Genomic DNA, 72,089 nt, shown 5'->3' with positions numbered 1-72,089 from the left:
ATTGCAGCTAATAAAACTGGTTAAACTATTGGTAACACTTAGAAAAAACTGTGTTGTTCCCTTTTATTCTGATTTTATTCTCTTTGTCTCTTTTTTAAATTTTTTTTTCAAATAGAGCTTGTCTATGTAAAAGTGAACAAATTAAGGCACCACCACAGTGTGGTCCTAGAGCATGTGAGGTGACCTTAATCTTCCTCCTTAATCTCTGCATTTAACACCAACACAACGGAAAAATAAAAGGAGACCAGCCAGATTATGTTTATTATTTATAATTTTAGTCCAAAAAATTTTGATTGTGGAATTAAGTAACACAGATTGGCATAGACTGAAGCCAGCTCTTCACATCTAAATAGTGTTAAATTTTAGAATAAATTCCTGTGTGTATCTGAGGAGTAGTTCTTTTACACAATTTCACCACCACAAACAAAATATTTCAAAAAACAGCACTTAACATTTTCATCTGACAGAAACCAATCCAAAAGCTGTTTAATTCAATACTAGTTCCTGTACAATCTTATGTCTGATAAGATTCAAACATATCTAAAGCATTTGATTTAATGGAAAACCTTTTGTCTTCACAATACTCCCCTGTTTCGTGTCTTCTTCCATCCCACCCCAAAAGTAAACATTAAAAAATAATTAAGACTTATGAAATTTTCCATTAACACATCTTCCCAGCATGGTGTTCCACATGGCCTACTGTTACTAATTGTCTCCTTGTGAGTAGAAAGAATCATTAGAATAACATGATAATCACAAGGTGGCTTTTATTCTTGTGATCTCCTGAAAATTTGCATCACTGTGTACTAACATGTCAAAAGAAAGAATGTGGCTGATTAGACAAAGGTCAAACTCTTCTGGGATTATACAGAATATTGTGATGATTCTACAGCATTCATCAATATTTCATCTATCTTTTGCTTAGTTTTAAATCCAGAGGCTTTGTAAAAACAAAAGTGACTCTTAATGTCTTTTAGGAGGAGAAAACAAACCCAACTGCATTTAATCAAAATTTCAGTATAAATGTAAGTCATATGTAGCTACACAGTTAGAATACTACTTGAGTTAGGCTTAGTTCATCCCAACTTTTGCTTTTAGTGGTCATGCAGATGTAAATGGTCTTAAGTATAAAGATGGAAGGACAGTATTCCCTTAATTGACTTCTTGTGGCAGAAGTTCAATATTCACTTAAAGTGATGATTATTATTGACCAAGACACCACTCTTGCGTTAATACCTAGGCTTCCCTTGAAAATCTTCCTGCCCAGAATTGATCTGTCCAGAAAACGCTTAGGAACTCTAGCCAGAGCACACTGTAATTAAAAATACAGAAAACTAATTAAGTTCAAATGAAAGGTCTGAAATATTTTAAAGAAGAGGAGAAGTAGAAAAGATTAAATATTCTGTTCAACTGATTGATATGTGAGTTCTTCTCCCTTCCTTGAATGGAAAAATTAGGAATTATCATAAAGGCTGTTTCAGCTCTGTGTGAATATGCATCCACCAATATTTAACTTCATATCTAAAGTAAAAATGAAGGCTTTGAAACCTAAGTAACTGGTGATCTGCCTCATGCTAGAACATCAGTTTGCCAGTATTCTTGGGTGTGAACGTGAGCTTTAGACTAGAAATACAACTGCGTCTTTATATAGAAGCCAAATTTTAGGTTGTTTATAATCTTCTCTGATGTCATGGAATCATAGAACTGTTTCAGTGGGAAAAAACATCTAAGATCATTGAGTCCAAATATTGATCTGACACCACCATGGCCATTAAAGCGTGTCCCAAAGTGCCATGTCCACATGTTTTTTGAACACCCCAAGGATGGTGACTCCATTAGCTCCCTGGCCAGCCTACTTTAATGCCTGAACCCTCTTTGAGTAAAGAAATTCCTCCTAATAGCCAATCTAAACCTTCCCTGGCACAATTTGGCGTCATTTCCTTTTGCTCTATCTTTTAATTCTAGGGAGAGGAGACCAAACCCCACCACACCGCATCCTCCTTTCAGGTAGTCATAGAGAGCAATGAGGTTTCCCCTCAGTCTCCCTTCCCCAGATTAAACAATTGCAGTTCCCTCAGCCAATCCTTATAAGACCTCTTTGTCAGGCCCTTCTCTGGACACAATCCAGCAACTCAATGTCTGTCTTGTAGTGTGAGGGGCCCAAAACTGAGCAAAGTGTTTGAGATGCAGCTTCACCACTCTGAATAAAGGGACACAATCACTTTTCTACTGCTGTTGGGCACAGTATTTCTGACACAAGCCAGGATAATGTTGGCCTTCTGTGCCACCTGAATCCATTGCAGTCTTACGTTCAGCCAACTGCCGACGAGTACCCCAAGGTCTTTTTCTGCTGGATAACTTTCCAGCCACTCTCCCTTAGGCCTGTAGCATTGCATGATATTGTTGTGACCCAAGTGCAGGATCCAGCACTTGGCTTTCTTTAACCTCATACAGCTGGCCTTGACCCATTGATCCAGCCTGTCCAGATCCCTCTGCAGAGCCTTCCTACCTTTCAACGGATCAACACTCCTTCCCAGCTGGGTGTTGGTTTGCAAATTTACTGAAGGTGCACTCAATCCCCTCATGCAGATCACTGATAAAAATATTCAACAAGACTGGCTCCAAAAGGGAGCCCTGGAGAGCATCACTAGCAACTGGCCACCAACCAGATTTAACTCTGTTCACCACCACTCTTTGGGCCTGGACATCCAGTCAGGTTTTAACCCTGTCTCAGGAAGACACTCACTAGAATGGGATAAATAAAAGGAAGGATGTCATCAGAAAGATAACAGACTGCATAAAGCCATTTGTGGTTGTCCTAAGTTACCAAGAGAATTTAAGAGAATTGTCTTTTCTTGATTTACATAGCTGGTAACTTTCTTGGAAACTAAGATTTGTGTTAGGTGGAGACTTCTTCAGCATTGCATAGCAGGTCTGTCTTGTTTCTTCCCCTTAGTCAATTTGCTCTTTGGAAGGATCTAATGTTTTACAGTTGTGTCTTTGAAATGTGTTTTGAATAAGGCTCCAGCCAAGAATGTTGTGTATGTCATTTGTGGGGAAAAGCTAAAGACTGCAGAAGCCTGCCATGGTTATGTAACTTGCTTATTTTTATATCTGTTAACTACTGCTTTTGTTAATAAAGTTTATAACAAAAAGTTTTATAGATTTATAAAAAACTAATAATTTTTAAAAGAGTCACATACTTTGGCATTTTATACGAAGGTTCAATTGTACAAATTTTGTGAATAAACCCCCAAATCCCAGATGATTAACAAAATATGTGTTTATTTAAACGTAGAAATAAATACATTTTAAGGGGTTTTTACTTAGAAAAATCTGAATTCAATATTTGTCTTACAAGACAGAAATCCAAGCCATGCCTTTGGATGCACAGCAAAACAAAGAGAATGGAGTTTCCAAAACTGGAAGGCATATAGGATGGCACTTGAGACAATAGGGCTATTTCCCAGAAAAAACATGAAAAGGTATAAACTGAGCTAAGACAGTCTGTACCCTTTTTTGCTCCATGACATTAATCTCATAGTGTAATCTGTGAAAGTCTAAAGATAGATGAGAAATAACAAATCCAGTCAATATGTCCCACACGGTATTTGGATTGACAGAGCAACTTGACTATATTAAGAAAATGTAAAATCTCATCCACCCAACATGAGGCAAACTTTGCATTATCACTAACTCTACAAGTCTAAATAAAACCAAGAGATTGGTGGGCACCAATAAACTAATTTTCATTCTAAAATACGAAAACCATGACTCAAAATGCTATTTCTAGAACATATTTCACGTCTTAGCACACTAAGACACTTAGAGCTGCTCCACACCTACTCCAAAAAGAAATATATGCAGTCATGACACACACAAAAAAATGCATGCTAAAATAAGAACAAAAGCAAACCCAGTGTGCCAAAACCCCAGTGTTGTCATTATCACAAGCCCACAAGGTTTTCAGTATGTCACTACTTAAATCAGAGACAACCAGGCTTGGTATATTGGCAGGACACTGCTGAAATCTAAAGAACAGTATCTAATTTAGAGAAAAAGGAGTACATCTCAGCTGCCATAATTTTGTATATCTAGACATGACTAACTCATCCCAGTGTGTGATATTCAGCAAGACACAAGAGCTAGCCTGCTTGCATCTGGGCTGGAGCACTCTATAGTCAAGAATCTATCATCCTCTAAACTATGAATCACAGTTGTGTTGTGGAACAGTATGGACTTTTTCCAACGGTTGGGTTTTGAAGAGCCATATAGGTACACTCAAGGCAACTGGAATTCATAAATAACCTGTTGATTTCTTAAAGCACTTTACATCCCATGTCACAGCAGTTTGCATTGTTAAAAATATGTCTGGATTTCTCTGAAACAGTTAAAACCTCACAATAAATTTAGATGAGATGTTACAGATTTCAGTCAGATTTGCAGAAGTGGTGTGGAAATTCTTTCTAATACAACTTTAGACAGGACAGAAGGAAAAAAAAACAAAAACCTTTAAAAAGGTGTCTGTAAATAGCAAACATATGATTTACTTGACTCATTTCTATTTTAAACACCAAAGTATATATTACCCCTTTCCAAAAAAGCAGACTACTCTAGAAACTGGGTTTCACAGGCATCTTCAGCCTTCCAGACACCGATCAGAAGTGACCTCAATGTACTCATAGTAGAAACACATGGAAAATAAAACACCACCACCAGCAAAGTCCCAAGTTACTTTAATATCATTAAAGATATTACACAGCTAATAATAGGGGATTATTTATTAAGTATGACAAATAATTTTTCATTGAAGTAACCTCTATATTCCTCTGCTGTTTCTCAATGTTCAGATGAGGATTTAGATGCAAACTCTGTGGGAGGCAGGTTTGTCCTAGTGCCAATGGTAACCTGAGAAGGAATTCTAGAAATGCGAACTCAAGGACTATTTATTTTGTCTTCATTCATATTACTATTCCATTTTCCTTTCTGCTTGCAAATGATGCCAGTCTTGATATCCTATTAATTACTACCTCCTCAGATATCTTTCATCTCCACCTTGGTCTGTCAATTCTGTTCTTCCAGAATCTGACTTTCTATAAATGCTTCATCAAAACCTGTTTCAACTGAAACCACAGAGATCCCTCCCAGGTATAATATTTTATTTACTAAGAAGTGTCAATACATGCACATGATTAGAATGAGTCATCAAATGACCAGATTCTTGACGACAACCTCTCTAAACTTTCCCCTATGCCTTATCTCTCTAATCCCTTGCCCTAGTGATCATCACATGCATCTAATAGTAGATTGCAAATTCTTCAGGTTGGTTACCTTGTCCTTTAACTGTTTCTGTAGAGAGGTAAGCATGCTCATCAACAGTGTGCATTCAGTAATGAGGCATCCTAAGCTTATTTGTCCAGTCATTGTACCGGAATGCAGTACAAGCTTCTTAACACAGAGCTTGAATAATAATCAATGTACATCACCATGTAAACAACACAATCAATACATAATGGTACATCTCTAAGAATTTGGATTAACTCTTTGCTTCTTATATGAAATCTCCTCATAACTTCATTACAGTTTCAACATAAAGTACATAAACCACCCTAATTACTCTCTTTAAGGCATGGTAGAGGATACTGTTCTGTAAATAGCTTCCAAACAAAGGGTCTACTCTAATAAGTTTGTAATATGTCTCGGATTTAACACTGCAAGGAAAGATAAAATGAAACTGTAATAGAGGCCAATGGTTTTAATTAGAAAATGTACCTTGAATTACGGAAATGTCTTGTTTATTGTCTTAAAAATAATAACTAACAGTAGTCTGTAGAGAATGCACCTAGCCAACATCAACAAAGAGAATAAGAAGAGGCTCTATTTGAATGCATACAGGTGGATGTTTTTGAAATAATAAAGGAGATGTTTCTGAAATGCAGTTTATGACCTACTGAGACAAATCCTTTCTATCTGGCTTCCTTCAACTAGTTCTTACCTACTACTCACCTTTTGGTGACTAATTTAGATGGTGAATTCCTTAGGAGACAGACTATGCTAAATGAAGGGTAAATAATAATTACGCACACACACACACAACTAAATAGAATAAACCATTACTGGAGAGAATTAGATGTTTGAGGCTGCCACTAGCACAGCCAAAGGGTGACATTTCCAGTAATATGCAATATTTATCATGTTTTCAATCATAAAGATGATATTCATGTAATATCTTCAAGCTTATCTTATTCAAGCTAAACCAGTTACCCACAGTATATGGGTTCATCCTGGCTCCTAGGCCTAATTATCACATCATATATGTAAATCATGCCTAACTTAATACTGCAGCTGTACATCAAAAAGGAAAAATATACAATAACGTGTTCCCTTGGGATAATATGTGTATGAACTGGAGCTCTGCCTAATTAACCTGATGTCTGAAAGGTTAAAAGGAGGGTGGTGTGATTATTCTGACTGTATCTTTAAGTGTTTATTCATGGTGGACTGAAATAGCTATTGTGTATAGGTGTCATTGCCCTCTACTGGATCAAATCAAAACAGTTCAATTGTTTATCTCATGGGGTTGATGGAACTATGTGTGGAAATTTTCCTCAATTAAAAAAAAAAAAAAAAGGAAGAGAAAGAAAAGAAAGAAAGAAAGAAAGAAAGAAAGAAAGAAAGAAAGAAAGAAAGAAAGAAAGAAAGAAAGAAAGAAAGAAAGAAAGAAAGAAAGAAAGAAAGAAAGAAAGAAAGAAAGAAAGAAAGAAAGAAAGAAAGAGAAAGAAAGAAAGAGAAAGAAAGAAAGAGAAAGGAAGGGAGGGAGGGAGGGAGGAAGGAAGAGAGGGAGGGAAGGAGGGAGGAAGGAAGGAAGGAAGGAAGAAAGGAAGGAAGGAAGGAAGGAAGGAAGAAAGGAAGGAAGGAAGGAAGGAAGGAAGGAAGGAAGGAAGGAAGGAAGGAAGGAAGGAAGGAAGGAAGGAAGGAAGGAAGGAAGGAAGGAAGGAAGGAAGGAAGGAAGGAAGGAAGGAAGGAAGGAAGGAAGGAAGGAAGGAAGGAAGGAAAGAAGGAAGGAAGGAAGGAAGGAAGGAAGGAAGGAAGGAAGGAAGGAAGGAAGGAAGGAAGGAAGGAAGGAAGGAAGGAAGGAAGGAAGGAAGGAAGGAAGGAAGGAAGGAAGGAAGGAAGGAAGGAAGGAAGGAAGGAAGGAAGGAAGGAAGGAAGGAAGGAAGGAAGGAAGGAAGGAAGGAAGGAAGGAAGGAAGGAAGGAAGGAAGGAAGGAAGGAAGGAAGGAAGGAAGGAAGGAAGGAAGGAAGGAAGGAAGGAAGGAAGGAAGGAAGGAAGGAAGGAAGGAAGGAAGGAAGGAAGGAAGGAAGGAAGGAAGGAAGGAAGGAAGGAAGGAAGGAAGGAGTCATCAGGTTCATGGTTTAGGAAAAACAAGCACATGGATTTTATTCTTAAAAAAAAATTCCTAATGCCTAAGTTGAACAAACAGAAGCACAAACCCCAAAGAAGAATATAACTGGGAAAGGTTTAAACGAGCACACGATTCTACAACCATAACTATCCTTGATGTATTTAGTAGCACCTAATCGTGTTTTGGGTGGTATTTTTGTTTGTTTGTTTTGTTTTGTTTGGGTTTTTTTTTGGCTCTGCCTTGACTTATATGCAAGCTGCTCTCTTCTGCAACCAGCATTCCGGTGTGGTGCTATGTTCCATCATCTGTGACTTTATGTCATTGTTTCAATCCTCAAACCATTGAATCTTTACATCCTGTGCACAGATTCTCAGCAGGTTCCCCTGCTGTTTTCATTCTTGTCCCTGCAGCAGCATTTCTGATTTCTGCTCATTTCCAGACTCCATCCGTGCTTAGATCAATAATTGTTATTGTTGCTGTTTCGATTTTACCTTGCCCTTGGACTTTTGCCCTGTGGGCTCTTGAAACAATTTCAAAGCTCTTTTTACCATGTTAATGAGCTTGGGCTACACAATGACCTCCTTGTCTGAGGGACATCATCTATCTTCCATTCCTTTCACATGAAACACTTCAGAAAAGAAGCAAGCTGAAAAATTTACAGGCAATATTTTCAGTTATAATCAAATTCCACAGGTTTAAAACCAGCAAATTTTTAGCAGATGATACAAAAACCCTCTTTTCCACCTATTATTCTGAATTTGTCTGTCTTACTTCTACTCATAAGGACCACACTGTCAATTATCACTTTGAAAAGTGGGGTTTTATGATTTACACAATAAAGTTCATCCAGAATTTACAGAGATTGCAAAAAAAAGAAGTCCTGACACTGACTCTGATCTAAGTTTCCTCAAAATTTAGAAATGTTGAGGTCAAGAGGGTTGATTTCTGTTTATCTCTAATTGAAAACAGAATTAAAATTTCCCAATGTTTCCATCAGGCAAATACACTTTATTATGAAAGTCAAAAAGAATCTCAAAATCAGGAAGATGACACACAAGAACACAAAATAAACTAAAATGGATTAAAAGTTCACTTTGGATAAACATTCAAAGTTTATGAAAATTATCCATCCAAACTATTCAGATCAGGAAAATAGGAACTGATGTCTCACAAGCTCAGGCTTTCTGCTTGTTTCTGCCTGATTCAGGCTTAGTATGAGAAAGAGAAACATCAAAGCAAAGATAAAGAAACACCGCATTAGCAAAATTTTGCTTTAAAGTGCACTTGCAGAGACATCTAACTTCTGAACACTGACTAAGGAGACTAAGCTTGGGCTTAAGCATTTTCTGAAATCAGGTCAGTGGAAAATGGGTACAAAAATAAGCTGGAAATTAAAGGAATGAACATAACAGAAATCTGCTGGAGTAGAAGCAGATAAATGTCAGACATGACCCAAGCTTGGCAGAACAGGTACTTAAAAAGGAAAATTGTATTGATAAGGTCCTTAACTTCAAAGTATCTCTATTTTAGCACCCTACGCTTTTCAGAAGTATATTCAAGATTCACAACATGATTAGCACATATGAAGTCTACTCATGGTTGTTATTTTGGATTGTGAATAGACATCATTTTCTACAGTGTTTTAGAAGGTTTTAGTGGGTGCGATTTTCTAAAATCAACAAGAAACTGAAAAAAATATTGGCATTGACTGAATGATCCTTTTGGAGAGCAAATGAGATCTATAGCAGCGATTTTATCTCCAGTGTAGTTTATTTTATTTCCAATTTTATCTGATTGCATTAACCAAGAGAATGACTTAACCAGGAAAAAAATGGTGGAAAGAAAATTAAAGCTGAGTTCTAAATGTATAAGAACTTGTTTTCCAACAGCATGCTTTTGAAACAAATCAGTTTACTAAAAGATTTAATATTCTTTGAGAGACTAAATGAAAATGTTGTCAACACCTTCTATTTCTAGCTGATGGATTTGAAACTGATGAGACGTAAAGACCGTTCAAATACTGGTGGCAGAAGATAGGAAATATGATGACAAGCTGAAGGTTTATATTAAGCAATGCAGGGGAAGTAGACTATGATAAGCCAGGCATTAAATATAGCTATCTCCACAACAGGTGAGTGGTGGATCAGAACACATGAACTAGAAATAAAGAAGTAGAAGTGTTGAACTACCGATGTAGTATAGTTGGAAACCAATACAGCTATGAAGCAAAATCTTTTGAGTTCTAAAGCCCTGTGAAAATAGATAAAATTAATAAAACAGAGAAAACAAAGCCTCATCCACAGTACCCTATGGGCCTCTTTCTGAGCTTTTTATTGAAGGCTTTACTGGCCCTTCCTATAAAAGGAGGAGAGGGAAAGGGCAGGAAAGAAACCCCAGTCTTACCAAAACTTTTTCTCTCTTCACAGGAAGCCAGAGAATTTTGTGTCCTTCCAGTCAGAGAGGCTGCAATGCCCAAACCCCTCAGATCCACACAGCACAGGGCCATGCACTGGCACTGCAATACACTTGCTCTTTCGACATAGAGTGCCATCTCTTTTGCCCGCCCTAAATTTCTTGGCCCAATTTCTAAATGCTGCAACACTGACCACTTAAATCTGTATGGGGAAAACAGCCAAAAGCACTGCTCCCAGGCTTCCTTTCCCTCCTCTCCCCAAGACTCTGAGAAACATTTATTTGAGAAATGTCATCCGTGACACAGAACTTCTTTAATTAAAGATGACAATTCAAGTGAGGCAGAATGGGATGTTCTATCTTCCAGCTTGCCATTTGCAATTGTGTGTAGGTCAGTGTGTAAGAGCTGTGTGCTCTAGAATCCTGTTTTCCTTTCCAATATTCAGCATTGATTTGAAGAGTGGGTTTAAAATAATGTTTTTTGTATTAGATTTTTTTCCCTTTCGTATTAATTTCCATCAGCTGCTGTGACACTTGCATGCAAGAGCACATTTGATCAGCTACAGACTTCCTCCTTGCTGAGCTAAGCCAGAAAAAGCCTCCTGACTGCAGCAGAAATGTTAGCAATACTCCTAGAGAAATCGTGTGATGCCAGCACTTAATGGCTAGCTCTCTGATTAACAATCTGAGGTAAACAGAGGGCAGTTAATAACATAAACCACTATGGTTTATAATATCAGTAATGCCACAAAACAAACGAGTTTCAGAGGGCTATTACTGATATAAAGTATATTCAACAACATACTAGCAATGTTATATATTTAGAAGAAGAAAGATGGGCTGGATACAACATCAGTTGTTCCACACCATTAAAAACCCTTTTTCCTTTCAGAATACAGCTCTTTTGGCTATGTTTACAATTTTGCTTTTGGATCAATACAGACTTTATAGGGCAGGGTTGTTTTGTTGTTTTTTTTTTTTTTTCTCTGCTTCTTTCAGAGCAGTAAGAAATGCTAGCATCATCAATACACAAAATTGCCTGGCTCAGCACCAAAGGAGATAGTGCTAATCAAAGTAACAGCAGCAAAACTTGAACCAGCCCTTAGAAGGAGAAGGTATTACAGACTAATTCATTAATCTGTTAAGCCTCTGTGTCAGTGAGAAGTATTCTTTTTAGTCAAGTCTCCTTAATAGGATATATCATGCTCTGAACCTGACGCAGTTCAGTTTTTAAGCCCAGCAAATGCTACCAGGACAGGGATCTGATATGCAATAAAAATATTTGCTGTATGTATGCACTCGGGTATGATCTAAGTGATGCTTGCTGCTGAATGAATTATAATCAAGTTATGACTGAGCAACTGCAAAATAGACCTGGGGTTTTTTTCCCCCTCCATTTGGATAACTGATCATTAGAAAAATAGGTAGCAAAATAACAATTATATAACAATGATTGCTTAGTATTAGCCACACATTGAATTGGTGGTGCAGTCTCTCCTAACAACTGTGAAGCCCATTTCTCCTTATCTATAGCAGGAAAGAAGATGCCAGGAAGTAACATGTCCTTGGAATTATGCTCACTAGTGGGATGCTCCATGAGGCATGAATCAGTTAACAGATCCAGTAGTGTTCCCAGTTTTATAATGAGATAATATTAGTAACTCTCCTAAAACACTGAAGAATTCAGTCTAGCTGAAAACAATCAGGTTCCATGGAGGAGCCAAGAAAGGATACTTATTTTGTCTCCCACTCCTTGCACTCTGAGATGGAAAAGCACAGACTGTATTCTATAAAGCCAAAGTTTTGCCTTAGTGTCACATAAACCGGGTCTAATGAGAATTTAAAGGAAAAGTTGGGGTGTTTTATTATTTTATGTTTGTTATGCATGTAAACTGCTTGAAAGATGGACCAAATTTTGCTCATGCTTTTAATACAAACCTAAAAAATACTGCTTCTGGCTGACACCAGCGACGGAAAGTTTGCACAGAAGGATCTCGTTTCAGAAAGTTTTAAATTTCCCCCCAAAAAAGAAGGATTATCTTTTGGAACCTGAAAAACAAACTCACATATGGCTGAAAGAGGAGAATAACAGCTAATATTCCACACTGCATTCAATAACTAGAATAATGTTGATTGCCAAACCTTGCTATAGCAGAAACTGGAGAAATTAGTGGTGTGGCAACAGCAGGAATAGAGAGGGGAAAGCACTTTTTACCTCTTGTTTTGTATTATTATTTTTTCCCCCAAGGTGCCTGCATTGAAAAATGAAGTGAAAGGGGAAAAAAAAAATCTTTTCACTTTGGGACTTTCAATGAGAAAAATTAACATTTAGGTTTTCAGGGAATTTTTGTTTGTTTGTTTGTTTGTTTTAAACAAAATTTTAAACAAAATATTTCCTTTCAGAATGACAGAAAGAAAGGAGGAGGAGGAGGAGAGTTTCTCAAGCAGCTCTACTGACAATGAAATTCTTCAGGATTTCACAACGTTGCTTCCTACTGTGTTTCCTCCAACTCCAGAGAAAAACAAATGCAAAGATTTGCAAAGCATTAAAATAATGGCAGGCATATGATTTATTGTACTACACATGATTTAGAGCACCATGTTTATGCCAAGCTGGTAGCACATCTGCAAGGGCATTACATGACTTCTCTCAATAAAAGAAAACAGTGGCAGGAAGCAGTTATATTGAAAGGCCCACTAATATGAGGCATGTAGCCTTTAAAAATAGGAGTCATTAGTTCCTATGTAAAAGTTAAATGAAATTATGTGGCTGGCATTGTAATTATTCTTCTTTCAAATCTTGTTAGGTATGAAGATTATTGATACTTGGGAGGCAACCAGGGGTGATGTTAACAGTGGTGGCAGCTTTGCATTGTTTGCCAAATTCAGAAATCAGACAAATGTTGCCCCTGTCCTTTCAATGCAGTTTACCTGATTAATCTGAACCTAACCAGCTCCTCTCTCCTTGATGCCTAGATGAGAACAGCTAAAAGGAAAACAAAAAAAACTTGCTCAAAAATGTGCCTTACTGAGCTTTTTGTGGCTCCTGTTGCCAAGGAAACAAGAGCAAATTCCTCTCAGAGAATACCCTGGGCTGCTTAAGCCAGTCAGGCTTCAACCTGGTATCAGGAAAGGAAACAAAGACTGAAAACAAGAGGACAACATGGTTGTAAAGCCCATTGGGGAGAGAGAGGAAAAAATAGGCTACATGATAAAGCATCTGCTAGCAAAGAATATCTTTCATTTAGGTCAAATCAAGGCTTTTCAATCTCTGTCTATTGTTCCTCTCTGGAGGAACCCGTTACTACAGACGAATGAGAGATAGAATAGGTGTCTTGTTTCAGTTACTGAGTTGATGGTGTTACAAATCATCTGTCTTTTGGAAAGCTGTCTATTAGTTTTCTCTGATCCTTCATGAAAAGGAAGCTGATTAAAATTATTAACAAAATTATCTTCCACTTTTTATTTTGAAGTGTGATCCTGGCTTGGAGAGAAACAATATCAGTAATTACCACTGGTTTAATCAGATGCCTTTTGTACGATTTTCTCTCTTCCTTTTCCCTCCTCCCTTTCCTATTTTCTTTTCTGCTTTTTCTAATTATAAATCTCAGTGATTTCATTAAATGTTTAGGGCCAAATTCTGGCCCTCTGCCGAGCTGGCAAGAAAACAGGCATATACTAATGTTGCAAAAGCATCTATATTATGAGCCCATATTTTGGCCAGCCCAGACCCTCACACTTCATATCCCTCCTCTACAACATCATTCCCTGAAGGGGTCATTCATTCCAAGAGCAAGCGTTGATGCATATCTTGGGGCACTTAAAGCCTTTGAGACTGTAATGATCACATCTTCTGGGCCCACCCTTTCTATCCTCATCTTCATTGTAGAGAAGCACTCCATCATCCTGGAATGCACCTCAGTGGACCAGTTCCAGCCATGTGAGGCACCATGCTTGGGATGAGCTTTCTCTGCCATGTCAGTCTGCACAGAAATACCTGAGAGCTGACCACTGGCATTTGCAAGGGGCAGGAGGAAGATCTCTGAACATCAGAGGTGGTTCCCAAGAGCTCTCATGCCAGATTAAATCAGGTTTACACCACAGGTTTCAAAGGATATTTTATGACATCATAGGAAATTGAATAAAGGTAATCTACTCTCAAACCAACAGAAGAAATCTGAACTGTTGTCTTTTTCTGCCAGGCTCACAACAAGAGAGTCTAACAAGCATAAGGTGATCACAAGATGGAAAGTAGTCAAGAATAATTGAGCTGCTACTTGGAATAATAATTAAAAATGAACAAACAAGTCTATAAAACTATGTATAAAATATAGATCTAATTACACCTCTGATCTATTGCTATTGTGGCAGAGGACTTCTGAGGAACTAGAAAAGGATGAGTAAATCTCAGTGAGTTTGGGAGGGATGCCACAAGAGAGCTAGGAACTAAACTGGAGAACTGCTGAGGCTTCCCCGCAGCCTGAAATATTCTTGCTTGTGCTGCTGTCCAGACTTGACATTTTCCATACTTGCTTTAATGTTATTTAAATAAATATAGAGGAGTTTTGTTTTTTTTTTTTAGTTTTCTTCTTTCTTTTTTTTTTTTTTAATCGCAGATAAGAGGAAGCTGAGGAAGAATGTGAAAGGAGCTGTGTCAGAGAAGCATGTGGGAGCTGGCAAGAAATTTTTGGCGCTATTGTGATTGACTAGCTAAGAATGCAGCAAGACCCAAACAGCCATCTCTGTGGATTATTTCTGTACAAGGTATTTGTGAGTTTGTACTTAAGGAATTTCTGCCTTATCCTTCCATTGGGAAGATGGGATTTGCTTTCCATGTGGATTGGGAGGAAAGTTCAACCTCCCAAACCTTCAGCTCCTGGCAAACCTATACACAATCAGAGCCATCTATGCAGCCTGTCTGATGCTAAGGGAAAAGCACATTTTAAATACATGATATCTAATGCAAAAATCCATCTGCATGAGGGAGAAAGGTGTATTTTTAACTCTCATTAGTCAGCAGGTTCTAAAGTACTTGAAGCAAATTTTACAATTAGCTTATTTTAAAGATTGAGGTGAAAGCGTCCTGTCTATGCAAAAATATATATTAGTTGTTGGTTAAATATATCTGTAATTAAATATACTCCCTTCTTCAGCACATTTTTCTCCATGCCAAACTGTAGTAAAAATCATAAAGCAAAAGTTAGTGTCAAAAGCTCTGTTTCTAGTCCCACCCATATGATAGCTATTCTGCTACTCTGGCTGCTGTAGCTGCTGAGCTTTGCTAGGGTGTGTTTGATAAGAATGCTCAGAAACCATTCATGGAGATATTAAACCTATCCCACATGGCTTGCAATATCTGGAAGCTTTCACTTGTTCAAGCCCTATGGAAGATTAAGTATCCAGTAAGCTCCCATGAAATCTCTGCCTCGTGTGGCTTTCAGACAACCCTCCTGGAGAAGAAGAAATAGCATCCAAGAAATCGTTCTGATTTGAGTGAGAAGGAGGAGCAGGGGGACCTAACAGAAGCATTAACCTTTACTGCCTACAGTCCTTCATGCCGCCAGGATAGGGAAAGCAGAGCTGTGCCCAACTATGCCCAAGTCCTCTGCTTTTCATTTTCTTTTATTTAGGGAAAACTTTTCCATTTTTAACTTATTCTCTGCTGTTTACCTCATACACTGAATGATCTCTCCTACTAGTCCATAAATTTTCCCTTTGGAATTGAATTATTTCTTCCCTAGTGATTACAAAACAGAATATTTTTACAACCGACAAACCTTATTTGACAACCTCTGAAATTCTGAACAGCAGCCTGAATAGGATCAAAGCTACTAAATTTAAAATGTAAATTACTCCTCAATGGATTTCACTAGGTAGAAAAAAGGTGCAGTGTACCTGAAGCCACCACTGGATCTCTCATGAATAAGATATGGAAGAAGAACTGTAGTAGTCCTCTCCAGCTCTTCTCTCCAGATTGTTTATCCATTCCATCCTTTGCTAGTATCAGCAACTCTGTGTAGCTCTTTGGCTTCCATGGAGGCAAGCAGTGCTACTGTAGCTGGCCATCATACGTCATAATATCTCTCGCTTTACTAACAGGGTCATGCTTGGGAAGCTAGAAGCATTGTTGAGGCTTCCTTGTGATGGCTCAGGGGAGCTCCCTTTCTGTGCCTGTATTTCCTCAGGAGAACTGTTCTAAATTCAGTCTTAGAGGAACAGAAGGAAAATCCTGAGTGCTTCAGATGTGCAGGAGCTGGTCACAGGTAATGGGCCTGCTTCCTAAAAGACATGACTGGAGATGCAGTCACTTTGGGACCAAAATGTCAAACTTCTTCTGATGACATAAACTTATCTGACAGGCTTGAGGCACATGGCATTTTCACTCCCTCAAATGCAGAGTGAAACAGGAGCAGAAATAACAAGGGAGTTCTTTGTTGAAGATGAAAGAGGATAGCAAGGAAAGGAAACATGAGACCCATTTTAAATCACTGAAAGCGTTCAGCTGTCAAGGGGAAGATGCTATAAGAGAGCCACCTAAACCAAACATTATTATCCTAGTTACTAAACCTCACTTAATCCTTCTTATTACTGGTGAACCTCAAAAGCATGGTTTCTCCATGCTTTTAGTATAACAATTGCTTAAAACGTGTTTAAAGCTTAGACTCACAAGCCCTTTATGAAGAAATACCAATGCACCTTACTGAGTCCAGGTACACCTTTCTGGACATGTATAGCCTGTATGTATTGTAGCAGTGTGAGAGTTGAAATCCCCACCACTGACAATGACCAGGCTAGCTCAGTTTGGAAGCAAATGAGAGCTGTATTTACAAGCAAATCTACAAGCTCTGATGAAATGCAATGGATATGTACAAATATACACTATTCACAACATTTACAAATATATACAATCAACAGAAAAGCACAACCAAGATCCCTTTGCTTCCCCCAAAGGGGCCTCTTCCCCAAGGGACTTCTCCCCCCCCTCCCCACCAGAAGAAATCCCTCCAGACCCCCCTGGCAGAAAGCAGAGAGTTAAAAAGCAGGGAGGCTGTTAACTTAGCTTGCCAAGGTCAGTGTGTTATCTTCAGCCAGAAGAGAAGACGCAGCAGCAGCCAGACAGCCCAGCAAGCCACAAACTCACACTCCGACTGCCCCAACTTTGTTTTGAGTAGTGGTTCTTAAACATTTCTATCTATCCAATGGAAGTGTTTAGAACAATCATTATTTTGCTCCCTTACACCCAGTAGTGACTTATTTACATTCTTTAGCTTTCTCTGCTTCAACTTTGTGAAGAAAAATTTAAAAAAAACAGTTTCAAACCATCACAGCAAGTTGTTGAAGGAATAGCATTGTCTGGCATCAGAACATCTGCAGTATCCACAGTTTCAGTCTGCTGTTTCTATGTATTTATTTCTCCAGCTGGAAGTCGGAAGCACTGCTATTTAAGTGCTGTTTGTCTTCCTTTTTCTTTATTACTGCAATCATCAAGATTGATCTTAATTAAAAGTCTAAAGTTCAACGACAGTTTAAAATGGAGTACCTATAGCTTTGATGGCCTCTTTAAAAGGCTACCTGGGTTTTGTTTTAAAAATTAGAAAGCACTAGGTTTTTATTTTATTTTGCTAATTAACTTTTACTTCCATGCCTGGCTTTAAGGGTCACCTTTTCCGTGAAAACAGCTCTTTACCTCTCTGATAAGCTAATGCTGTACTGAAGTCCCAAGAATATTCTCCTTGGATCCACTAATGAGTTACAATCCAACACCTAGTAACAATGTTCAGTTTTAACATTACATGACAACATGAATTAAAATTTCACTATTGTATGATTATGGATTTATGTAGGATTTTAATGTAGCTTTATGCAGCAAAAGAACTGTGCCCAACGTGTTAAGCACAACAGCAGGTATGAAAAGGGTCATCTTTCCAGGTATGGTCTCTATTTCATGTTGCTTTAAAAAAAATACAAATTTCAGAGTGTGTAGAAATTTAGTATTTATTTCAGCCCTCTAAGTGACATTTGGCATGATTTGGGAGGAGAGTTGAGTAATCTAGCCATATGTGGTTAACATGTACTCAGTTTGGCTTACTAACATTCTGAGGGGTGTTAACTTTAATCCTAAAATTGCAGTTAATTAAGCAAAGGTCTTCACTCAAGCACCCTGGCCTTCAAAATGCATTTTGAATTTGGGTGTTTATAGTGTTTGAACCTTGCTTAGCCAAAACAGGGCTGTCTTATCTCCATAAGTCTTCCTCCTTCAGCTCTTTGGCAGGCCAGCTTCATAGATGTTCACTGAACACAAGCACCTGCTGTTTGTAAACGACCTTGGTCCCAAGGCATCCTAAATCAGCTTGCCTTCCTGTCCCATGGTAAGCTACACAGTTGTCCCACAGGAATTTACACACTGTTTGCATGGTGTCACAACCTCTGTTGCTGACCCCTGAGTAATACATGCACAAATCAAGATGTGCAGGATTCTTCTATAGGACACAGCATAATTCTGTGCCATTCATTACCTATTTGCCTGGTCACATGTATCAAAAACAAAGATGCATGTGGCTTTCATGATAAGTAAATACTGAGCAAAAAATGTTAACTCAGTAAAATGTTTATGAGCAAATAATCTGTTTACTCAAATTGAACCCTAGTGTTCTTTCTGATGAAATATACCTGAATGTTTGAAATACAATTTCTAGAATTCCAGGTCTGCAAATTAAGAGAAAATTCCTGAAAAACACAAAGCTCTCCACTTGAAGCTCTCAGGAATTTTAGCATCACAATGAGAGATACTGCTATAAAACCAGAGATGTACACTGACTGGTTGCTTAACAAAATTAGTAGATCAGTAATGCAGTCCAGGCAGAAAAGGGTTCCAACAAAAAAGTCTGTATGTTGCATTATATTAGAAAGAAGCATCAAAGGTCTTCTGGAACAGGTGTAATACATAGTAAATAAAATGGAAATGTGCCTTTCCCCAGCAGGTCTATCTAATCTGAGACAAACATACCTATGTCATCCAGAGTCAACCAGCCAAAAAATTACACTAGGCACATATTTTCTCAGGAGGAGATTGTATAAAATGACATAATATGCACATAGGTCATATTCCAAACCATGTATCCCAGAGTCGGGCCAGAGGTCCCAGTGGGTATCAGCAAGAAGGGCAGTGTTCTCCCTCTAATGACATAGAAAGCAAGAGGAGTGTGTCAGTGTGAGCTGAAATTCACCCCACCCCCCACCCCCCCCACCCCCCCGCAGCGACAAAAGGATGAGATAAAAAAGGTAGTCAGCAAAGATTCCCAAACCTCCCAGTCCCAGCTTTACCACCTCTGCTCCCAGCACAGCCATGGAGCATGCTGGTGACAGCAATTTGGACTGCTGGGAAGCAATGTGTGATGTGGATGCCCAAGGGCTCTGCTGAGCTTTGTAGGTGGCAGCCCCAGGTTGCCTGCCTGGAGCCCTGCCTGGCAAAGGTCACCCTCCAAATGGAGCCCTCTATTTCAGTTTTACCTAGCCTGCCATATCTGTTCTATCACAAGGCAGTATCACCAGTGTCGGGGCAAGTATGTTTTGGTATCTGTAGTAGACACTGCTGTATGTTTTCCCAGTAATAGGCAAGTAAGGACGAAGGTTCATCAGTGAGTAATGAATCAAATGCTAAGGTGGAGACAAGATATAATTGTTTAAACATAGTCATTGCAGGCATGTATCAGCCTTCCCTTTGAAATGTACAGAGCTACAGACGACGGGCATGAAAATTTTGGGTTTTTTTTCAATTTAAAGCTTGATCATATCAGCTGCTCCCAGTCTGAGCAGTTACAGGTTCTTTATTTTACTAATTATAAGAGTAATTATGCCATTAGTTCTCAGAAAGTAATTTTAATAATTAGGTCAAACACAAAATGACTCCAGTCTCATGACATGCTAGTTTAAACTGTTTGGATATTGTAATTTAGTAGGAGGAGTCAGCACTAGAGTCATTTGGGGGATTGTAAGAAGGAAAATACAGCTGGAGAAATAACAGAAGATGAATTCTCTGTCAGAGACGTTAGTTAAGTTGTTTCTTGAATGATGTTAAGTGAATAACATTAAAGCTATTTGATAGTGATGACAGATAAAATTATCATGCATTGAAAAATATATTAAAGATTTGATTCAGAGGCCATCATTTTGAATGAGCATACCAACCCCCTTGCTTTAGTACTGCAGCAGCAGAAGAAAATATTTTTAATTCACCCATCTAATTTCCTTGAGAAATGAATCCATTCATATCTCTGCATGATATATGCTATTCTCAAATACAGTTTCTAATCTTAGTTGCAACCTCATAAATTTTGAACAAAATTTACAGACACCAGGGGGCTTAGGCCACCAAAACCAATTATGCTGATGTAAAATCTATGTATGTGAGATATATGGGACAAAAGAAGAAGAGAAAGGAAAGGAAGAGACTGCTCAGCCCAGGACAGGAAATTAAAGCAATGTCAAAATCACTCCAGATATGGTTTCTAGCAGTCTGCCTTATCAATACCCCTATCAGGTTCAGACTTTTTTATTAGCAAGAAATTTTATTCTAGTGCATTTTAATGAAACTGTTTTGTTCAACAGAGTATTTTCCTGTGAAAGTGCAAGTGAGTGGGGTACTGCATGGCCCTGGAGCTTTTTATTTTTACTAGGAGTTAGAAGCATGCCTTCAAAAGTCCAAGAACGAAGGAAAGTTACTTCAGGCCAGCCACGCCTGGCATACCTGAGAGCCATCTGACCTTGTGCCTTTTGGCAGGGTGAATAGCTCTTTCTCTCAGTTCCCAGCAAATCCCATACAAATTCAACTGATAACACATCAAAACCTTCTGATGATGATGATGAAGCAAAAAGCCATATATAATTGTTCAGAATTCTCTCTTAAATCTTTAAAAGACAGAGAACAGCCACATAGAGGTCACACGTCAAAATATTCGTGAAGTCAGGATCCCACTGCCTATGTCTGCAAAAAAATTGGAATACAACAGCTGCCTTGTCTAAATCTTTGCTGACATTCAAAGATTTCTTGGTTTATTTACCCCTACTAAGGGTGCAGGGGAATGGGAAAGCATACAGGCTACAAGGAATAGTGAAGACAAAACTTTGAAAGTCCATTTTGTGAAATGCTTTTACATTATCTTGGAAAAGCAATAAGTACTGTAGCATGGATCTAATACTGTCATGGAAAACATATTCTTCCCAGCCCACAATTTAAGTTAAAAATGGATGACAATGGTGGCTTGGTCAAAGAACTTAGATTTTTACTGAAGTAACAGAAGGCTGCTGACAATTTTCGTTACATTTATTTCACAGAATTGTCAGAGTGGGAAGGGACCTCAAGGATCACCTAGTTCCAACCCCCCTGCCATGGCCAGGGACACCTCACACTAGATCAGCTTGCTCAGAGCCACATCCAGCCTGGTCTTAAAAACACCCAGGGATGAGGCTTCCACCACCTCCCTGGGCAAACTGCTCCAGTGTCTCACCACCCTCATGGTGAAATACTTTTTCCGAACATCCAATCTGAATCTACCCACTTCTAGTGTTGCTCCATCCCCCCTAGTCCTATCACTACCTGATATCCTAAAAAGTCCCTCCCCAGCTTTCTTGTAGGCATCCTTCAGATACTGGAAGGCTACAAGAAGGTCTCCTCGGAGCCTTCTCTTCTCCAGACTGAACAGCCCCAACTCTCTCAGTCTGTCTCCATAGGAGAGGTTCTCCAGCCCTCTGATCATCCTCGTGGCCCTACATTCCAACTGTCTTTAAAAGGCACCAGTGAACAGTGTGATTTTTACAAACTAGAAGTTGTCCTGTGGAAGCATAAGGAATTACTACAGTTCCAATTAGGTAAATAAAATGAGTAGGTTTCCTCATTGGATTTATCGCTAGAAGAAGTTGTTCAGAACTTGACTAATATTTTCTGAAAACTCTAATTCTTTGTAATTTGGTAGGATAGTTGTTAAAAGTTAACAGCAAATGTTATTCAAAAATCCACCAGTAGATTCTCACTGATATTGATCCACAGACTTTTTCACAGACTTTTTCTTTTTTTCCAAAACACCTGAAATTCATTCAAACCTTTGAGTTATCAGTTAGTGAAATTCATGAATTTAGCTCTGCAGAAATGTTCCTAGAAACAGGTTTTCCACTGTCTGTACAAAACAGTGGATTTTAAACCAACATTTCCTAAGACAAATGTGGCTGGAATTGTTTGGGATTTTTCACTATCTAGAAGAAATGTTAGTACTGGAGAATTTTTAAGCATGTCTACACATAACATTTATACCATTTGCAAATCATAAGCAAAAGAAACCCATTTGCATACTGTATAGAACGTGAGATTTAGACTAACTAGGAATTCCACAAAAACCTCATGTCTCATTCCACAAAACTAAAGATGTTTAGCCACTGCTTTCATTGAATTAAATTACTTATGTTCACAGAAACACCAACCATAATTTCAAAACCTGCATCAGAAAAACTCCTCTAAAAGAGTTTTGTGGAACTGGTCCCATAACTGTCTCAAAGGTTGCTATATTTTTTGGAACAAAAAATCCAGATTTGTTGCACATAGTACATGGGCATGCAAAGTAAGGACCTTTGCAGCCCATTTTGTGGAGTGGAAATCTCCCTGGGAACAGTGAGTTGTGCTGATAGCACAGCAATTATAGTTTCCACTCAAGGGTTCTGCAGGAATTCTGATGAAGTAATTTTTTTTCCCCTTAAAGTTAATACCTCAGTTGTTGAACAATCTTGATCACACTTGTGCAGGACTTGCTTCTCATTCCTCAAAGACAGTTTGCCATAATAATTGTCTGATTTTGCAGCCTTCTCTTTTTTGTCTTCTTTCATCAGCTGCAACTTACACTGTAGCAGCAGCTAGAAAAAAAAATCTAACATGAATCTGTCTTATGTCTTCTTCTGGAATCCTGTTTGCAGAGGTTATGTTTGTGGCAAACATATGTGGCATGAGCTATTTTTTTTTTTTTATTATTTTAACTTCAAAATGTTCTATTTCTCTCTCATAGTTGGAGACAAATCAACATGGATTCAGGACTTTCTATTTGCAACAGACAGCAACAAGAAAAGTTTGAAAGAACAGGGATTTCTGTTAAATTTACAGATCATTTAGTCATTATTTGTCAATCAATAATAATCAAGCAGTTCCTAGGCCTTTCTAAAAGAATCTGGAATTGGGATAGAAAAAGATATTCAAAAACCTCAAGTGTATTTTGGATAGAAGCAGAAGACATGAAAGTTATTCTGCTTTGTTTGTTATAATTCATAGCTACTGAATTTTGCAAATATATTTGTGACAGACAGTTTCCACAGATCATCAAGTCTGCCTTGCAAGACTCAAAGTAGATGCTTCATAGAGTCAGAGTTGTGGGGGGCTAGCTTTGGCAGGAATATCATGCACCTTGCAAAATTCCCTTGCAGTTCTACTGGCCTCAAATTCCTTACTGACAGCAATCGGTGGTGGAGATCTCAAGAGGTTATTCTGTACATCTCTCTCTTACTGAACATCCTAACTTATTTTTAGTTCACTTTCACCTATTCACCACAGCCCCTAAAGTTTTTGCTGTCATATCTTTCTCTTCTGTCTTGTAGCTTTTGGGTCAGCAGTTTAAAGCCTGTTGAGTACTTTTTGGCATGCTTCTCCTCAGTGGTCAGTACCATACACAGGCAGTGTGTCCTGAGGCACACTCTTTCACACTGCATCAGTTCTCTCTCTTCACCACTCCTTCTGTCTTTCCTCTCTGATGGTTCATGGTTCCAACAGTAGGGATGGAAAACTGTTCACTGCCTTAATCTATTTCACTCTCTTTTCTCATTACTTTAGTTGTGGTGAGGAACAGACTTCAAGACCATTCCAAAAAAGCCTTCAAGTTAAGCTCCCATGGTTTTCCTCCAGATCCTCAGCCACATTTCATGCCTTTCAGGAAGAATTCTGAATGGCTCAGTTTCAGGTCCGATATACTTTTGATCTCAAGAAAATCTTCTGGTCTATCCCAATGCCTATTGCAACCTCAAAGTAAAGTAGGCAAGTAAGATCTTGAGCTCGCTACAGTATGCATAACAGGCTGGAAGTTGAGTCTCTAGGTTTATGTGCATTGCACAAAACAAAAGAGTTCCATACTGAAACTTTACTGGTCAAATTGATCCACTCCTCCATCTCCAACTACTGCTTTCTACTATGCTTTTAAGCAAGGTCCTCTTGGACTTCCAGGCCCCATACTTGTAATCTTACAAGTAACTTGACAAATATTTCAGGCATTCTAGTCTTGAGGATTTCTGTGTTAGCAAACACGTTGGGGGTGGGGGGGTGGGGGGGTGGGGGTGGGGAGAAAGGAACCTCTTCATTTTGATAATCTGATAATTTCTTCTAGTCCAGAAGAAATGAAGTCATTGGTTTGCGGTGCAGCCTTGAAATACAGCAGCTCCAAGTGCCAATAAGTGACTGCTTTCAGAACCTTTAATGTAAGAACCTAACTGCATGCTTCAGAGCTGCAGTCAGTATCCAATTCCTTCATCGTTCAATTCAGCTGGCCTTGGCCTGGAGGCTGCAGACAGTCCTGGTCTGACTGGAATAAAGGTCTGTCTACTCTGGCAGTTTGGGTGAGTTTATTGCCATTTCACAGTTTTGCAACAGTTTTATTGTAGACTGTTGTCTGCATGGATCAAAGAGAAAGTTCAAGAGAGAGATAAGCAGGACTTCTGCTAGGCTGGAGGTGCTTCCTGCTACAGCTCTGCTTTAGGTGGGATACAACATATTTAATTCTGTCACAAATAGTTGAAGCTTTATTAGAAGCAGGCAAAAGTCATTCCCTTCACGATACAAAAAAAAACCAAACTACTTTGGTACCCTTGTAATACTCATCACTGCTTTTGTGTGGCATCCATGGACTCTTAGCAACTAAAACACAAATAAAGACAGGTTCCCTGTCCCAAGCAGCTCATGATCCAGCTTTGCAAATAATGTGCTGAAGGTAGTAATGGCCCAGAGAAAAAGCAGAAAAGACATTAACAAAATGAAACATACACTGATATCAAATTCATATGCCAGCAAGAAGACCAGATAGAACAATTTATGCTGTTTTGTATGTTTTGGAAATTACAGAAAATGAAGTTTCTGGCAACTACCTTCTTGCAGGCTTTCATGGAAGCCTGTTTCTTATTCTGGCCCTTGACATCAAGAGTGAAGACTATCCAAACCCTTAGAAGCCTCACTACAAGAATGAGCTTTTCAGAAGGTGTTCTGGTGATATTTGCACTGTTGTATCCCTAGTCCCTCTGTGTTTTTTCTGGTACAAAGGAGAATAAAGCAAACTATTTTAAATGGGAACGTTGTTGTACAAAGGACCAGAGCAATGCTACATGAGCTGTTTTAGCACTTTTTGCCAGGCAGCTTTACAGAAGCTGGCAATAGTACAGCAATGACTTGCATCTATTTCTCTGGGAATTAATCCACTGGAGTTCACTCCTATCTTATTTTGAGCAATGGAAGGAGTTTTTGGTAAATTTTTCTAAGTACTTAAGAAGTGCCTCAAGTCTGCATAAAAAAATGTATGAAGAGTTTAATTCCTAGGCTCTTCCATATTCAGATTCAGAGGAACAATACAGCAAATTAAAAACTGAAAGCACTTTTTAGCTCAAACAGAGTTAATCTTAGCAATGGATTTGGCTCTACTGTGCCAAACTGTTTTTTAAACTTTTGGGGTAATGTTTTCTTTTGTTTAACTGATTATTCTTTGGTTATCCTTTGGAAAAACTGAACATTTTCTGTGTCTCTGAACTACTCAAATAAAATACTGATTCATCTCAGTATCTTGCCTAGCTATGTGGGATTTATTCCTCCACCTAGATGAAATGGAGATCATCCTATCCCTCTATCATGTTTTCTGTCGTTGCATCTTATTTCATAGAATTATAGAATGGTCTGCATTGGAAGGGACCTCCAAAAGCCATCTAGTCCAGGCCCTCCTGCAGTAAGCAGGGACATCCTCAACTAGATCAGGTTGCCTAGAGTCCTATGGAGCCTTGCCTTGAATATCTCCAGGGATAGAGCCCCAACCCTATTGCATAATAGGACTCAAGAGAAGACATTTCATAACAGAGGAGCTATCAGCTGAATGGATGACTCCCTGAGAAATTTACAGCAGGACTCCTATGGCAACAGATTTTACTGGGAAGGGGGAAAAAAAAAAGAAAAAGAAAAAAAAATGTTCAAGATGTTACCTCGTTTAAGGGCCACAAACATTTACACCAAGTCTCTACAATTTAGCAGGGCAATCAAAAAAACCTCAGCACAATCACAGAGCTAATCAAGAGCACCTTCTATCCAAGAATCCACTTAAAACACCCTATTAAGTCTGGCAGTGACCATGCAGTTCTGCAGTGCTCTTTTTGGCTACTTCTCCACCATAGTGTCTGCCACTCCCAGTGGTGGTGATGAAGAAGCTGGTGGAAGTACCATAAAAGCCAACCTATTAAACACCGTTTATTTACCGCTACCAAGGAAAAAGTGAAGGTGGTGGTTTTAAAGGTGAGGAAGCTGTAAACCGCTGGCATTAAGTCTATTACAGAGCTCCCCCTAATGGTGTTTCAATAAATGTCGTCACACATCGACGGAGTTTCCCAGGTGCTGCTCTTCCTATTTCGGTGGTAACAAAGATTATTCAGACCACCTCAGTGTGAGTAATTGCCTCACACTGTATCCGCCCTTAAACCAGCTTATAGATACTATAGACCAAGGCTTATATTGTTGCCATGACACTTCAGAGATCTCTTTCGACCTTGAACAGGGTAGTTCTAGTGGTGGTATTGAACTACAACGTTGTTGAAGACCTCATAGAGAGGAGACAACAGAATAAATATTCAGAGATTTGTTGGGTGGTTGTTGCTGTTGTTGCATTTTCTCTCACTAATCACTTTGCCAGACAGAATAAACTAGCCCATGATTTCTGGATCCTTGAATTTGGCAATGCTGTTAGCATGTAAGAGAAGTTGTATCTGATGATCCTCTAAAATAAACAAACTGTATGTGAAGTGACAGGGGAACTTGGCCATCAGATGCAAACTCTTTACTGTAGGCTAACAACATTGCCAAGGCCTGCAAAATCATGAACTGAATCCCCTAAAATCACAAAATTCTCTTTAAAATCCTAACTGTTACATAAACAAGCACATTTTGGCTTTGATTTTTTTTTGCATTGTCTACTGGTCCTTGGAGCCTTCAGGCTACATATGACTGATACTTTTTATTTCCAGATTTTTCCCACAATATATAGCCTCAGAATATTTTTCTTTAATATATGAATACTGACATTTTAACAAAAAGCACATGATCCCTCAGACTAGGCATTTAATGAAGACACCAAGACCCCTGCAATAAAATTGAGCTAGGGAGAATTGCATGGTCTGAGCATAGGGCTACTAAATAAAAACTTTGCATTCTACTACTGGTTGAGACAAAAAAATCTTTACCTCAATTCCCAGACAAAAATCTTTACCTCAGTTCCCAGACAAAAATCTTTACCTCAGTTCCCAGACAAAAATCTTTGCCTCTAGTTCAACTTCTCTATCTGTGCAACAGGATTAATAGTACTTTATCCCAGGGCTTAATGAATATGGTGATTTTGCCATTCATCTTACTCAAATATCTTGAATGCAAAAAGACTTTGTAAATTCTGTATATTATTATTCTGTACTGGTTTATCCTCTAACAAAAAAACACAGTTCTAGCATACATTCAGTTTTTTAATTTTCCTAATCAACATGTCAAGGAATAGTTTCTTTCCATACATCTGGGACTGTGTAAAATAGCAGCTGGGGGTCATCAAACCCAGCATCAGTGAGATGCCTGCACCCTATTTGCAGTCACCCAAGCTAATCAAGCTCCTCGGGCTGGCTGGCTAACATGGCACAGCTCTGAGTGTCAGTGCTAGTGGAATATTCCATTATACATTGAACAATGTTTCCAAAACAGATGAGTTATTTCTTACTGAAAACAACAACATCCCAATTGCCTGGAAGAAAACTTAAACCATTTGTATTACTGAAACAGTAAGACACAAGACTATCAATGCAGTTTCATTCACAGTGCTGTTGCTAGACCCATACCTAACGACCTCCTGAGTTGATCTTCATGCCCTAAGATGGTCCCATATACATAGACATTAATTTAGAGCAACAAGCTGTAATGATTAACTTCAAGTGACTAGCTTAAATAATGTGGCAGGATACTTCTCAGCCTGTGTCAGAGCAGCAGACTAGCCAATAAACACTGGCTGTCACAGTTTGCATTTAGATCACTCCCTTCATCCAAAGCACGTTATAAATATCAGAGGCTTTTTGTCTCACTCTTGACAGGCAGATAAGACATCATTTAAGAAGCTCTACAGGGAGGGAAACCAGTCATCTCCATTTGCTATTAACAACCTAGTGAGTGGTTCAAGGTCCAGTGATTCTGGCACTCACCTTTTCCCAAATAATCAAGCACTGCAATACTGCTTCAGTTGAAGCACCCAAGTTAGGAACTGCAGTCAAAGGACCTTGTGCAAGCAAGGTCATTAGTGCATGACACCCTTGGTCTGCTAATGTCCTGGTTTCATACCCTAATCACTAACTCCTATAGGAAATGTATTACTCCTTATCATAGAAGTCAAATACATGATTCACAATTGCTGGTAGGTTTCATTTTATTCCTGAACAACATAACTTTCATTTTTCACATTTTCTGATGTGAACCAATATAAATCACCCTTTAGAGCTAGAGACATGATTGAGGGGGGCAACTTCCCCTTTATTTTGACTTGCATTTCTCCCAAGAGCATGTCTGAAGGAAGTCACTGTACACATGGTGGATGTGGGATTTAGTAAATAGGAAAGACATGAAATTTAAGTGATTTTTGGCAGTTATCCCTTTGTAAATGTTATTTTTTTTTTCCCTGCAAAGGGTGTGTAACCCTTAGTGAATCAGCCTTTTAGTGTTTTATTTGGTAACAGACTTAATAGTATGTTGTACAGTGTCTAAAGGCTTAAGATTAAAATGATACGTATCCGGTAAAAGGGCTGAGCTAATCCTCACCAGCTGGAATACAGTGCTGAGGGGCCCTCCTTTCTGGATGGATTTTGCATTGGAATTAAGACCTCTTCTTAAAACAAACGAAAGGAAGTTTGCAGAAGTGAAGACATACAGTAGTGCAGCAAAACGAAGCTGCAGCAATAAAGCCACAGAAACCTTCCTTTTGACTGGCTCCAATCTTCCAGACGAGCTCTGACACAGCACCAGTCCCTGCTTGCTGCAACGCTGGAGCAGACAACCCACTCGCCGCTGTGTGCAGGCATCAGTCTAATAAAAAGGCTTCTTCCTGATTTGGAAGATGTATTACATTTAGATTCAAATGCTTCCAAAAATATCCTAGATGTAGAAAACACTCCTCAGTTGCCAGGAACACATCGGAGTTTTGCTTACATTACATTCTTTCCTCATATATGTTTGAAAAAAAATAAAGAAGAGAGAAAAGAAACTAAAAAAAAAAAAAAAAGAGAGAGAGAGAGATCTTAATACAGTGAACTGAAAACTTTCATCACAATGATAAGATATAACTTCTGGTAAAAAGACTGGGAGGCAGCTCAGTCAATACTGTCTTGAAATCTTCTTTTACACCTCTTTCCCAGCATAAATATGGACCTCGTCCAGTTTTCCCAATCTGAACGACTTTGGCTGGGGGAGGTTGGTATGGAAGTCATTTCCCTTTTAGGTGCAGTAGCTGCTTTCCACAGACTCAACAAAGACATGAAATATCATTAACATCTGATTCTGAAAGGCTGACAACCACTTCTTTGTTTTACGCAGCCGTCCGGGGAAAGCTGCTGTGTATTACCATATCGCTAGCAAAATTATACCTATTAAGCTCTGATAGGAGCTCTGGAATATTTCTCCCATTTGTTCTGGGACATAGTGATTGAATATGTCTATTGTTTTCACGACAAGTATTGCATCATTTAAACACATATTATGTGTAAACATTACTTCAGTTAAGGGTGAGCTTTGCTGGGACAGACTCCTAAGCCTGGCTGATCTGTTTGGGACCTGGTGTCAAGGACAGGGTCTAAAGAAGCATTCTGAAAAGTCAGAAATAGGTGAGATAGTTTGTCTGATGGGTGCTGAATCATACCAGATAATAGTCTTTTCCTTCTTCAAACAAGCTGGAAGGCTCTGCAGGCCTCAGCAATGCTTCTCTACTCCACAATGGAAGGAAGCAAGTTGAAAGTCTTGCCTGGGGGATTTCTCAGCTCCAGAACTCATTGGAAGAGAAATAGGGAAATGCCACTTTTTATGTGTGCTTATTTGTAAAAAAATCAAAGCATTCCTCTAAGTTATTTTAGAAGGTGCAAAAAGCATCTTTGTTTTCCTCTAATTCTCTCTAACAGCTCGTCAGGATCACAGTACCAAAATAAAACTCTTCTATAAGAAATTAAACTTTTTGGTCATATACAAATGAGAAGAATTATTACTCTTTTTTTACTTTCTTTTTTTTTCAGGGGGTTGACTAAGAAGAGAAAATAAAAGTTTCAAGCAACAGAATTAGCTAATTATTTTAAGACTGAGCAAATCTGTGCAAATGATGTGTTGGGGGTTTGGTTTTGTTTTAAATATTGTTATATAAACCGAATATTATAAATTAAGTGTTTTCTTTGGGGAAAGACTTAAATGTGCAAGACAAAACTGATCCGGTTTTAATCTCTCACAGGTAATAAGTATAAATAAAAACTTTCCAGTTCCTCTGTCAGGAAGAGTACTTAGAGTACTGTTATCATTCCCCTTTTACAGAGAAACTAGTCCCAAAGCAAGGAAATGCTTTGGTGCAAGGTCAAAAAGAGGATTTGTGCCAGATCTAGGAACAGAACTGTTATCTGCTGCCTTCTAGGCATTTGTTTTAACCACATCCTTCCTTCCAATACACTGCAACATTTTGCATGCCCCAAACCAAATATTTCCTTGCTGCCTTTTTTTTTCTCCCTCCTACAACGTATCTGAAAAGTAAACTAGAAAAAAAAATGCAAAAACTCTGCACAGGGCATTTATATCCTTCTTTCATTCATTTTTCTTTAATATACTGCTGAAAACATTTCCAGGAATGATGGAGACTTAAACGCTGCACAAAGATGCCTACCACTACTATCATTGAGTGGCATTTTCTTCTAGGAATACAAGTAAATATTCTGTGTTATTGTTACACTTTGCAATTCAGAATCCAGTCCTTGACAGTATTTGCAAGGAAGGCATCAAAATCACTGGAGGATACTTTGGCAGTCTTGGATCTTAAGATATCTTGTGCTCATGCTAACAGGTAAACCTGGAAGAGACCTTTGCTCCCACAGATCACAGTTTGCCCTCTCGCAGAACTACTGTGTGCATGTAAACAAAATAAGCAAGATTTGGAATGCAATGCTCCTGTGCCACTTCTTTTTTTAAATTTCATTCCCAAGAAGGTGTCCTACAGAGGGCCGTTTTTCCCTTGGAAGGGAAATAAGCTCACTGACAGAGCACGTTGGCAGAAGATGTGAGTTTAAATTCATACTCATGCTGCCCTCGCCTGAAATAAAATCCCGAGATCAAATATGATGTATTTGATCATATTTGGCATAATTTAATGACAAATGGTTAAGGCTGTAATTTGAGCTTTCTGTTAAATTACCTTAATGAAATGTCTCCACTCATTTTGATAGCTGTGTTTATGTCTTTCTCAATCACGGGAAAAACAAAAAAGAAAAAGAAAAAGAAGTCAGAGCAAGGCGTGCTTCTCATACTTTCCCTCCATCCCTACTTTTGCCCACCTCACTAAACAGACCATTTGCAATCACTTTATTAGTCTCCTTGCTGCCATTATACCCCAAAAGCCCTTTCACTCCAGTGTCTATCTTTTTCTGGTGTCAGACAATTGGCTGCAGTTGCTCCTAAGTTTCAAAAATTGCTGCTGGTAACTCCAGGATTTCAGTGTATTAGGCTGAGTTGTGTACACAGATGCAGTGCCATTGGGGTTTTCTACCTGCTTATAGTGGCTTTTAATTTGCTGCATTAAATTAATAGCTAATTTAATAAGGATTTTAATGCAAGGGATTTTCATGTGGAGTTTCTCACTTGCACTACAAATTACATTAAGGTTTGTGAATGAATATGGAGATTCTCACTCAGTTTGGCAGCACAAAATCTAAAATGCAGGGAGGTTTTGAGGAGTTTCTCTGCTTAATTTAAAAAAAAATCTCATGGCCAATTTCTGTACTTTGTAAGAGAATTAAAGCAAAAACTCTCTAAATGGTAGTTTATTTTAATATCATGTTTCACACATCCAAATATGCTGTTAACAGACTTTCTGTTAGGACTTCTCACATTAGCTGCATGGATAGTGTGAAGCAATACCTGATTGTGGAAACAACATATTTAATTTTTTAATTTTTTTTAAAGCTGCTGCCACTTTTATATGACTCAATTCAATCAGCTTCTTTGAAAAGTCTATCTCAATGCAGCTAATGTTAGCCTATCTCATTAGTTTAACTTTTTCTTCTTTATCTATCACAAACAGTCCTGGAGTTGTAACCTTTTTTCTGAAATGTGTTTTCCTTTATGATGTCTTTCTCCTGGCCACAGTTGTGCATTCATGCTGGTGGTACCCAAGCAAAGAGCAATATGAGAAGGAGGACTGAAGTGACCAAACAAGCAAAGCACCTAAATACTTCTGCAGGTGGGTGTCCAAATTCAGACTAGACAGTAGGAGCTTGTATAAAGTATAATGCAAATATCTCCCACAAATATTGAGAGCATTTTTAGGGGGGAAAAATAAAATAAAATAAAATAAAATATAAAATAAAATAAAATAAAATAAAATAAAATAAAATAAAATAAAATAAAATAAAATAAAATAAAATAAAATAAAATAAAATAAAATAAAATAAAATAAATAAAATGAAATTAAATGAAATGAAATGTATGCCAAGCAGGATTTTCTGGACAAGATGCCTGTTTGGTTTCAGGACATGAGTTCCTCACAGATAAGACATTAGCCTGGTCTGCCATTGCCAGCACAGAGGGTGGCAGTGATGCAGGCAGCTCATCTGTATCTCTGTTACTCTTTGGTGAACCACACCTCACTCTCGCATTAGGCTGGGAGATTAGGTGCCTGGTGGTGTTCTCCTTAGCTGAATATTTCCTCTCCTCCAGCAGGCTGCAGTACACAGGATGCAACACACACGTTCGAACAACCAAGGGAAAAAGAGAGATTCTCTTGTTCTGGAAGACCTTCTCTCCAAGAGCAGAGATAAGAAGAAAGATGATGTGACTTGTTCAGCTGGCATTGCTATGCTGGAAACACCTTTCTGACATTGAACTGATCAGTAATGCTTTGAGAGGTGCCTGTATCCATACATGGAAGTCAGCTAAAATATGGAAGTTTCATAACATAGTATAAAGCCTGTGAAAGTGATAGGCAAGAAGGGAAATTGCCACAGAATTAAATTTTGACCTCTTTCACCCCTTTGCTAACAAAACTTCATAGTACTGCCAGAGGATATGAATCTACAGAACACAATTTATAAACACCCAAGATTAGACAAAACTGACATTAAACACTACCAAGCTTAACATGTCAATACTTAGCAGGAAAGTATTCTTTCAAACTTAACTTTTGGGTTTTTTTCTTTTCTTTTTTCGTTTATTTTTTCTTTTCTTTTCTTTTCTTTTCTTTTCTTTTCTTTTCTTTTCTTTTTTCTTTTCTTTCTTTTCTTTTCTTTTCTTTTCTTTTCTCTTCTTTTCTTTTCTTTTCTTTTCTTTTCTTTTCTTTTCTTTTCTTTTCTTTTCTTTTCTCTTTTCTTTTCTTTCTTTTCTTTTCTTTTCTTTTCTTTTCTTTTCTTTTCTTTTCTTTTCTTTTCTTTTCTTTTCTTTTCTTTTCTTTTCTTTTCTTTTCTTTTCTTTTCTTTTCTTTTCTTTTCTTTTCTTTTCTTTTCTTTTCTTTTCCTTTCTTTTCTTTTCTTTTCTTTTTATTATGAGTAGCTCCAGGGAGTAAATTATTTGGGGTATTTTAGAAGTAAGTTACAAGTTAGGTGAATCTGATAGCATTTCCTTTAGCTGGGATCAGGTAGGAGCTATTTATCAGAAAGTGTTTATTTTTTCAGATTGAATATCCAGTTCCCAAGGTGATACAATAATGAATGACATCTTACTAACTGCCCAGACAGATCTTATGTTGCATTTTTAGATAGTGTGTGGTAATTCAATATCAGTACTCATAAAATCTTCTGTTCATGGAAACCAAAGAAAAAGAAACTGTTTTGCCCAAGTTAGGTTTCAAGTTAACAAGATAAATGTTTTGGTTTTTTTATAATTCATGATTTGTATTTTAATTATTTTTGGATAGATTTCATTTTATTTATGATGTGTTGGGTTTTCACAGTTATATTTTTGTTTCAACACACTTGGACAACGTACTATAAAGTTTGATTTCATTTTAAAGTTAATCCTTGTGTGAGAGGCAAAAACCACACAGGTCTTGATTTTCCAAGCCTGGGTAGAGAAACAATTTTACTTGCACAGTCGTAATTAGTCTGCTAGACACATGTCCTAGCCTTTGGTGTCTTGAAACTAAACATTAATATTAATATTGATCAGAGAAGGAGGATTCTGCCCATGAAAATATTTTGAGGAAAATCAATAGCTTTTAAAAAAGTTTTTCATAGGGCTATTTTTCTTTAATTTTGACAAAACCCCAATGTTTCCCTAGAAAGGAAACACAGATGATTAAAAAATGTTGTTTCTTTAGAAAATAACAAATTAATTCTATTTCATCAAGCAGACCATCAGAGTGTCCAAACCATCATTTTGTACAAGTGTATGTGTATACTGAATATCAAACCTAGAAGGAAATGTCCTTATTCTACAGGCTATAGATATGCAGATAGGTTTGTCACATGAAAAGTGTAAGGCCTGGCAGTACAAAAAGAGAAATAATAATAATTTAGATTATAAAATGTCCACTGCTGAACTAGAACCAATCCCAGTCTCAAAGTAGTTTCAAAGGAGTTAGAATGACCACTCCACTTTCCTATGACTAAATAAATAGATCACAATATTATAATGGTCTGACCATGGTCACAGTAAAAGCAACTTACACATCTCCAAAGAACCTCAGAAAGGCCTAAATCTACCCAAAACATCAACAAATGAAAGTTCAGAGGCAGGTACAAGTCTACTGCTAGCTGTTGTTGGTAAATCTGTAAATGATGTGAAAAAGGCAAATACTTCAACCAGAATTTCCATCTGTAATTAAGCTGTGAGGCATATCAACGTTCTATAATATTCTTTTGGAACAGAAAATTACTGTCTGTAATGCTGAGGATACTGGGCTGCCCAGAAAAATTAAATTTTTTTCCAAAAAATGCAGACCTCAGTGATTCACATCTAAAAGTCTTCAAAGAGTTAGTTAATGAACACACAGAAGCATTGAGACAAGGGAAGTAACAAGGTAAGTTTGCCTTTACTTCTGGAAATGCACTGTTCAGAGGTTGAGCTCACACAAAACTTCCAAGCAATGACAGAAGTGAAATCACTGACCAGGTTGTTAGATATTTTTTTCAACTTAATTATACATAGTTTTGTAAAACAAACTTACTTATTTGTAGGTTAAATGACTGCACTGCTCTTCCCCAGGCATCCTTATAATATCCCTTTTAGTCATGGGTCATGGTAAGAACATTCTCCCCTCTGCATGTTTTTTTCCTTTACATTTTATGTCTCCCTCCCTTTACAGTGAGGCAGGGAAAGGAATTCAAGCTGTAGTGAATTCAAATAATTATATGTGCAATCTACAACCAGCTCCAAACAAATCCTATTTATTAATATATGAAGATGAAACCCCTAGATTATTATAATGCTGCCTCACATGATATTAGTAATACTTGGCACTCACATCATGTTCAAAGCAACATAGAAACATCAAGTAATTAACCTACATACAATTTAATGCCTTCTGCCAAGATTGTTGTACACAAGCAAGTAACCAGGAGAAAAAGGAGCTAAAACCAGATTTAAACAGAGAATATGAATAACTGTTATAATAATCTTTCTTTTCATTTTTCAACTAGTGCTTTGGCAAATATATTTTACATTTTCTTAATGAACAGGAGGCCAGACTTTCTGATTCATAACAGTTCAGGAGTCACACTGAGCTGAGTGAGTAGAGCTATAAAGCCTGGCTTCCCATGATTGATGATTGGAAGGCTGGCCTGACTGGATTAGGTATTGTATATAGCACTCAGCCTCTAGAATTCTGTCACCCACTGCCAGCTGTTGAACAGCACACAAAAAAAAAAAAAGTAACACACAATATGAATGAAAAAATAACATAAAGCCATATAGAGTTTTTACTATTACAGGACTGCTGAAGGCTTTCTTGCTGCAACAGACTCAGGGTTCTGAGAGAAAATGAGAACTGAGTAACACATACTTGGGCTGGGATCATGTTTGTGTTTGGGTTTTTTTTTTTAATTTTGATTTCCTAATTTATTTATTTTTTTCTGTTATTTTCTGAATTAACCAGTCTCTTCCTCCAGGGTGGAAAGGCATTCCTCTGCTCCCCCTGAATGGCAGATCTGTTCTTTCTTCCATATCTTACCATGTTTCTTCTGCTCTTCACACCTCACCTTCTGTTAATAAGGTGGACAGCAAGCTGAAATGATCCATTTACCTCAGCAGCAGATTACAAGAAGCAACTGTAAAAAGCAAACATCCACAGATCAGCATAGATCTGCTGGTGTGCCTCTCTGCACAAACCTTCATCTTCATGCAAAATCTGCATGAGTTTCTTTCACTCCTTAAACCCTGCAAGTGCGGCTATGGTTTTGTACCTGATGTAGAGATATACACAGTTCTCACAAAAAAACCCCTCAATTTACATTTTGTTTTTCTCCAACTTCTAAACACCTGCCATGGTTTTGTGAGGTCTTCAGTGAGTGTAGGGTTAGTGGAAGTTGAGATAAGACAGACGAGTTATAAGAGAGAAGATAGAGATGGAATTGAACCAGTTAGTAGGCAGGTGGGTTCAAAATGCCTTCATTTCAATATGAATTATAAATACATAGATAGATAGATAGATAGATAGATAGATAGATAGATAGATAGATAGATAGATAGATAGATAGATTCATACATACATAAAACTACAATTAAGTATGAAACCACTCTGGGATAAACAAGCAAAACAATGGGAAAAGGCAGCAGAAAACAAGTTAGGGAATGAAGCCAGGAGGTTGAAACATAAGTCTTGGAAAGAATGTTATCTTCTATATTTTGTGATGAACAAGCATCAGAATAGGGAGCTTGTAACAAGTGCAAGTGATAAGGACACACTAAAGATCAATTCAAGTAACGTTAAGAAACAGATGGGCATGGGCTAAGAGCAGCGTGCCATGGAGCTGTATGCAGCATACTGCACACTGTCATGGCACTTAAAATGTTATGGTCAAGCTCAACCAGCTGACAGAAACCTGCCAATAAAAGCACTGTGAAAAACTGCAAAGTTGGCTCCACTGATTAAGTTTTCCACCGACTTGAAGGGTCTGGTAGGATCTGGGAGGTGGGGGGAGGATGCTCTTTCCATCTTTTCCTTCACCCCTCCTCCTCCCCAGCAGCACTGGCACTGTTTCTCTCTGTTTCTGTGCTCACACTTTCCATGAAACAAGGAGGGGAGGGCAAGGAGAAGAGAGAAGGGGAGGTGGTGAGTGCTGGTGCCCCAGCATGGCAGTTGGGTGGGCTGCTGGTCTGAGGGAACTGTGGGAGCCATTCAGAGCCATGCTGCTTGCACGTCCATCAGCACGTCTCTGGACTCACAGAGCAGAGAGGGGAATATTGGATATCACTTTGGTCAGGGCTGAATCTATAATTGAGAAGATGAGAGTTCATTACAGATTTTGGCATTGCAATGCTTGTCTTGGCAGGAGGCTTGGCTGAGTGTTAAAATCATTACTGAGTGGCCTAAATCTAAACAAACACCCACCTTTTCCATTTATTGCTGGGACGAAATGACTTGCCTTGTACAACTGAAATACCTATAGTTGTCAGCTTCTCATTTCCCAGCAGTGCATAAAATTTCCTCTCTTATGCCTGTCTTTCCCTCTGGTCTAGCTTTCCCTTATGTTACTCGACTGACAAGATTTATGTATTAAATTCCAAGTTATCTGTTGCAGAATGAGAATTTCACTTCACACCCAACAGAGGTGTGTTGTGCAGTGGTAAGAGTCCCTGCTTCTCTGGTGCAGCACTGTAAAGAATGGCAAAGGATAAATTAAGAAAAAGCAGGATGACTCTAACATGATGTGAGTCAAAAATTCAGGCAAGGGAACCATTTTTCGTTGTGAATAGGTAGCTGGACAGAATCAGATAATATTCATACAGCTGTGGTTTTGTCACTTTAAGTAAACCAGATGGTGGAATCGTGAGTGTGGATGCACCATCACAGTTATTTTAGAGACTTTCCCCCATTTTTTTCTCCAAAGAAGTCAGTCTATATTGCTCCAACCTCAATGAAAGCTTCAGGAACTGTGACTCATTTCACAATTCATTTGCACAGAGTACAGCCATTAGTTTGCAGATACCACAGCCTAAGAGAATAACCTTTTATTAGTACAAAGGAGATTAAAATGATGCCATCACTGAAGACAATAACACATGCAATATCCCTTTATCTCTACCTGCCTGTCTAAGGATAGTTTGAACAGCAGAGAAATAGAATAGGGGCACTTTCTCCCCAGATTTGTGTGTGTGTGCAGAAAATACGCATGAAGAAAAGCGTAAAGAAAATCACAAGATTGACTGGAAACAAATTTAAATGAGTAGTGTTTAAATAATTAACACCTGCCAAAGTAGGAACAGAAGCCTTATTGCTGATATTAAATCATATCCTTTAACATCTGAAACAGATGACAGTAAGCAATTCCAAAACAGTCAAGACAGGAAACTAATTTCTCGATCTTGGAAAGTTGAATTAGTTTCAATAAAGTTGATAAAAAGCCTATTTTGATTCTGTTAATTCTACTATGGAAATCTAGTTTTACATTAAACTCTTCCTTTTTCTTTTTCTTTTTCTTTTTCTTTTTCTTTTTCTTTTTCTTTTTCTTTTTCTTTTTCTTTTTCTTTTTCTTTTTCTTTTTCTTTTTCTTTTTCTTTTTCTTTTTCTTTTTCTTTTTCTTTTTCTTTTTTTCATATAATTTAATATTCTGTAACTGAGCGTGTTTGAATCATGATTTAAAATATATTCATAATTCAGTAAACTAATGATGTATGTTCCACCTGGTTGCTGCAGAGTCTGGTAAGTAAAAACTGTGGGTAGTATCTTGTTACCAAGAACAAATATTGGACTTGCCAAGTTTCCAGTCAGTAAATATAGCTCACAATAGCTATGCCAGATAGGCAAATAAGGATATTCCTTAATAGAATAAAAACCAAAAAAAAAAAAAAAAAAAAGAGATACTGTGCAGCAATTAGGTCATAAAATTCAAGTTGCATTGCAGATGTTGGTAATTTTTGCCCCTTTGAAGGCTGTGGTGTAAAGGTTTCTAGTAATGTCTTTTCTAATTCAGAAAATGTAAGTTAAAGAAAGTGTGTGGATGTGGATGTGTCTGTGTGTGTGTGTATGCATTCCTCTGTCTGTGTGTTTTAAAATAACATTAATGTTGAAACACACATGAGTAAAATCAAAGCTGTTCTGGCTGTCTCCTCACTCCTTAATACACCTCAGTTTTTCTTGGCTCTTCATCAAACTTGTGGTGCATGGTTAGATTGCAGGTTGTTTGTACTCGGAGAGTCCCTTTAAGCAGACAACAGGACTGTCCATCGTAGATATTATTTTGCATATATGAATCTCCTACAGTCATTAATGGATATTATCAATGCAGCATCACCTTTGAGGTCAGCCTGGGGTGTAATGAATCGAACCCAGCAGATCTGAAGGACTGGCAAAACCTGAAACATGTAAAGTGTGGTTAAGAACTTCACTCCCCTGAGGCAAGGCAGCTCTCTGCTGGAGGGACAAGCCATCATCTTCTGCAAAGAAGAACTTTCTGAGGACAGACATGGTGAATGCATTCCACAAATAAAATAAACACCATGAGAAATCTAACCACCTCCTGTTTCAAACATTGCGGATCCATGTAAGCAGACCTGGCAGTGCTGGTAGCAGGACAAAAATCACCCAAGACAACTGGAAACCTAGTCAGATAGCAAACCTAAGCTGAGTGGTACATGTTCTGCTATAAGAAATGGATGAAAGAACCAACATTACTTGAATGATGCATAGTCATAGAGCTTAATGTATGGTTGGCAGACATTCAGCTCCAGTAGCGATGGCTGTGTTATAAAAGTTAATATAAAGGAGCACTTTACAGATGAGGTAACTGACTTACAGACAGATCAAGTTGTCACTTGTTCCTATAGGATCTGAACCTACCTTCTCAGTTAAAATGTCCTTTTTCTGTATGCCTCATTTCCAAAGCACAGCAAAGGATGCCTGAGTGGCTACAGCATTCCTGCACAAGAGCTACAGAAGGGGAAAAAGTCGGAGAGGAGAGGGAATATTTCACTCCTTTGGTGGCCACAGCTGGAATAAACTCAAAATACTGACTGCACTGACATCAGACTCAGCCTCTCTTTGAATTTATGGTGATCAGAAATGAGGTCCTTCTTCCTATTTGCAAATAGTTGCATCAGCTTTTTTTATGAACAACTGTAATTTTCTTTCTGAAAAAAAAAAGAAAAAATAAGAAAAAAAAGGAAAAACCCCATAAAACCAAAAAACCCCAACCCCCCCAGAACATGATATTTGACTTCTTACTACTTTTCCCTGCTTTGTTTTTGCCTTGCTCTAGCAACATCTTTTAACAACAGAGAAAGGGAATGGAAACTCGGAAAACGCCTTTATTTTTATATGAAGCAAAGAGGCACAGGATGGAGACTGCTTGGAAGGAGATGGTTTGGAAGAAGGACGAAAAATGGACTCTGGTGCTTTTGCTTTTCCCCTACAGTGAAAGAGTTCATTCTGCATTGTGTTCTTTCCCCTGCTAGAAGGCGTTCATTTGTAGAGACATGTATTACACAATAAAGTACTTTCAGAGACGAATTTAAAAGCGAGTGTTTCAAAAGTTGTATCTGATTTGGTTTCTGTGTTAGAAACTAAGCATCCATAAAACCAATCAGGTTCACTTTAAGTCCTTACTTTGCTTTTGTTTCAAATTTTAATTAAGAAACCACATCCCAAATGCAGGCCAGCAAAATATTTGGGAGCTAAAATTAACAACTTGAAGCCATTCTTTTTTAAAATTATATATTTTTTTTTTTCTTTAAATACCAGAATTGCATTTAGCTAAAATGTGAGATGAGGTTTTCCAGGCTGCCTGAGCAGCCACGTACCCCCGTGGTCCCCAGGGCCAGTTGCACCTGGTGGAGCTGAGCCTTCCTGTTGCAGCAAGTGCTGCTCTTTGTGCCCCAAGAGAGGCACAAGCTGTTTGGCAGCCCAGCCAGCAGAGCTGCTGTCCCACTGTGCCCGTGCAAGCTGTATGTATTCCCTCCTGCTCTGTCAAGATCCAGTACCAACCACCTTCACGCACCTGCAGTACAGCATTGGTTTAACAATTCCTCCCTTTTTGGAGAGATCTGTGAAAATAGGAGGCTTAAATAGTCCAATATATTCGAAGTCTTAAGTGCAGTGCTATTACCTAGGAAATACACCACAATCCTGACAGTGATTTTTCATTTAACAAATCCACTTTTAATGGAATATGTGGATTAAAAATTAAGTCTATAAATTAACCTAGGAGCTGGATATGGCTAGGTTATTGCTGGAGAAGGGCACCACATTTAACAGTATTTGTACAAAGAGGAATTGACTGGGCTTTGCCAGCTCATATAATATTATTTCAATCAGTTAAGAGCTAATGACAAGAATAGAAATGAGACCATTTTTAATGAAATGCTACTTCCTGGTTTTCTTTCCTCTGGCACAGATTTGCTAGGTCATCCCTACACCCTGAACAGCTGCATCTCCACCAGTAAAAACGGTTCTTGACTCCTCTTCGCACTGCCTATGCAATTCCCCCACTCTTGATTCTATTGTCCTTCCTTGTCTACAATTCCAATTTGTGTATCTACTTATCTCTTTCTCCCTTTTTTGACTTTTCTGGGTACATGAAGTCAAAAATGTCAGTCTATCTACAAAGTGCCACTAACTTCCTTATTGATTTTCTACTTTCTGTTTCTCCTTTCTAACTCTTTTGTGTTTTGGTGGGGTTTTTTGTTTGTTGGTGGGGGGTTTTGTCGTCATTGTTGTTTGTTTTGTTTTGTTTTTTGTTTTGTTTTAATATACATAATACCTATTTTGGATCTAATACAGTTCCTTCAATGAAGCAAGTGAACAGAAGAGAGTCTCAAAGTGCTTTCACATAGCCCATCAGAAATGCAAGGGTAGACACAGTGGCTTAGGCTATATTTACAAGGCTTTGCTCCCCCTCTAGGTATGTGCAAACCAGAGGATTCACTGTTCCTTACTGACTATCCCAGTCTGCTGATCTATGTTTTGACAGTTCTTTGCTTGACTACAAGCATTCACTTGTGGCCCGTTTAATACCAAAAATAATGGACAGTTAATATCTTAAATTATAATCATCAAAAGTCACAAGCTGCAAACTGGTCATCCACGTACTTCATTGCATACTTACTATTAACAAAAGCAATAAATTTGGCTCAGCACACAGACTTTGAGAATGGAGAAAATTAAATGCATCAGTGAGGTATTTGACCAGTTTCAGTAGGTTTTTTTGCCTGAAATAATAAATTCAGCTTTCCTACAAAATTGTTGCAGAGAATGCCTCTCACCTTTTCTAACACAAGAAGCCTGTGAACTTATTATACAAAGCTGATCAACTGGGGTTTTTTTTGCATTAGACAAAGTATCACATACAAAAAAACCCCAAATAAAAATCATACTAAGCTTTGATTGTTTATTTACTGCCCATGTAGAGGTTTTACAGATTGCTTTTTTGTGGATTTCTGTGGATTACAGGACCACAAGTTTACAAAATCATCAAGAGTACTATGCTGAGAATAAAACGAAAATCCACTACCTTGTCCTCTGCTCTGTCATAACTTTTTACAGTGAAGGAGAAAAAGTAGTGGCATAAGGCATGATGCCCACTAATGTGCTATAAAGTTGGTGAATCTTTAGCCTTAGGCTCTTTGCCCCTGGGCATGTAAATGGAAAGCCATTAGCAAAGGGCTTGCATTGGAAGAGCACCACTTCCAACTGAGTCCTGGAGGTCAAAGACAGTTGATGCTATTCCTGTTGAGGCAAAACATATTTAAAAAGGTACCTTGTATAGCAAATTATATGTTCTGAGAGCACACATAAGATACTGTGCTTTAGTTCTCTGAAGAACTTCAGCATCGTTAGCTAATCTGATTTATAATGAAAATTAATTATTATGGTCATTAGACTAAATAGCTTCTGTCATCTGCAGAGGCATAATTGGTACAGAAAATTGTTTCATAGCTAAGGAACAATCAATCAACACTGTCTGAACACGCACATGTATTTTTTACTTTCTGTTCTTTCCCACAAAGAAAACCCAAACACAGAGTGAGAATCTGAGATGCAAAGCAACTCCTTCCACAGTGAGTGATGGGCTGAGGCAGATGCATTCTAGGCTGAATAAGAAGCTCATAAATGGGGTAGGAAGGGAGAGCTGGAGCTTGCATGACTGAGAATGTTACATACTCCTGCAGTCAGGAACACCTCAGTCACTGCCAGCAAATCAGCAACTGTCTCAGTAAATCAGCATCAGACACGTACTACATAAGGCTTATATTTATCTCTATTTCCAGCTTCAGTATATAATGGAAGGAAAGCAAATATTATGAAGCTCAAGTGCAAAAAAATGTTTTCTTCCTTCCATTCCACTCCTTGGAATCATAATATTTGAAAGCACATTGTCAGATGTAGCACTAAAACCATTTTTTCCCCCTTCCGATCTCCAGCAGTATCCCAGAAGCGTGAAATTAACATTGATAGTTAATTGGAATTTCCTATGCTGTTTGCTTGGTTGCTTCTGATTCAGAAACACACCATAAGCAAGGGTAGGATTTTTCCAAACTGCATCTGACAATAGACCAAAGCTTGAATGAATCATTCAAAAACCTTATGATTAACCAGCCTTTCAATTAAAATATTCCAGGGGTATAATGGCTTTATCCAGCAAAGGTTGCTTCCACATTTAATATAATGTGAAAAGCAGAGACATGGAAAAGCAGAGTAGAGGAAGCTAAAGGATCTTGACTATTTTTTAAATGGTTTAGACACTCTTTTAATAGTTTGTATCCAGCCTATTTAAAACTTTTTCAGCTAAAATTTTGAGCAAGTTTATGCAAAAGCTAAAGCCCCTGTTTTAATTCATCTCAGACAATTCAGCTAAAAGCAGTAACATTTTCAAAAGGAGGCAGGCATGCTTAATTTCTTCATTCTTACTCAGGTAAAAAAAAACAGCCAAATTTTATATTGATATAAACTATTTTTAGAGCACCTAAAATCTACCCAAGAAGGGCTTCAAAACAATATTGCTGTGTTAGTTTGAAATCAGTTAAACTAATGCAATTCTCTGCGTGTTGAATCGTTTCAGAAACACAGAACGCTGTGATGTTGCTCCATGGGATAAGATGCTGATTGTCTTAATCTGCTCCATTCCCCAATCTGTTCTTCATACCTGTTCCAGATGATATGGAATATTCAGAACCATAAATGTGTTGAGACTGAAAATTTGGAAGGAGAAAGTATTGAAACCAGAAGATCTGATTTCCTTAAGGAAGAATACAAGAACATCTGAGCTCTGGCCAAAGGGCTTGTTCTGAGTTCTGTAGCAGCTTCCAGTAGGTCATTTGATACAAAAGTTGTTCTTTCCATCAGAAGATATGCTGTTGTTCCTTATACAGTCTCATGCCAGAATGAACAATTAACATTTTAAGGGGTGGCTCCATGGGAAGCTTGTAGCACAGTCACAGCACTTTCACATCTATGTGGATCTCGTTTCTGTTTGTCAATTAATATAACCAAACCTAATCTATCAAAGATGTTTATTTTGAGCACTGAGATATATTTACACAGTACTTACAGCAGCAATAATGAAATGTTGAATGTGAATATCTCCTTGAGATATACAGGCAGTGGTTCTTGCTTTGTCAATGGGAAATAAATTTTCAGAGAAGTAAGAATGACTGGCTAATTTTTTGGAGTATAGGCAGAAGGACAGTGACTAGGACCGCAGAAGGAAACTCTAAAATACACAAACCTGGTTCCAGGCCAGTGTTGTGCCCTGAAAATGAATCTTTATCTCTTATTTATAGCCACAAAGTACTATTTTTCTACATGCCTGAGAAGTCATGAGCCAGCCCAGCAGCTGGCAAAGTAATTCACCCAATACCCCCTACCAGACAGAGCTCCTCAGCGGCAAGAACTGGAAGCTGAAATGATCAACACCTAACTTCCCAAATCATCTCCTTCTTCTCCTGAGCTTATAAACACAATTTTATCAACTGCAGTAATCAAATTCCTAGCTGGTGTGGGTGTCTTGTACAACATATAGTGTTGAAATGGTTTGGTACTAAATAGTACTTCTCTCAGCTGCTATGACTTACAGAAACATAGCTGCCTGCATTGGGGTTAAAACAATCATGAGCAACACAGGGCTTCTTTTTCTTCCTCTTCTTCTTTTCTTTTTCTTTTTCTTTTTCTTTTTTCCTTTTTCTTTTTGCTGCTGGAGAAATTTGGATTTGATTTAAAAGTGTTTGTGATCTGCAGAAAATCCCAGATATGGCAGTAGGTGATGTCAGGTTTTCAGTGAAATGCAAAGTTAGTGAGCAATTGGTAACCATGTCTGGTAAGTTAATGCCCAATTAAAAAAAAAAAAAAAAAAAAAAAAAAAAGAGTTCCAGATCATATTCAAGGGGGGAAAAAAAAAAAAAAGAGAAAAGGAAATATAGGATTTGGGCTGCTCTGGTCTAGAGATGTTAAAATGCATCCCAACAGCACTGGTTCCTTCCCTTGACTTACACATTTTGCAGTTTAAGTATACATTGTCACAGAGCTAATAACATTGAAGAGGTGGCTGGGTGGCCAAGATAAATGCATCATGTGGCAGAGGAGAGAGTTGACTATTTGAAGAACGATGGTAGACAAGCAGTTGTCACCCTTTTCTAGAGTGTGCTCTTCTCAAGATCACTGAAGAGGTAGAATGCATTGACAAATATTTGTCTAGTCTGTCCCAAGCTGCAGCACTCTTACATGCATAGATTCTCCAGACCTGCCATGTTTTCCATTTGTTTTGATGACTTTTTGTTCTCATGCATGTAAAGGAGAAAGGTTTTAGGTATCCAATAAAAAAAAAAAAAGTATGTCAATATATAATCATGTGGAGCAACTTACAATGATTTTCAAACTGTACAAACTAAGAAAAAAAAGAAAAAGCAAAAAGAGACTGATTCTAATAGCTTCTATGGATATAACGTTTCCACTGTTGATGCCTAACAGTAGCTGAACAATGAAAACATGTTGGAAGACTGACTGGAACTCAGTATTTCCCTGATGCAGGTGGCTCCTAGTCCTTTTTTTTGAGGACAAAATTGCTAGGAGGTTATGAACTACACATAGTGAAACACAAAGCTAGCAGCCCTGCAGATGAATGGGACAAAATTCAGATAAAATTACAGAGTGGAAAAAATCAGCAGCACAACAATTTCATTAAACTTGCAAGGTGAAGTGCACAGCAATAAAAAAATGACATATTTCTGTTGTAAAAGGAGAGGTGGGATCTGACCAGAAACGAGCATGTTTTAACACAACTTCCATTTACGTCTTATCCACAAAACTGGTCACTGTGTTATGTTCATTTATCCTTACACAAATCCGACGAAGGCAGTCAGAAGAAGAACTGTATTTGAAGATGAATAAGTATAAAGTCTCTGGGAGAGGAACTAATTTGAATATCAGAACATTTGCTGCTGCTGCCAATGCACAGAATAAGCTCAGCTCCACTCTGGGGTCTAGGGCCAAGCTGGTACGGCTGATGTTTGGGCAGCTACCCCTTTTTCTTTGTCAGCTGAGCAAATCTCATACAGATGTCATGGAGACATCAAATGTTGCAAATGCTGTTTCTGCAGGAAAAAATGCAGCATCCAACATTTTTAATGCTCCAGATAGGTATTGCCTCAGCTTGCCAATTTCAGAGTGGAACCACACTTTAAATATTCTGCAGACTGCAGTTAAGTGCTGTAGTATGTTAAACTTTCCAGTCTTACATTTTTCAATTGCTTCTTTGTTCTCCTCTTTCAGAACAGATTAATGAAGCTAAAGGGAAGGAGAGGAGGATTGGTTGTTCAATCAAAATGCAACAGATGGAAAATTCAACATTTCAGTGAATTCTAGGAGCAAGCTAACACATCTATTCTGGTGAGACTGGTACCAATACTTATATATTCTTCTGTTCCATTCTTAATTTAAGGACTTAGAACCACCTTACAAACACAAATTACGTGTCACATCAGTTACTGAAGACGAGATTGCTGCTTTTCTTTGGTTGTGGCTTGTTTTTTTTCCAGAAGGAGAAACTTAGGCAGATAAAGGTTAAATGACTTGCCCGAGATCACAGTAGAATCAGAGTTGGACTATATGTTCCTGAAATTCCAGTCTCATCCATAAAATTCTCATCCCACACCTCCTCTCTTTTCAAAGCAAAAAGGAGAAAGCGAAGAATGTTACTGTAAATTAATCCTGCTATATTTTCAGGATCTTTATGTTGACGTGTCACATTATGTTGATGTGCACACAAACAGACAGGAAATCAAAATACTTTCCTTTCCAGTTTAGCTATTACAAAGTTTCCCAGTTCCACACTTACATAAAAAGTGCATTTTTAGCAGAAGCATTTAAAGGGATAATGTAAAAGTCAGGAAGAAAGAAAACTAGAACCTCAAAGTCACAGTAATTAGATGCACATGTCTAGCTGATAATTAGTGATGACTTTTTTTCTTTTTTCTTTTTTTTTTTTTTGTAATAAAGAAAATAAAGACACCAGAGTGGATGCTACTTGATTAAGCAAGCTGGGTAATTGTTATGGCCACACAACCACAAAGTCAGGATACATCCCTTAGTTGAGATCACATGAACATGTGCCACATGCTGATTTTCCTCATTGTGCCAGTCCCCACTTTCCTTAACTCCTGTACACAAAGGAAAGAATTGTTCACAGATAGCCCTGCTCCATGAGTGCATCAGGGAGAAAAATCACTTGTGAATGGCTGATAAGGAGAGAACAGGCAAGCACAGAGGAGAAAACCATCCTCTGTGTGCATTTATTTACAAGTTCATTTGTCCAGAGCATGTTCAGTAAGTCACAAGTTGGCACAGTATATTCTTTTTAACTGGCAGTTCCTCCCAAATATGCAAAATGAGCTTAAGAGCTGCAAGAGCTTAGTCTCTATCAGAGGAAACCCTGCAACTTTCTCTCAGAGGAATTAAAATTAAGCATTCTCATGTATCTACCTTCACACCACCCACTGTCAGTGTCTGCAAAGGTTTAAAAAGCCAAACAGCTAGCTAGGAAATTGCTGTATAATGTATCAAAAGGGACCTATGGTAGTGTGGACTCTTACACATCTCCTTTAATTAGAAGCACCCTTTCTGAAACAAAACTATCCTCATTATCCCAGCTCTACCACTGCTCCCTAATCCCATGCCTTCCTCTCTACATCTACCTCCACAATTCCTCACCCATCACCACTGCTCACACACTCCATAATATAGCAGTTACTTTAGATTTGGTTGTAAATAATGCATGCCCATGCCTGCCACCTAAATCCTCTTAAGTTAGAAGTTATTTCCAGTCATAAAATTGTAGAAATTAGAGGCAGAAAATACCTATTAGGTCATTTAAATGAAACCCCCATGGCAACGCAGGATTGTTCCCTGCAGTACACTTTCTACTGCTTTGTCCAGTCTAGTTTTAAATGTCTCTGGAGACCTCTTTAAATGTCTCCAAAGCAGTGTTTCTACTACTTCCCTCAGAAGGATTTTCCACAGGCTGAGAGCCATGCTTGACAAGTGAGTCATACTTGTTTGAAAGCACTGGTCCTGGTAAAGCTCTATGGCTTTGGCTTGTGCCTTTTAATGCCTGATTAGCATTGTCTATGGCATGTCAGCAGAGCTCCCTGAGAAGCAGAAGTGTGTGAGAAGCCCACTGTTACTGCTGCAGTTCTGTACAATTAATTAGAATTTAGAGCTGACAGATCAGTAACCTTTGCAGCAGTTGCACTGCTTTGGAATGTCACAAGACCACACATTTCCTCCTGCAACCTCTGCCAAAATATCTTTCCAGATATGGGTGGTATCTGCTATAGAGGGAGTGTACCCTAGAGGAGAGGACTCTGACTTGGACACTGTGCCATGAGGAAAAAGACCTGTCACAAGATGGACAAAAGGGTGATGGGCTGCATACCATCTCATCCATAGTTTGGGGCAGGAAATTCTAGGAGGAAAAGTATAATAAGCTTTCCTGAGAAGTTTCTGGTATGGCGAGCACTGGCTGACATTTAGATGGGAAAGGCAGAGGAATGGTCTTGTGTTCAGTGTGCTACAGCTAGTGGCCAGTTCTCTGAGGATGCAGTCTGATGGCAGCTGAAGCATGTGTGAAGTGCTCTGTCAACTGTTTAGTGCACAGAACAATTCCTTTAAAAAGGAATAATCATCTGAATCTACTTTATGATCTGACTTCTCTGCCACAGGAACACTCACATTGTGCAAGGAATGGGATGGGATGGGATGGGATGGGATGGGATGGGATGGGATGGGATGGGATGGGATGGGATGGGATGGGATGGGAACGTGGTGTGGGAAAAAGGGGAAGAAACTTGCTTTTCAGCAGAGCCCTCACTCTGGCATGGTCATGCTCACTGTGGAACTGCTTTCATACTCTGATGCTTGATCCAAAATCCAAACCCAGAGAAAGTTGGGCTCACCAGTGTGTGACAGAGCAAATCAGTGGGAAAAGGCCACATACAGTTTACTTCAAACAAATGCATTCAGTTTTGAAGTAAAGAATTGTTTCAGATGTTGCCCAGAGCTAGCTGAACCTCAAAACCTGTGATAAACACAACTGACAAAGTGGATCATGCCTAACCTAATTAAACATCTGGTTTTTAACACATATCTCAAGGACAGATAGCTTTGCCTAGAGGGAAGTATCATGTCTACATGGGCAGATAGGAAACACAGAACTTTTTTTTTTCCACAGTCAGTTGATGAAAGCAAACCAGAAGATCATAACAAGAAACTAAAAAGCATTTATAGAATTATAGAATCATAGAATCAAGAAGGCTGGAAGAGACCTCAAAGATCATCGAGTCCAACCTGTCACCCTAAACCTCATGCCTATCTAAACCATGGCACCAAGTGCCACGTCCAATCCCCTCTTGAACACCTCCAGGGATGGTGACTCCACCACCTCCCTGGGCAGCCCATTCCAATGGCCAACCACTCTCTCTGTGAAGAACTTTCTCCTCACCTCCAGCCTAAACCTCCCCTGGCGCAGCTTGAGACTGTGTCCTCTTGTTCTGGTGCTGGTTGCCTGGGAGAAGAGACCAACCCCCTCCTGGCTACAACCTCCCTTCAGGTAGTTGTAGACAGCAATGAGGTCACCCCTGAGCCTTCTCTTCTCCAGGCTAAACACTCCCAGCTCCCTCAGCCTCTCCTCATAGGGCTTGTGCTCAAGGCCTCTCACCAGCCTCGTTGCCCTTCTCTGGACATGCTCCAGCAATTCAACATCTTTCCTAAACTGAGGGGCCCAGAACTGGACACAGTACTCAAGGTGTGGCCTAACCAGTGCTGTGTACAGGGGTACAATGACCTCCCTGCTCCTGCTGGCCACACTATGCCTGATGCAGGCCAGGATGCCATTGGCTCTCTTGGCCACCTGGGCACACTGCTGGCTCATGTTCAGGCAGCTGTCAACCAGTACCCCCAGGTCCCTTTCCACCTGGCTGCTCTCCAGCCACTCTGACCCCAGCCTGTAGCTCTGCATGGGGTTGTTGTGGCCGAAGTGCAGCACCTGGCACTTGGACTTGTTGAATGCCATCCTGTTGGACTCGGCCCATCTGTCCAGCCTGTCAAGGTCCCTCTGCAGAGCCCTTCTATCCTCTAACAGATCAACTCTGCTCCCAGCTTGGTGTCATCTGCAAATTTACTGATGATGGACTCAATCCCCTCATCCAGATCATCAATAAAGATATTGAACAGGATGGGGCTCAGCACTGATCCCTGGGGGACACCACTAGTGACAGGCTGCCAGCTGGATGTGGCACCATTCACCACCACTCTCTGGGCTCGGCCCTCCAGCCAGTTCCTAACCCAGCAGAGTGCTGCCGTCCAAGCCACAGGCTGACAGCTTGGCCAAGAGTTTGCTGTGGGGGACAGTGTCAAAGGCCTTGCTGAAGTCCAGGTAGACTACATCCACAGCCTTTCCCATGTCCACCAGGCGGGTCACCTGATCATAGAAGGAGATCAGGTTGGTGAGGCAGGACCTGCCCTTCCTAAATCCATGTTGGCTGGGCCTGATTCTTTGGCCATCCTTCAGGTGTGCAGTGATTGCCCCCAAGACAATCTGCTCCATGATTTTCCCTGGCACTGAGGTCAGGCTGACAGGCCTGTAGTTCCCAGGTTCTTCTGTTCATCCCTTCTTGTGGATGGGTGTCACATTGGCCAGTTTCCAGTCTTCTGGGACCTCTCCAGTGAGCCAGGACTGGTGGAAAATGATGGAGAGAGGCTTGGCCAGCTCATCTGCCAGCTCTTTCAGCACCCTAGGATGAATCCCATCAGGTCCCATGGACTTGTGAATATCCAAGTGACTCAACAAGTCTCGAACTAATTCCACATGGATTTCAGGAGTACAACGCTGCTCCTTGACCCCATCGACCAGCTCAGGAGGCCAGTTATCCTGAAGTCCTCCTGCCTTACTGTTGAAAATGGAGGCAAAGAAGGTATTTAGAATCTCAGCCTTCTCCTCATCCTTAGTTACAATGTTACCCTCCACGTCCAGTAAAGAGTGGAGGTTCCTCTTGCCCCTCCTTTTAGCATTAATATATTTATAAAAATGCTTTTTGTTGTCCTTCATGGAAGAGGCCAGTTTAATTTCTAACTGTGCTTTTGCCTCTCTAATTTTTCTTCTATATGATCTAGCAACATCCTTAAACATATGACTAGTTGCCTCCCCCCCTTTCCAAAGGTGATAAACCCTCTTTTTTTCCCTTAAATTCTTCAGGAGCTGCTTCCTCATCCAGGCTGGTCGTCTTCCCCGCCGGCTCATCTTACGGCATGTGGGAACTGCCAGTTCCTGTGCCTTTAGGAGCTCCTGTTTGAAGTAGGTCCAACCATCCTGGACCCCTTTCTTCTTAAGGGCTGTTACCCAGGGAACTTTCCGAATAAGTTGCCTGAACAGCCTGAAGTTTGCCCTCCAGAAGTTCAAAGTGAGGGTTCTGTTACTGCTCCTCCCTATTTCCCTGCATATTGAAAACTCCACTATCTCATGGTCGCTGCACCCTAGACAGCCTCCAACCATCACATCTCCCACCAGCCCTTCTCTATTTGAGAACAGCAGATCAAGCAGAGCCTTACCCCTGGTAGGTTCACCTAAGAGCTGCATCAGGAAGTTGTCATCCATGCACTCTAGGAACCTTCTGGACTGTCTCCTCTCTGCTGAATTAAGTTCCCAGCAGATGTATGGTAGGTTAAAGTCCCCCACAAGGACAAGGTCTGATGATCTTGAGACAGCTTCCAGCTGCTTATAAAATATCTCATCGGCCTCCTCGTCCTGGTTGGGTGGTCTATAACAGACTCCAACCAGGATGTCAGTTTTGTGTGGCCTCCCTCTGATTTTAACCCACAAGCATTCAACCCTTTCTTCTGCAACCTCAAGTTCTGAGGCATCAAAGGATGCCCTAATATACAGGGCCACCCCTCCTCCTCTTCTCCCTTGCCTGTCTCTCCTAAAGAGCTTATAACCCCCCAGTGCAGTACTCCAGTTGTGAGAGTCGTCCCACCATGTTTCTGTGATGGCAACTACATCATAGTTCTCCTGGTGACCCAAGAGTTCCAGTTCCTCTTGTTTGTTGCCCATACTGCGTGCATTGGTGTACATGCACTTCAGCTGGGCTGCTGATTTCATCAGTTTGTGTGGTCCTCCCTCCTTTCCAGGGAGACTGGTTTCCACACCCACCCCCTTCAGACCTAGTTTAAAGCCCTCCCAATGAGTCGTGCCAACCCCAGTGCCAGCACCCTCTTACCCTTTCTAGATAAATTCAACCCATCTTGGTCCAGCAGGTCGGGTGCAGTAAGAGTTGCCCCGTGATCAAAGAAGCCAAAATTCTGCTGCTGGCACCATCTCCTAAGCCAACTGTTGATGGTGTGGGTTTTCCTGTTCCTCTCAGTGTACACCACAGCTGCTGAGGGAACTGAGCAGAACACCACTTGAGCTCCTGCCCCATCAATCGATTTCCCAAGGGCCTTAAATTCCTTTTTAATCTTCCTGGTGCTGCTCTTTTCAATTTCTTCACTTCCAGCCTGGATTACCAGCAATGGGTAATAGTCAGAGGGCTGGATTAGTTTAGGTAACCTTTGGGTGATGTCCCTCACCCGGGCCCCAGGTAGGCATCACACCTCCCTATGGGATAGGTCAGGACGACATATGGGTCCCTCTGTTCCCCTCAAGAGAGAGTCTCCAATAACTATAGCCGTTCTCTTTGTGGCACTGGTCCTTAAGGTTTGGGGGGGCTGCTTCGTCTTTGGCATCTCCTTGATTGGTTCCTCTACAATACTCTCATCCACATTGCCCTCAGCCTGCAGAGTCTCATAGTTATTGCTCAAGGGCAGTGGGGCAGGGGAAGAGGGTCGGGGTGCATTCCCTTTGCTTCCCCTGACAGGGACCTGTATCCATCCTCCACTGCTCCCCTCAACTGGAGAGGGTTTCAAAGCCTGTTCCCACATATCCAACTCCCTTTCACATTCTCGTATGGTCCTGAGCCTTGCTACCTCCGCTTTCAGCTCAGCCACTTCATCCTTCAGCTCATTCCATGCAAAAACTAATCTGCTTGAAAGCTTACTCCAGCAAGCAAAAACTTATATGCCAGGTGAATTGTTCACCTACCTCTTAATGTCAATGCAGACTTCACAACATCCATACTCTCCCACTCCCTCTCCAAAGCCAAGCTTCCCTCTCACCTTTTGCTTCCACAGAAAGCAACAACCTTCAGATAGAAACACACAGAAAAATTACTTTACAAATGAAGTGTGGAGGATTTATTGGGGAAGAACACATTTGTGCATGTGTATGTAGGTGCACTTTGAGAGAAGAGGAGCCAGGCAGAAGAGTGATTAACCTGGCTGACCATCACTCCTCTTTTGGGGGATGCTTGCACAGGATGAGTGAGCTGTCCACTTCCTCAGCTCTTTGAAACACTGTCCTTCAGCTCATGTTGTAAACCAACCAACCAAAATAAAATGTCATGTGATTCCTTCAAAGCTTTACCTGTACGTTTATATACTGTAAACCTGCTTATGGACACGAAGAGAAACGTCAGCTTGGTGAAAAAGAGCACATTTCTGCACAAAGTCTCACTACATTGTGAACAATGTTGCAAAACTTTCAATTAGTGAAGAGTTCCTCTATGGGATCTGCTGGGAAGAAAGTCTTCCTTCAGCTCCTCTTTTCTCCAGAATAATTTGTGTCATCTAGAACATGATCCAGCACCACTTCACCTAAAAAAATCAAACTGTAGTATGTTGTCCCACTGTAAAGAAACAAATAAGTAAATAAAAGCTGAGCCAACATACTTAAGCAAGCACCAATGCATGCCAGCTGTTCTGTTCCTGGCTCTGTTTCACTCCACATACAAAACCTGGAAGAAAGAAGCTGCAGATTGTTCATAGGGTGCAGAGCTTTTTGTGTCAAATGAATTTACAGACTTCGACATCAGCTCAGGCAGATGACTCCATGTGGTGAAGTGGTAAGGATAGCAACTGGGGATTGGCAGGGTAATATCATGACTAGCTTTGCCACAGATAAAGAGAGGCTTGGAGAGGCAGAGCAGTGATTAGAGGATGGCTAGAGGTAGGGTGTGAAAGCTGTTGACAATCTGGCCCTGAATTTCTTCTGAATTCCCTCCACACAAAAGATATAATGATTGCTGTGACTGCAGCAGCTAGAGGATCCTGCAGTCAGCAACAGCAATACTAAAAGCCTGGCACAGAGAACAGTGAGACATCTATCCTGGAAATCCACCTCCAAGCTGTGCAAGGGTGCAGCAGCATCAGTTATTATTACTAAATCTTTACTTTTACCTGGAAGGAGTTTTTCCATCAAGAGGTTAAGCTCTGCGCTCAGAGACAGAAGCTCAGTACATCACAGTCTCATAAGCTCTCCCACCTTCCATGAATCCAACTAATGCAATAGGAGGTGATGCTTAGGAGGTGATGAGCAAACTGCAAATCAGATTGCCTCACACAAGGCATTCCTGCCTGCTCTGCAGCACCACTGGCCAGCAGTTGGTTGAGCAATAAGAGCAATATGGGTGATATTCCGTGGCAAAACCATAGAAGAAAAGTGGACAAGGGAGTAGGTCTCCCATACAGTCTGTTTAGTTGAGCATGCCAAACAGATAAAGGATTCCAGAAAGCTTCCTGCTCGTGGGTCTTTTCCTCCTAGGCTTTAATGCAGATTTAGCTTATTCAATGTTCTCTTTGGAAATAAAACTGATGGATAAAAATCTCCCCCAGGAATATGCACACAAAAACACGGTTTCAAAGATGCCCTCAGTGTAGCCACCCATGCTCTGATTGGCAGCTGTTCAAAAACCATAATTTCTTGAATACAAAATAGTAAGTAACACCATATTTCTTAGCTCATGTCCCACCACAGCTTCATTTCAGCACAGCAAAACCTCATTAATTCGCACTTTGCTTATCCGCACACCTTATAATTCACACATAAAGCCAGCAGTCAGCAAAGATTTAACAACAATGTACTTTATTGAGATCTCACATGGCTGAGATTTCATTATGCCTACGAAATATGCTACCGTTCACTCGCTGGTACAGTCAGGCTTCAACATCACCATAAATATCTCAGGCTACAGATAGGTTCACATTAGTAGATTTTGGCCCTGAAGTCCACATTTGGAAATGTCAAAGCTGGAGGAAAAATTGTTGTGAGTAAAGGCAAAATGAAACTAGATTATAATCACAGCTTGCAGTGTTTTCTGCATTTCTCTGCCTATTTTAAAGCACTTTTTGTTAGGTTATACGCTAAGAAATGGATTGTCACTTACATCTGGAGAAGCTTTTATCACAGAGTACAAAGGAGGCTTTTCATAAGTTTGTACCTCTTCAGCTCTGGAAAACCTTCAGAAGTTCTGGACAAAGGGTCCTCAATGATCCCAACACAGTTTAAAGATATTTTTATGGCAGTTGCTAACTCATCCCAAGCAAGCCTTCCCCTGCTTCCTGGCAGTTAATGATAATCAGGAAGCAAATGAGAACATTGAACATCCAGAGGAGGTCTACAATTGGCAAGCACATGATGGGCAGGAGCCATGTTCAGATGCTTCACCTCAAACCCAGTGCAGCAAAGCAAATCTTGCCTGTGGACTGCCACTGGAAAAAAAACCAACAGCATGGCCCCATCCTGAGCTGCTATACCTCTCCTCACCCTCATCTTCCTCCCTTTTCTGAAGCCAAAGAGCACCAACACTCCATTTTCATTCACTTTGTCTGCCAGACCTTTACTCCGCTTCACTCATTATAATGTTCTCAGTTACATAGTGTACCTCTTTCCTTGCCTGTTTAAAGTCTGTTGAGCAATAATGTTTGGTAAAATATTAAGGAAATTAATGCCTAAAGGTGGAGAAGGATCCTTTCATAGTGCACAAATGATTGCACTATGCAAGCAGTGGGTTTTTTTCCAGGTCTGTAACAAAATTAGACTTACAGGTTTGTCCCAGCTGTCATGTTCATTTCTACATCCTGCATATTTCCTGAAGAGACATAGTCATTTTCATGCTACTTTCACCAGAAATGATGGGAGTCTTTACTGTTGTTATACACTGCTTGTTTGTGATTTCAAGCACACAAAGGCTAAACCCCTAACAAGAGCAATGTATCTTTTTTTCATGCACAAGTGTGTGACAAAGTGTTTACCGTTTTACCAGATTTGGTATTTGATTTTCACATCAACAGTTTTCTTTAACAGAAATGTTGTTAAACTGCTTTCAGAAACAACACTTTTGTTCCATGACCATTGCTCCATATCACTTTCTGACCACTTTTCCCCCAGCCCTGTGCTAGACTGCCAACAGTTTTCTGACTACTGATGTAAATTTGAAGTACACAATTTAAGTCACATATTCGCCTTGTGTACACAAGAGCTTTTTAGTATCTTAGCTCTTTTGGATGCCTGCAAAACTTCTTTCTTCAACACTCAAAGCTTAAAGGTGTGACAGCATAGAAGCAACTGTCAGATGAACGTTCATATGATCAAATGCAATAATGCAAAGCAGCAGTCAATACTATGTGTTTTGCAAGAAGGTGCAAGAATATAAGCGACACAAAGAGAAAACTCTTGTCCCACAAAGTTTACAAACGTAATACCATTGTAATCTGCTTTATCTTGTGAATTATCTTCAACCTGTGTTCTTTTCATGCAGCTTCTATTGTGGTTCAGGATGACTTTCTCATCCACATAAAAGTCTGGACTTTCCTGCGTTTGCTAAACCTTTGGCCTGAAAAATATCCCAGAACCCTGAATTGCACAGTTCACTTCCACACGTGTGAAACATATTGCTACTTGTCCAAAACCCAGTTTACCACCAATTCAATGGCCTTATTTCTCTCAATACTTCTTAATAAGGCCCTATCACCATGCTTGCATCTGACAGGAGCAAGAATACATCTTGAGACAGCTTTTGAGATGTCATTTTGTATCAGAGTGGTAACATGACTGAGACTTCAGGCTTTGTCGCAGACAAAAATGGTGCACATCTTTCCAGAGCTGATTCATTTCTGTCCTTTGGGGAAAGCAGCAAGACCTGCACAGCAGCAGCAGTGTAAGCCATGTTTAAAGTCTGAGGTGATTACTCAGCTGTCATTAGCTCTTTGTCTTTCTCTCATTACAAATGCAGATGAAAACACCTTGCACCACTGTAATGTACACTTCACGTATCATAAACCACATTTTTCTGATAAGAAAATGAGACATAAAGGGTCGTACCCTAACCATAATAGAATCAATCAGTAAACTGCTGCTTCTTTCAGCTTGGGTAATCCTCAAAGTGTTGGCTGAGACCAGATTTCAGCAATCCAAACTCCCTAGCTCACTGAACTTATACGTTTTTATACTGTTCCTCTTGTCAATGGAGGCAAAACATTTGTGCTTTTAGCAGAAATGGGGGAGGGAAGATACAAGTGAGTAGGCAAAATCAGTTGCATCACCTGTAGCTAAGACAGCCTGCATTTGTAACTTGCATTTATAAATTCTCAAAAGCTACATTTTACATATTTAATATTTTCACACTTTATGATAATAATAATAATGACATCCAAATTAGGTGTTTTCTGACAATTAATGACTGTCTGGGTTAAAGGCTCTGCTTCATTTCAGAACCTCAGCTATGCAATCCAGTTGCTAAGGCTCAAAGAAACACCACTGTGCAGTCAAACTACCTCAGCTGAAAGACTGAGATCTTTCCAAGGAAAAACATCCATCTCCCAGTGCACAAAAGAGTTGGCTTTTTATGATTAGCTTAGCCTCCAGTGTACTTGTGGCCACTGTGGGAAGAGTTTTAGAGGAAAGAGAGAAAACTCAAGCTTTGCTGCTCTTTTGTCTCCCCAGCCTATTTACCAACAAGATTTCTAAACAGAAGTATGTGACCACGTGCCATGAAATCAGTGCATGTCAGACCCACTACGCATGACCTGCATAGGCAAAAAAATACCAAAGAAAATGATAGATATATTTCCAGGTTTTTTAAACACTTGCCAGACAAGATTTCTGTGCTTGGAAATATCAGAAAAAGGCTTATGGCTCTTTGGAAGCCCAACAGGACCATCAGTAAGGATAGAAGAATCATAAAGATTTTTATCAGCCTCATTTTTGGAGTCCGTTAGAAACATACAGCAGTCAGACTCAAAACTAAGGTAGTACCAAGATTTTCCTTTTTTTTTTTTTTTTTTCCTATGGGATCAGTTCAGAAAGTCTAACAGGAAAGAAAAGGTGCAAGCTCAGGACCTCATCCATCCCTGTGTGTCCCATAAAACCACAGAATATCTATTTAGCTGCACTTGATCTGCAACAAGTACAGGGAGGAGAAGTTGCACACAGCCAAGTATGACGAGGATGTTTTAAATCTCCCCATGGAGCATTGCAGAGGAGAGGCTCTAAATTAAAGGCTACAGGTGTTTTGTACCAGGCTTGCCCATTTAGAGACTTTGCCCTGATGCTCTTTTTACAACATCCTCCTCTAGGATCTTTTTCTGTCTCATATTCTTTTATTGCAGTACCAATTAGAAGAAACAGCAATACGAACCCTTCACCCTGTTGTGAATATTAAAGAATGCTGTGGAATGAAATAGAGAGCACCAGAGAAGTAAATTGGATTTTATTAGCCAGAATTAAAGGACGATAGAAGCCTTTTTGGGTTGTCTTGATTAACTGCATTTCAGTGAGATTAAGGAAGCCTATTAGGGAGTACTATAAATGTATGCACTTGTATATTTGTTAAGGTCACCTCATGTGTACAGCTCCTGGCACACCAGGACTTTCCATTTACTGGCATTCTCCAGCTCACATAATGGTCAGTAATAAACCCCCCTCTTATTTGCTATGAAATATTTAACTAACTCTTTGGTATCCACCTAGAAGCAGTCCAAAAATTTTTTTGGGCTGACTTGACAGAATGGTGTCTTAAGGTACTCTCAGGCACCTTGCAAATTATTGATAGCACTATTCTACTTCTCCATGTCATGGAAAAAGAACTACATACACTCTGATACTTTGTCCATGTAGATACATACAAGATGTCATTGTCGTTTCCTCCCCATTGCCCCTCTGCTATACAACTCCTCATGTCCTGGGCATGCATTGAGCACCCTCTTAGTACAATCAAAGGTTTTAATAGATTTCACTCAAAATTCTTTGCACTATTTCCTGCATTCAGTTAAGAGCAGACTTTTGTCTTCTTTCAGATCTATCAAGAGACAGAATAATTGGGAAAAGGACTCCATCCCTCTATATCCACCTAGAAAGCAGCCAAGCCATTCAGGCATTCCTGGGAGAGTGTGAGATGGAGAAGCTCTGTAGTAAACATATACCTGGTCTTACCCCTGCTAGCACATGTTAAGTCTGAGTTTACACTAGTTTGGAGTTAGTGATCTTTCCAGTCACACTGTGCCTCCACAGAGCCTACTCATTTTGGAATGGGAGTAGCAGTTTCACTGGAGGTCACTGGAGCCATCATATATATATACATACTAGAGCAGGTACTAAGTCATCTTACAAGTATCAGGATCTTAACTTCAGCTCCTTAATCTCAAAAGCATCTATATATGTTCTTTTTCTAAGCAACAGCAGCAGTGATGAATGAATGACACCAAAGACCAGACATTATTCTCTCCTATTTTGTAGTAGATGGATTCACAGTATTAAAACCAGGATATAACTGAAAACCTCCCAATTTGGATACAGTGGTTTGTTATTAAATGTCATCCTTTTTTTGCCACATCTGGGAGGTTGATTTGCAACATACTTGTCCTCCTGATAATAGAAAACCAGCGAGATGTTAAAAAGCTTCTTCCTCCCCTGCAAACTAGAAGAGAGCAGTTTCCAGCAATGCTGCTTCTTCCCCAGAGAGAAAAAGCCCACCCTGCAATGATTGTAGAAGGTCTTATTTAAATGGTTTTTAAACAATGGGAAGGAGAAAAAGGGAGTGAAAAGGGGACATTTAAGTGTTCCAAAACTTTGAACGGATTTGTTCTTCTCATGTTGATGCACACTGTGCAAGCATTAGATCACATGCTGCTAATATCATGTTGATTTATGGTCTGCATAAATGGAAATAAATGGTATTTTCTGTTACCCAGAGAATAATAGATGCCCTGGAATGAACACGACACCACATTCGCACAACAGGCTCTGTGCATGTCACAAGCAAGGAGACTGCAACTTCGTAAGGGCCCTCTCTGCCATTCCCACCAAAAATCTTTGATACCCACTGATTTTAATGAGTAGGAGCAGACATTTAGGACAGCATTTTCCAAAGTGCCTGAATGATTTAGAAACCAAGGCTGTGGTATAACAAAGCAGGGGAAACGTTGGGTGATTTTCTCCCTTGAATAGGAAACTGGAGACTCCCCAGGTCTTTCCACAAAGTTCACCAACCACACAAGTTGGTCAGGATCCTCTGCGTCATTTCCTCCACTTCTTCCCTTCCCCACAAGGAACCTCAGGGCTTTTTCTCATCACTGTCCTCTTGGTTTGAGTGACTTCAGCTCCCTCTTGAGAAAGATGGCACTGTCTCTTCAAAGGTGGTACGAGCCCTTAGACAAGGGAGAGCTTAACCTCTCAGCGAGTGAAAATCTCATCCCTTTGAAACTCCAACTCTGGACACTGAAACGCTCTGAAATGTTTTCAAAACTTACCCACAGTGCCTAGCAGTTAAAACTTAAGCTCCAGCATAGTCAGTGATTATGGGCATACAAGCAAAAGCAATGACTTACTTTGGTTTAATGACTCATTATTTAAGCTAATAGGTTTTACTTTACCACCAGGGAGGGTAAGTTTGTGCAACCAGCCAGTTACCATCACTCAGCTGATGAGCAATACCCTGGTAAGATGTGGCAACCTTGTTGCTTTTGAACATCTGCCCACACACTCCTCCATTATAATGGGGCCTAATAGAGCTCCAAATAGCTAGGGTTCCAAAACAATCTCAAACAAAACTTCTCCTTTAATAGACTTACAGCACTGCCAAAACATTCACATTTCAGGCTGAAAGACTGAGTATTTAACCTCAGGACACAGATGATTTTCTGTTATTGTTGCTGTTGGCAGAGAAGAGAAGGTTAAATAAGTTTGAGACAATTTCATTTTTGATTCTGTATAAATATAGTCATGTCCATAGTGTTTTCTATTTCTCTGGTTAGATGATTAAAACCTTACCATTAACGTGTGCTAAATTCCATATTGTGATTACAGGAACAGCTGGTAAGGCTACATGCTATTAAGGCTGCCTGATGCTTCACACATTTGCTTCCTGACAGACAAGTTGAATTCTTATTTTTGTTTTCAGACATGCATATATTCTAATTGTACAGTCTATGGGGGGATTCCTGAATCTATAATTAATTCACAAATATTTGAATAGAACAGTGAAGTTATTGACATCTACTCATGTTGCCTGCAACGAGTGTTGCTACAGACCGCATGGTTCACACAATGGTGACCATCAAAAGATCTAGCATTTCAACTGAAGACTGGTAAAGACTGGTGTCTTGTCACAGTGCAGCATTATTCATTTTGCTTGACCACTAGCTCCCAGTGGGCATAAATAACATAAATTTAAGAAGATAAATCTTACACAGCCATTGTCCTGTCATAGCCAGTATCTTATGGAGGCCACTATCTGATACTCCAGAGGAAGGTGAAAACTGACATTAGCATAAGTGGATGGTTGGGCTTGCAGAGTACTGGGGAAAATATACTCATACTCCCTACACTCCTTATCTTCTGGAGATGACAGAATCAGGAGAAGGAATTAATATAAAACACCTGACTTCTTTTGCTCTGATGTTCTGTGCTCTCTGAGACACCCAGGGATGTTAACACAGAAGAAATATCTGCTCCCTCCCCCTGTTGCTTGCAATAAAATTAGAATCCAAATACAAATCCTTTCAAAAGATGTATTTCTGAAATTTCTCTGCAGTGGATCCACATTAATTAAGGCCACTGGCAAAAGAGTCAAGTTCCTTGATCTTCAGTGACTTCAGTTTACTATGGCTCAAAAGGCTGGGAGGACAAATTTAGGCAGGCACATATGCACAGCTCTTCAGTTGCCGCAGCTAAATTTGACAAGAATCATGAATCAAAGCCTGTAGTGACACAAAACCACTCAAACAGTCACTAAGGAGAGCAGACTTGTGCCTACTTTCCAACAGATATTTGCCAAAGGAAAATGCAAGTATACACTAATTAGGACTACTGTATGTGTTGGATATATGCCACATGCTAGCAGATATTCTCTACCTGGAGAACTTGGTAAAGTGCATGAGGGAGAGGAAGGGTGATACAGAGATAAACTTAAGTGAAATCTCCAGGGTTCCTTAACAAATGAAAAGCTAGGGTCCAGAACAGTGGATTTTTAAATGTTTTCCTGCTGGGAAAGGAATATTCATTTTCTCAGGGAGGAGGTAAATGAGAAGTTCATTTCTCCCGCTACGACTTTAGTAAGGAAATAAGCCTCCATTATCTTATTTCTTTAGCAGTTTCTTTCTTTAGCATTTTCATTAAAAAGTGAAGCAAAATCTATGAAGGCAGACAGAGCTGAAGAAAAGTTAAACTAAATAACCTCTTGGCTGCAGCTTCATTTGAACAAAGCCAGACATTAATATGTATATATTATATATGTATATTTATACTAGGCTATCACAGTTAGTAGCAGAACTGTTAAAAAAATGAAACAATTTCATCTCCACAAAGAGAAACACTTTAGCAAACCACCTTAATTCTTCTAAAGGGAAAACAAACAAACAAAAATGTTCTGGTTTTGGCCAGAACAATAATTTTTGGTCTTCAAACAGAACCTACACCGCTGGTAAATTCTGTTTATTTCAGGGCCATTAGTGTGCGAGAACCAGCTCACCAACAGATTTTCTCCAAATAACATCCCTACTTTTTCATACTTGTTGAAAATCCTGTAGAATTCCTGTTTAATAATAGTTTATTTCTGCTCAGGTAAACCTAAAACCAGGAAGGTAGAAATGAAGGCAGAGTCACCACAGGACTTTGGAAGCTCAGTCCTGAGTACGGTCCTGATTCATCCAAGGCAGATAAACTGTACATGTTCAGAACAGCTCTTCACAGATGTAATCTAGACTCAATACAATTGCAGTCTAGAGTGGATCAATTTTGATTTTGCACACAGGCAGTTTGTTCAAGGAGATTTTCTGATGCAAGGAAAAAGAGCAATGTACCACCAGTTTGTCACAAAGCCCCAGGGACTGACTGAGAAGCCAGCAGCATGACCTGATTCTAGCAGCACACCTTGTTGACCAGAGCAAGTCACTCAGAAGATAAACCCCTGAGATTAGAAGGAAAGTTCAGGACAATTCTCATTCAAAGAGGGTAGCTGAAGCTCTGCCAGCAGAAAAGAGTTGCCTGTGTCATTTCCTCCTCTCCTGCACTTTAGGAGAAGCAGACATCTGACACTTGGCAGGGGAACACCAAGCCTTTCAGGCAGGTGGATCACTCCCCCAGTTAGGAAGAGCCATCTTTCAGTCGTGCTGCCAGGTCTGGCCTGCTGGGGAACAGGGACTTTCCCCCAGATAGCACAGTATGTCCTTTAACTACCTAAACACAACTGCTCTTGCGAGTTGGGTGGTAGAGTACAATATGACAGCACTTCTTTTTAAGTTGCAACACTCTACATAATACAGATCCCCAGAGAGATCTGAGCGCTGCGTTTTATGGCACTTTAAAAAACACTGTGCTAATAAATTCCAGTCTCATAGAAACTGCATGGACAGAAGTGCTCTGCCCATGCAATCTGCCTGCCTAGTAGAAAACGTGTCTCAGTCTGAAAAAGCCCACAGCCTAAGGTTTCTCATTGGAGCGGTGTAAATGAAAGGAAGATCTGTGTTACCCGTTCTACTCTCAGAAACTAAGGGCATCACAAAATATGCCAGATGTAATAATTCATGGACTTTTGGCTCCAGGAATCCTGTGTGGTTTCTTTTATTTGCAAATCACATTCTCTTTACCTGGTTTAGTCTAAAAACATTCCCTGTGGATTCATTTTTATTCTTTCCTCAGAATAACAATGCCTCCAAAAGTCTTCATAATTCGGGGGTTTTTTCAATTTAAAATTAGCATTAAAGCTTCTTTGAGAAGATCAAATCTAAACTATAAAATTCAATTATCTGTCCTTCTATATGTTGCAGCTAAGCAGCCTTTCTGAAGGCTAGACTCCTACCTCAGAAGCAAGTAAGTTATTTGAAAGGCTAGTGGTTCTGAAATTAAATGAGAAATGGGAGAGTAGGCTATTGGTATGATACTGGCCTTAAAGTTTTCAGTTTTGTGTCCCAGATCCTCCTGACCAGAAAAACAGCTGCCTATCTCATCAGTGAAGCTTGCCTTAGCCTTCTTTCATTAATCTCTTGGGATAATATTTTGTTCCCATCTCACAGCCATCAATCTATTTGACATCTTTCACTCATGTCTCCAGATTACATTCTGCTCCTCTCTCCTTCCTTTCTTCCATGCATCTTGCATTTCTGGTCTTCAAAACAGATCTTGCAATCAGCAGGGACTGCAGTGCAATCTCCACCTAGCCGGCAGAGATACAAATTTCATCAAGAAGATGCTGATTTCATCACTTAGCTCTGACCCAGCGGGGTTTTCTGTGCTCCTTTTCCCAAAGAAATAATAAAAATAAATAAATATTTTTAAAAAATAAATTAAAAATCCATTCAGAAGATTAGAAGGCAGCAGAGGGACTTTGAAAATCGTTTTCCCTACTTCTATTTAGAATCACATCTCCGCCAACACAGAGGAAAGAAATAAAAGGATTTCTCTAATTAATTCCTAAAACTCTATTAATAAACAGACAGACAGAATTTAGGCCCACTACTACAATTCTCAGGTTCCTGCACTGTGATGCATTCACTTAAAACTTCTAACAATGTGCTGAGCAGCTTTTCTTCATCAGCAGACTGGCATCCCTCACTGTGCCTAGACCTCTGCAACGTAAAGATGACACGAGGGTTCAGGTCTTCTCTTTTGCACCAGCTCTGCTGATTCTCCCTCATCTCAACAGGCCTTCAGATATTAATATCATAATTTGTGATCAGAAAATCCATAAACACCTGGACACAAAGGGAAATGATATTTGGGATATACTAACCCAATAAATGAACTGCATAACCCTTCCTTCCCTCCTCTGGCACAATTACATTTATCCTGGTATAAGGGGCATATTTAGTATCTTTATATCTATAAAGCTATTTCTGTTTGGGAACATAAAGTAAATTTTATACCCCTGCAATTAAATCCTCCTCTGTTTGGGGAGGTGTTTACTGTATGGCTCTCTATAAAATAAAATCATCCTTCCCAGATGAACCATGCACCAGTAAAACCCTAGTGGGTAGATGAAGCTGAATGAGACATAAATAAGCATACATGAAAGCCAGCATTAACACCTGGCCCCAACATTTGCTGATTGTTGCAGCTGGAATCTTCTCTCCAGAATGGGGAAGATCTATGCATATTTTGGTTCTCAGTCGGAGCTGACCCACACAACAAGCTTGCCCTGAGCAGGAGTTCAGCAGGCCACCTTGAACCTGGAGGTCCATGCTACTAGCTGCTCTTTCCTGCCTTTGCTCAGCACAGCTTCTAGTGCTAATAAAAGATTTTACTCTGCACTCCTGCTCTAACTTCTACAAGACAACAAGAGAAAGCTCAAAGCTTCTATGAAAGGATTTACCTTCTAATGGCCATCCCTCTTGATTAAAGGATGATGATGAAACCACTGATTTTTGAAACTCTCAAATCCCTTCTGTCTTAGTTTATTTTCATGGTAAGTGAAATTTCAAGAAATCACACTTCAGGATAGGTATAATGGGCTTCACCACGGGCTTCAGCTCCTAGTGAGGCATCTAAAGTTAAATGTCTAAAGCTAAGTTGGACATACTGGTTTTCTGCAGAGTCAAAAGAGAGAAAGGATGGTTTCTTTCACAGTCTATAGCTGTCCATCTACGGAAGAGATCCATCACTGCCTACAGAGAAGTGTTCCTGTATAAAAGGACAGAGCAGTTACATCAGCCATGTGTGGCAGTAAAGGAGGGGATCGCAGAGCTCTGATTCAAGATCACCAGCAGTGGTTACAGGTTGATGTACCCTGGCACAGTTTTGGTTTGTATCAGTTGCCTTTAAGCCATACAATGCCACCACACTGTTAGAGGGTAGCATAGGTCAGGGATGAACCCTAATAAATAGCAAGGATAAGGCCAAGCTTTTTAGTTTAAAAAAAAAAAAAAAAAAGAAAAGAAAAAAAACAGAAAGAAAACCAGAACCAAACAAACAAATAAAAGGAGATAATTTAACCATACAAATGCATGCACATCATCAATTTGCTAATGAAGCCACAGGCAAAGGGCTCCTTCTCTCTGTGTGTTTCTTGTACTTGCTATTTCTACAGTACAGGGCAGATCCCTGCCCCTTCTCAGAGAAGCAACCAGTATTTTAAAGCACGACTTTTCTTTTCCTAAAAGCTGGTGCTGAAAGGATGACATTCAACCAGACATTCTCTTATTTCTCTGATAAAACACTTTTAAAGCTATAAAGGACAGTTCCTAGGTAAGAAAGCTGTATGGATTGTACCAGAAAGAAGGTACTTTGATCAAAAACTTGAGCTCATTTAAGCATTCCTTATTCTGTCCTGACTTGGCCATAAAGCAGCTATAACATAGGCTTGCACATAATTTTTCAAAAATTAATTTCATATTCCCAGTAAAAGAAGGACTAAAAGGCTCCCAGAAAATGTAGAAAATACTTGTAGATAACTCTTTCTCAATTAGCACAAGCTGGTCACCACTCCAGCTGAAGCTGGCAAACCTGTTGCTCCCCACTTAACTAATCTTTGTCACAGTATATCAGAGGTTAGGAGGGACCTCAGGAGATCATCAGGTCCAACCCCCCTGCCAGAGCAGGTAGTCCACACAGGAATGCATCCAGTGGGTTTTGAAAGTCTCCATAAAAGGAGACTCCACAACCCCCCTGGGCAGCCTGTTCCAGGGCTCTGTCATCCTCACTGTAAAGAAGTTTCTCCCCATGTTGAGGTGAAATGTTGAAATCTTCAAATTTGAACCCATTGTTCCTTGTCTTATCACTGTGAACCACCCAAAAGAGCCTGGCCCCCTCCACTTGACACCCACCCCTCAGATATTTATAGACATTGATCAGATCCTCTCTCATTCTCTTCTCCAGACTAAATAGCCCCAGGGATCGCAGTCTCTCTTCATCACCACATGGTAACAATTAATTCTTAGCTTATGAAAAAGAACAATCCCCCATTGGAAGGATGGGCTGGGTGACTGTTAAAGGTATTTTTCTTTCCATTGATTTGAAGCTTTTTGATGATACATGGATTAATTGTTTGGTAAGAAAAATAGAAGTCATTTATTTACACATATAATCACAATTTTAATCATTCATGCCATTAAAAAAAAATGTCACTTAGTCAATTTTATGGGTTTTACTCTGGTACTTTATTTCATCATGAAGTGTTAAAATGTTAGTACTTCTCATTACTGACTGATTATTTTGCCCAGGATTTTTCGTTTTCCTCCTCTCTCTCTGTACCTAAAATCCAATTTACAACCTGCTAAAGGCCTCATAAGATTTTTATGGATTATTTCCTGAAATCACATTAATCTAGCTCCTGTTTCTTTGTACTAATTTCACCCACCATTGTATGAAGTAACTAAATTCGATTGCTTGGAAATGATCCCCTAGAGACTTCTTTGTGAAGTGAGAAAATGGGGGAAAAAAAAAACATCAACAACCTGTAACCCTACCTTGATGAGGTTTTAAATGTGGTAGAAGAAAACAGGCCTATAAATTCACAATATATGGACCCTTATCAAGAGCAATTTCGAACTATGGCAATCAGAGATCTTCAAGATTTCAAATAAGATACAGGCCAGGATTAGATTGCACTTGGCTTTGCCTGAGTTATCTGAAGAAGTCAGCCTCATTAGGCTTCAACAAGTGATACACCATTTATCACTGTTTAAACAAGCTGGGTGAGTTGCACAATAGCTTATCAGCTGCACCCTGGTTCATTAGAACAGCAGTTCAACCAATATTAACTACTCTGGGCATCAGCTATCAATTAGATGTGCCCTTATTTTAGGGACAGTCTGCAGATAACAGTTCAAGCAATCAGGGAAGAAGGTATTTATAAATGGTGAGGAAGCCTGGTCCCTCTGGCTTATTGTGCTGTCTGCTTCCTTTGTGTGCATGATAAAAATCTATCTCCTCTAAGCCTTGTAACTGAGCAGTTTAAGGGCAGCAGGTATGCCTCAGATAGAGTGATTCAGTGTAATTGCTTAGGGTTGTAAGAAAAGCTATCTTGCAAGTGGACTGTGTCTGATTCATGCATGGCTTCCCAGACTTAGTGAAGCTTTCATGCAGCTGGTGGGGCAGGGCTCCTTGGAAATGGGGATTCAGCCACTTTGAGTGAAGTTAAGAAATAAAGCATAGTTCAGGGTCTTCTGTTTCTCAAGCTCTGGACTGAACTCTGACAGGCTACCATTAGAGCTCCAACAGACTGTTTAGTGGTGCTGCAAACTCCCACATGCAAAGCCTTCCTGGCCTCTATGCCACAGCAAGAAGAGATGGGGATTTTTAGCTCCTACCTACACTTGCTGCACTGGGCTGTGCTCTGGTCCCTGAGGAGCAGCAGTGTGACCAGAGCACTGAGAAGGGTTGTCTTCTCTTCCTCAAATCAGTGCTGAAGTTGAGTCAGCTCTAGTGGGGACCCTAGAGTCCCATCCAGCAAGTACTTTTCTTAAGTGCTTTTCATTTTTGTTTCTTGAGGTAGACATTCCTTCTCCTTTCAGGTGCCCTTCAACTAACCCAGGGTAACCACACTGAAATTCTTTAGTCTAGGCTATCTTAATGGTACCTGGGATCAGAGTCTGCCCCTCCTCTGTCTCATACTTGATGCTTAGAAATGCTTTTTTTGTAGTAGTATGGGATCAGTGCCACGTAGGGGAAGGTTTTCAAAGAAGTTATCATAGAGCATCTCCCACCTACAGATCTACACAGCAGAGCAATCAGTAAAACACAGTGTGTGTTTCTGGTTCAAACCAGCACAGTGATTTTTAGATTTAGTAGAAAATGCTAGTCTTAAAGCAGTGGCTTCCTAGATGGCAAGAATGAAATAGAGATCATAGAATGACAGAATTATTTTGGTTGGAAAAGACCTGGCACAATTTCAGGACATTTCTTCACATTCTATCATGGGATACTAGGGAGAAGAGATCAACCCCCACCTCACTGTAACCTTCTTTCAAGTAGTGGTAGAGAGCAATGAAATGTAATCTCCCCTTAGTTTCCTCTTCTCCAGATTAAACAATCCCAGTTGCCTCAGCCACTCCTCACAGGACTTGTTCTCTAAATCCTTCACCAGATTTGTTGCCCTTCTCCTGCATTGCTCCAGCACCTCAAAGTCTATCTTGTAGTCAGGGGCCCAAAAACGAACACAGCATTCCAGGTGTGACCTCCCCAGTGCTGAGTACAGTGCATGGTCACTTCTCTACTTCTGGCCACACTATTCCTGATACAGGTCAGAATGTTGTTAGGTTTCTCAGCCACCTGAGCACACTGCTGGCTCATGTTCAGATGGCTGTCAACCAGCACCACCAGGTTCTTTTCTGCTGGTCATTGCTTTTTGCAATATGTTTGTACCTCTACACTTATTCTTGTCACTGGAGTTCTGATCACAAAGTTCCCTGCACTAGAAAGTCATTTAGAGATTGATCCTCCAAAGGGACTGTCCTGTAGAATTCCTTAGTGTTACCCTTTACAAGTGAGCAGAGAGCCTGCATAAAACATGGAAGATGTATTTCACCACTCAGCCCCAGGGGAATCAAAATGGAACCTCCCACTTTTCAGGAAACTAATTTCAACTCTAGGCTTTGGGCTAAATTTGAAGAAATGATGGGAAGAAAAGGGCTCTGTGAAGCCTCCCTGCTGAAGCTTCCCCATTTCACATGACATATTTAACCATTCCTTGAGCCAGAGAAAAAAGACAGCATGCAAAGAAGAACTTCAAGAGGATGGACTGAGTGTCCCCCACCCTAAGAATAGTCCATAGGCTGGTGGGTATGGCACTCTCCAAGGAAGTATGGGATGCAAGTTTACAGCCCCTCAGGGAGGGGAAGGAATTGAACTTGGGTCACCCACATCCTGGATGAGTGTACTAACCACTGAGCTGAATAATAAATTATAATGAAAAGGAGCACTGTCCCAAGCAGCTCTCTTCTAAAAGGAAGAAAGATCTCTGCTGTTTTTCAACGCAGATCTATTCTTAGGCTCCTCACTCCCTAAAGCCAAAGGCTGTGTGGAGTTTGAACAGAGGGCAACGCACTCCTAGCCCATACCCATGACTCACAATATCTAGCAAGCTGTAGTCCTTCTTGCCAGTTATCAAAATTTATCTATGGCTGTTTGAGATCCCTTGCTGAAGCTCCACCTCTCTTCAATTGTCTGAGCAGTTTGGGTCTGTAATTGGGAGTTGTATGGTCACTTAATAAGCAGGTGCATGGGATCTTGGTGCAGCAAGAGTAAATGCAGCCATGCTTGCAACCTTTTGTGGTTGCTTTTGCCTCCAGCCTGCGGTCTGGTACATTATTTAGGTGCTTAACTCTCAATGACTCCTCTTCAAACTGGTCTTACCAGAATTACTCTGCTTTATGTTGTCAGCTGATTCACTAGCCACTATGAGATGCTCAGATATTCACAGGAAAAGGAAATGTCTATTCTCCTAAACCACGGGAGAACTGTATGTGCATTGTGTGCTGTTTTTCCAAAGGCCATTTGGCAGTTCCTTATTTATGTAGTCTTTAATACAGTCCTTGTTGCTCATCATAAACACTGCCCATTTACAAAGGTTGGGTTATGATAGAAAGAAACAGGAAAGGAAAATTGTCTTGCATCTGAGCAATCACTTTATCACACATTTGTAAGTCAAGACATTTACTGTGAAGAATGTGTAAGAAATACAAAGTACAGTTGCAGACATCTGCATATTTCCAAACACCCTGGTGTTTTGAGTATTCAAAAGACACTT

Source organism: Indicator indicator, chromosome 12, assembly GCF_027791375.1.
Source record: "Indicator indicator isolate 239-I01 chromosome 12, UM_Iind_1.1, whole genome shotgun sequence".
In the NCBI taxonomy this organism is placed as follows: Eukaryota; Metazoa; Chordata; class Aves; order Piciformes; family Indicatoridae; genus Indicator; species Indicator indicator.
The sequence above is the reverse complement of the archived record's forward strand: the minus strand, read 5'-3'. Positions refer to the sequence as shown.